The sequence below is a fragment of the Pristiophorus japonicus genome, unplaced genomic scaffold (assembly GCF_044704955.1).
Source record: "Pristiophorus japonicus isolate sPriJap1 unplaced genomic scaffold, sPriJap1.hap1 HAP1_SCAFFOLD_863, whole genome shotgun sequence".
NCBI lineage: Eukaryota > Metazoa > Chordata > Chondrichthyes > Pristiophoridae > Pristiophorus > Pristiophorus japonicus.
The window spans coordinates 93,109-165,197 of record NW_027254786.1 but is presented as its reverse complement, the minus strand read 5'-3'; the positions used below and the strand labels follow the sequence as shown (position 1 = coordinate 165,197).

At 47.9% G+C, this 72,089-nt stretch overlaps 1 long non-coding RNA gene across 1 annotated transcript; it reads left to right on the top strand.

The window, feature by feature from the left end:
- Positions 1-30,575: 30,575 nt before the first annotated feature.
- LOC139257583 (uncharacterized) lies at positions 30,576-59,115 on the top strand. Its single transcript, XR_011592307.1, has 2 exons — positions 30,576-30,716; positions 58,788-59,115. It is a non-coding gene; the product is annotated as an uncharacterized lncRNA (long non-coding RNA).
- Positions 59,116-72,089: the final 12,974 nt, after the last annotated feature.

Here is a 72,089-nt window from a genome sequence, read left to right as displayed (position 1 = left end):
CATTGGTCCAGGCCTCTGGATTACCAGTCCAGTAACATTACTATGCATCCATTGCCCCACAATCCACAACCTTCTGATTCAGAGCTGAACGTGCTGCCAACTGAGCCACAGCTGGCACTTCTGTAATGTATTTGTTTCATGGGTTCTTTGCTTAAGAATTCATAGCAATACATCGCTATTAAGAACTAATTAGTTTATTAGCAAAAGGTTTAACAATCATATTACACATTACCAATTCACCCACCAGGCTCACAACCACTTGCCCCATCCCCCGAACCCAACTGGCTGGGGTTTTATTGAGTCTTGCGAACATCACGTGACTGGCTGAGGCACTCACAACTCAACAACCCTGTGAGCATACTCACAGGTGTGTACATTACAACTTCCTTGAAGAGTTGTATGAAAAGGGAATGGAGTGAGAGAAGACAGAACTTTAAGGAATTAAGGAGTTAATGGGAATGTGTCAGCTACACAGAACAGTTTAAGAGGAACTAGACACCTGGTAGTATAGTTTTGATGGGAAGCCTTGTCAGAGGCTTTGGAGTTGACCAAGGCACTGGCAGCGTAGAAGAACAGTGATCCAGATATGTAATGTAGGCAGCAGGATTACCAGTGGAACGCCCATGCTCAAAACCACATTAGCAATCATGGAGTAGGCTAGAACCTTCAAGGTATGGAAAGCTTCCAGCAGTTTTCATAGCTTCAGAAATGACTGATTTAATGGCGTCTGGGCAGATGGCTACAGAGGAGGTTTACCAAGACGATGTCAGGGATGAGGGTGTTCAGTGCTGTGGAGGGATTTTAGAAGCTGGGATTGTTCTCCTTAGAGCAGAGAAGGTGAAGGGGAGATTTGATGAGGTGTTCCAAATGATAGAAACATAGAAATTAGGTGCAGGAACAGGCCATTTGGCCCTTCGAGCCTGCACCGCCACTCAATAAGATCATGGCTGATCATTCAACCTCAGTACCCATTTCCTGCTTTCTCTCCATACCCCTTGATCCCTTTGGCCATAAGGACCATATCTAACTCCTTTTTGAATATATCTAACGAACTGGCCTCAACAACTTTCTGCGGTAGAGAATTCCACTTTAATCACTTTCTGAGTGAAGAAGTTTCTCCTCATCTCGCTTCTAAATGGCATACCCCTTATTCTTAGACTGTGACCCCTAGTTCTGGAACTCCCCAGCAACAGGAACATTCTCCCTGCCTCTAACCTGTCCAATCCCGTCAGAATTTTATATGTTTCTATGAGATCCCCTCTCATTCTTCTAAACTCCAGTGGATACAAGCCCAGTTGATCCAGTCTCTCCTCGTATGTCAGTCCTGCCATCCCGGGAATCAGTCTGGCGAACCTTCGCTGTACTCCCTCAATAGCAAGAATGTCCTTCCTCAGATTAGGAGACCAAAACTGAACACAATATTTTAGGTATGGCCTCACCAAGGCTCTGTAGAATTGCAGTAAGACCTTCCTACTCCTATACTCAAATCCTCTAGCTATGAAGGCCAACATGCCATTTGCCTTCTTCACCGCCTGCTGTACCTGAATGCCAATCTTCAATGACTGATGTACCATGGCACCCAGGTCTCGTTGCACCTCCCCTTTTCCTAATCTGTCACCATTCAGATAATATTCTGTCTTCCTGTTTTTGCCACCAAAATGGATAACCTCACATTTATCCACATCTGCCATGCATTTGCCCACTCACCTAACCTGTCCAAGTCACCCTGCAGCCTCTTATCATCCTCCTCACAGCTCACACTGCCACCCAGCTTAGTGTTACCTGCAAACTTGGAAATATTATATTCAACTCCTTCATCTAAATCATTAATGTATATTGTAAATAGCTGGGTCCCAGCACTGAACCCTGCTGGTCACTGCCTGCCGTTCTGAAAAGGACCCGTTTATTCCGACTCTCTGCTTCCTATCTGCCAACCAGTTTTCTATCCACGTCAATACATTACCCTCAATACCATGATTATGAAGAGTTTTGATAGAGTAAATCAGAAGAAACTGTTTCCTCTGGCAAAGGGGTCAGTAACCAGAGGTCATAGATTTCAAATAATTGGCATAAGAACTAGAAGGGAAATGAGGAGAAATGATTTCACACAGAGGGTTGCTAAGATCTGGAACGCATCTGAAAGGGCGGTGGAGTCAGATTCCACAGGAACTTTCAACGGGCAATTGGACATGTACTTGAAGAGGACTCAATTGCAGGGTTGTGAGGATAAGGCTGGGGTGTGGGACTAAATTGGAACAGCTCCTTCAAAGAGCCGACACAGGCAGATAGATGGAATGGCCGCCTTCTGTGCTGAAGATTCTATGAATCACGGGGAGGACTTTCCATTCAGGAGAAAAAGACTTGCGATCACAGCTCTGTGCACTTGTTGTGTTGCCCATGATTTGTTGGGGCTTTGACATGAGATGCAGCTGGGCCAGAGTCTGCATCAGGTTCAGGCCCAGCATATCCTGTTCCAACAAAGTGGGCTGGGGTGCCCCCATCTTTTAGATGCAGAGGGCAGACCAAAACTCTGCTGCCCATGTCCTAACTCACACCAAGTCCAGCTCATCCATCACCCCTGTGTTCACTGCCCATGTCCTAACTCGCACCAAGTCTGGCTCATCCATCACCCCTGTGCTCGCTGACCTACATTGGCTCCCGGTTAAGCAGTACCTCAATTTCAAAATTCTCATCCTTATTTTCAAATCCCTCCATGGCCTCACCCCTCCTTATCTCTATAATTTCCTCCAGCCCCACAACCCCTCCGAGATGTCTGCACTCCTCTAATTCTGCCCCCTTGAGCATCTGTGATTATAATCGCTCCAACATTGATGGCCATACCTTCTGTTGCCTAGGCCCCAAGCTCTGGAACTCCCTGCCTAAACCTCTCCACCTCACTTTCTTCCTTCAAGACGCTCCTTAAAACATACATCTTTGACCTGCACTAATTTCTACTTATGCGGCTCAATGGCAAATTTTTATATCATAATAATCCTGTTAAGCACCTTGGGACGTTTCACTACATTAAAGGCGCTATATAAATACAAGTTGTTGTTGTTATCCCTGGGCCATGCAGAAATGGCCTGGAGAACGAAAAGATACTTGGATCTTCTTCCTCGCATGTGCCGCCCACCAGAGGTGCCCTGTGCTGGTGAGATGTCCAGCGAGGAAGCATCTACTCACACCTCTCATAGTATCAAAGTGAGCAAGCTTCCAAGGGGAAGATAAAGTGAACTGGGAGTGATGGAGATTGAAGAGCTGGCAAAGGACAGGGCTGAGTTCAGAGGCACCCAGCTGGAGGACAGTGGGAGGGTTCGCGTTGGGACCAGAATTCTTCCTCCAATCAGAGAGCGGAGGATCCGACAGCACTATAATAAAAGTTGATGCTGGTCACCAAGTGTGTCAGCCGTAGCTCAGTGAGTAGTGCCCTCGCCCACTCCAGAGACTTGAGCACAAAACAAAATCCAGACTGACACTCCCAGTTCAATACTGAGGGAGCGCTGCACTGTTGGAGGTGCCATGTTTCGGAGGAGATGCTAAACTGAGGCTCCATCTGCTCTCTCAGGTGGACGTAAAAGATTACATGGCACTATTTAGGGGCATGGAGTATAAATGCAGGGAAGTCTAGCTACAACTGTACAGGGCATTGGTGAGACCACACCTGGAGTACTGCGTACAAATTTGGTCTCCTTATTTAAGGAGGGATATACTTGCATTGGAGGCAGTTCAGAGTAGGTTCACTCGGTTGATTCCTGAGATGAAGGGGTTATCTTATGAGGAAAGATTGAGCCTGTATTCATTGGAGTTTAGAAGAATGAGGTATGCTCTTATTGAAACGTATAAGTTTCTGAGGAGGTTCAACAGGGTGGATGCAGAGAGGATATTTCCCCTCATGGGGAAATTTAGAACTAGAGGGCATAGTTTCAGAATAAAGGGCCGCCCATTTAAAACGGAGATGAGGAGGCATTTCTTCTCTGAGGGTTGTGAATCTTTTCAATTCTCTATCCCAGAGAGCTGTGGAGGCTGGGTCATTGAATATATTTAAGGCGGAGATAGACAGATTTTTGAACTACGGGGAGGGAAAGGGTTAAAAAAACTAAAAAAACAGATTATCTGGTCATTATCACATTGCTTTTTGTGGGAGCATGCTAGGCACAAATTAGCTGCCGCGTTTCCTACATTACAACAGCGACTACACTTTAAAAAAATGTACTTCATTGGCTGTAAAGAGCATTGGGACATCTGGTGGTCATGAAAGGCGCTATACAAATGCAAGTCTTTTTGAATGGAATGGACTAACAAGGAGGTTGTTCACCAAGATCATTGAAGAAGAAAATTGAGTCAAAGACATCTTTCCTTATATCGGAGCTAGAAACTACACCAATGGCGGGTAGAATAGAGGAACCACAAAAATGATGACAGGCAACTTTGGCAAGAGACTAGAAGAGATGGCTGGTGGGCAGGCAGATAGGGTGCAGTTAATGCTTCTTTTCAACAAAGTTCCATGTATTTGGTCTAATAATGGATTTATAGACGTTTCTAACGGAGATAAATTTGGCTCAGGATGATTCAAGCTGTTTGGGGCTGAGAGCCAATGTTATTTTTCTATCGACTCCCACAACAGTTTAACGAGGCTTTGTCCACAAGTGTGTATGAAATTCAGGTTTACCTACATTTTATGGCAGCGTTATGGACGATATATGAAAGTGCGATAAAGTTTTATTGGCATCTGGCATTTATTGAAGATGTATACACTCCCAAACAGAGGAAGTAACACTGCCTTTAATTTGTAAGTTGATAGTCAATAAAATATTGATAGAAAAATATAACAAAACATGAAGCGCTTTTCTTCTTCTCCTCCCACACCATGCATCAGTCCGCAGAGAAGGGAGGGGGAGGGGCGGAAGAACGAACCTTCTGGGATCCCTCTGCCGCTTTCCACTTCACCCACATTCATTCCGTGTGGTGCCCATATGGCTGGCAGAGAGAGGAATGTTTAGCCCGAGCCAAGTTGCACGGGTGATTTCTAAGAAAAGAGTTTGCATTTTTATAGTGTCTTCCATTACAGTGTCAGCCAGTGGCTCAGTGGGTAGCACCCTCGCATCTGAGTCAGAAGGTCGTGGGTTCAAGTCCCACTCCAGAGTCTTGAGCCCATTAATTCTAGGCTGACACTCCAGTCATCATCTATCATCATAGGCAGCCCCTCGGAATCGAGGAAGACTTGCTTCCACTCCTGAAGTGAATTCTTTGGTGGCTGAACAGTCTAATACGAGAGCCACAGACTCTGTCACAGGTGGGGCAGACAGTCACCGAGGGAAGGGATGGGTGGGACTGGTTTGACACTCCAGTGCAGTGTTGAGGGAGTGCCGTCTTTCGGGTGAGACATTAAACTGAGGCCCTGCCTGCCCCCTCAAGTGGCGTAAAAGACCCCACGGCCACTATTTCGAAGAAGAGCAAGGGAGTTCTCGCAGGTGTCCTGGGGCCAATATTTATCCCTCAACCAACATCACCAAAAAAAACCCAGATGATCTGGGTCATTATTGCATCGCTGTTTGTGGGAGTTTGCTGTGCGCATATTGGCTGCTGCGTTTCCTACATTACAACAGCGACTCCACTTCAGAAAAAGTACTTATTCGGCTGTAAAGAGCTTTGTGATGTCCTGATGATAAATGCGGCAGCCATTCTGCCCCAGCCAAATCCCACAAGCAGCAACGAGGTAGTGTGCTTTTGGTGACGGTTATTGAGGCCAGGTCACCAGGTGAACTCCATGCTCCTCTTCAACTTGGAAAGTAGCAGCTGATGAAATTGTACACAGAATGCGCATCAGTCCGTAGTGTGTTACTACTACAACAACAACAAGTTGCATTTATATAGCGCCTTTAACTTAGTAAAACGTCCCAAGGCCCTTCACAGGAGCGATTATCAAACAAAATTTGACATCGAGCCACATAAGGAGATATTAGAACAGGTTGGTCAAAAAGGTAGGTTTTAAGATGCGTCTTAATAGAGGAGAGAGAGAGGTGGAGAGAATTCCAGAGCTTAGGGCTCGGCCACCAATGGTAGGGTGGTGAAAATGAGGATGAGTGACCCATTGAGCATTTCTCCCCCAGGATAGCTATCACTGGCTTGGAAACGGCTCTGCAGTGTGTGATACTGTACGACTATTTAAAACCTGTTCACTAAAAACCCACTGATTTCTTACTGACATGGTTTTTGTTTTGGGTTTCTCCACCACTTATGTATGACCTTTCCTCGGTTATCTAATCATGTCATTTGCTCAGCAGTGATATTTGGATTTAACTGAATACTACAGGGATTGTCTTGAATGGGCTTATAAATTCCAGTCCACTTTATATTTCCTAACAGTGAAACAGATTTCTTATCTTATATAGGATTATATGAACAATTTGCTATTCCCCTGGATTAATTCATAGGATTACATAGGATATACGGCACAGAAACAGGCCATTTGGCCCAACCAGTCCATGTTGGCGTTTATGCTCCACTTGAGCCTCCTCCTGTCTTTCATCATCTAAATCTATCAGCATAATTCCCTTCTCCCTCATATGCTTTACTCGTCTCCCCTTAAATGCATCTATATTATTTGCCGCAACCACTTCCTGTGGTCTCACGGGTTCCACATTCTCACCACTCTCTGGGTAAAGAAGTTCCTTCTGAATTCCCTGTTTGATTTTTTGGTGACTATTCATGGCCTCTAGTTATGCTCTTCCCCACAAGTTGAAACATTCTCTTTCTATCCACTCTATCAAAACCTTGCATCATTTTAAAGACCTCTATTAGGTCACCCCTCAGCCTTCTCTGTTCAAGAGAAAAGAGATCCAGCCTGTTCATCCTTTCCTGAGAGGTATACCCTCGCATTTATGGTATCATCCTTTTAAATCTCGCACTTCTGGTATCATCCTTGCAAATCCTTGTAAATTCGGTACTTGGAATGCTTTGGCCAGTCTCCACTGAGTAAAGTGGACCAGGAATCACATAATTGCATTCCAATTTTCATAACATTAGCCTCCTATTCCACTTACTGCAGTGCATGTGCTTTCCATTAATGGGAGGTGTACACAGCAAATTATCTATATTGTACATGTGGTGTATACCTTATAAGTGTGTGTGGAGGATATTTTTTTATTTATCCATTCACAGGATGTGGGCATCGCTGGCAAGACCAGCATTTATTGCCCATCCCTAATTGCCCTCGAGAAGGTGGTGGTGAGCCTCCTTCTTGAACCGCTGCAGTCCGTGTGGTGAAGGTGCTCCCACGGTGCTGTTAGGGAGGGAGTTCCAGGATTTTGACCCAGCGATGCTGAAGGAACGGCCAAGTCAGGATGATGTGTGACCTGGAGGGGAACTTGCAGGTGGTGGTGTTCCCATGCGTCTCATTCCTTTGTCCTTCTAGGTGGTGGAGGTCATGGGTTTGGAAGGTGCTGCCGAAAAAACCTTGGCGAGTTGCTGCAATGCATCTTGTAGATGGTACACATTGCAACCACGATGCGCCGGTGGCGGAGGGAGTGAATGTTTAAGATGGTGGATGGGGTGTCGATCAAACCGGCTCCTGGATGGTGTCGAGCTTCTTGAGTGTTGCTGGAGCTGCACTCATCCAAGCAAGTGGAGAATATTCCATCACACTCCTGACTTGTGCCTTGTAGAAGGTGAAATGGCTTTGGGGAGTCAGGCAGGGGCCTGCTCAATGGTGACCCCCAGGATGTTGATGGGAGGCCGATGGTAATGCCATGTTAAACATAGAAACATAGAAAATAGGTGCAGGAGCAGGCCATTCAGCCCTTCTAGCCTGCACCGCCATTCAATGAGTTCATGGCTGAACATGAAACTTCAGTACCCCCTTCCTGCTTTCTCGCCATACCCCTTGATCCCCCGAGTAGTAAGGACTTCATCTAACTCCCTTTTGAATATATTTAGTGAATTGGCCTCAACTACTTTCTGTGGTAGAGAATTCCACAGGTTCACCACTCTCTGGGTGAAGAAGTTTCTCCTCATCTCGGTCCTAAATGGCTTACCCCTTATCCTTAGACTGTGACCCCTGGTTCTGGACTTCCCCAACATTGGGAACATTCTTCCTGCATCCAACCTGTCCAAACCCGTCAGAATTTTAAATGTTTCTATGAGGTCCCCTCTCACTCTTCTGAACTCCAGTGAATACAAGCCCAGTTGATCCAGTCTTTCTTGATAGGTCAGTCCCATCATCCCGGGAATCAGTCTGGTGAATCTTCGCTGCACTCCCTCAATAGCAAGAATGTCCTTCCTCAAGTTAGGAGACCAAAACTGTACACAATACTCCAGGTGTGGCCTCACCAAAGCCCTGTACAACTGTAGCAACACCTCCCTGCCCCTGTACTCAAATCCCCTCGCTATGAAGGCCAACATGCCATTTGCTTTCTTAACCGCCTGCTGTACCTGCATGCCAACCTTCAATGACTGATGTACCATGACACCCAGGTCTCGTTGCACCTTCCCTTTTCCTAATCTGTCACCATTCAGATAATAGTCTGTCTCTCTGTTTTTACCACCAAAGTGGATAACCTCACATTTATCCACATTATACTTCATCTGCCACGCATTTGCCCACTCACCTAACCTATCCAAGTCACTCTGCAGCCTCATAGCATCCTCCTCGCAGCTCACACTGCCACCCAACTTAGTGTCATCCGCAAATTTGGAGATACTACATTTAATCCCTTCGTCTAAATCATTAATGTACAATGTAAACAACTGGGGCCCCAGCACAGAACCCTGCGGTACCCCACTAGTCACTGCCTGCCATTCCGAAAAGTACCCATTTACTCCTACTCTTTGCTTACTGTCTGACAACCAGTTCTCAATCCACGTCAGCACACTACCCCCAATCCCATGTGCTTTAACTTTGCACATTAATCTCCTGTGTGGGACCTTGTCGAAAGCCTTCTGAAAGTCCAAATATACCACATCAACTGGTACTCCTTTGTCCACTTTATTGGAAACATCCTCAAAAAATTCCAGAAGATTTGTCAAGCATGATCTCCCTTTTACAAATCCATGCTGACTTGGACGTATCATGTCACCATTATCCAAATGCGCTGCTATGACATCCTTAATAATTGATTCCATCATTTTACCCACTACTGAGGTCAGGCTGACTGGTCTATAATTCCCTGCTTTCTCTCTCCCTCCTTTTTTAAAAAGTGGGGTTACATTGGCTACCCTCCACTCGATAGGAACTGATCCAGAGTCAATGGAATGTTGGAAAATGACTGTCAATGCATCCGCTATTTCCAAGGCCACCTCCTTAAGTACTCTGGGATGCAGTCCATCAGGCCCTGGGGATTTATCGGCCTTCAATCCCATCAATTTCCCCAACACAATTTCCCGACTAATAAAGATTTCCCTCAGTTCCTCCTCCTTACTAGACCCTCTGACCACTTTTATATCCGGAAGGTTGTTTGTGTCCTCCTTAGTGAATACTGAACCAAAGTACTTGTTCAATTGGTCTGCCATTTCTTTGTTCCCCGTTATGACTTCCCCTGATTCTGACTGCAGGGGACCTACGTTTGTCTTTACTAACCTTTTTCTCTTTACATACCTATAGAAACTTTTGCAATCCGCTTTAATGTTCCCTGCAAGCTTCTTCTCGTACTCCATTTTCCCTGCCCTAATCAAACCCTTTGTCCTCCTCTGCTGAGTTCTAAATTTCTCCCAGTCCCCGGGTTCGCTGCTATTTCTGGCCAATTTGTATGCCATTTCCTTGGCTTTAATACTATCCCTGATATCCCTTGATAGCCACGGTTGAGCCACCTTCCCTTTTTTATTTTTACGCCAGACAGGAATGTACAATTGTTGTAATTCATCCATGCGGTCTCTAAATGTCTGCCATTGCCCATCCACAGTCAACCCCTTCAGTATCATTAGCCAATCTATCTTAGCCAATTCATGCCTCATACCTTCAAAGTTACCCTTCTTTAAGTTCTGGATCATGGTCTCTGAATTAACTGTTTCATTCTCCATCCTAATGCAGAATTCCACCATATTATGGTCACTCTTCCCCAAGGGGCCTAGCACAATGAGATTGCTAATTAATCCTCTCTCATTACACAACACCCAGTCTAAGATGGCCTCCCCCCTAGTTGGTTCCTCGACATATTGGTCTAGAAAACCATCCCTTATGCACTCCAGGAAATCCTCCTCCATCGTATTGCTTCCAGTTTGGCTGGCCCAATCTATGTGCATATTAAAGTCACCCATTATAACTGCTGCACCTTTATTGCATGCACTCCTAATTTCCTGTTTGATGCGCTCCCCAACATCACTACTACTGTTTGGAGGTCTGTACACAACTCCCACTAACGATTTTTGCCCTTTAGTGTTCTGCAGCTCTACCCATATAGATTCCACATCATCCAAGCTAATGTCTTTCTTAACTATTGCATTAATCTCCTCTTTAACCAGCAATGCTACCCCACCTCCTTTTCCTTTTATTCTATCCTTCCTGAATGTTGAATACCCCTGGATGTTGAGTTCCCAGCCCTGATCATCCTGGAGCCACGTCTCCGTAATCCCAATCACATCATATTTGTTAACATCTATTTGCACAGTTAATTCATCCACCTTATTGCGGATACTCCTTGCATTAAGACACACAGCCTTCAGGCTTGCTTTTTTAACACCCTTTGTCCTTTTAGAATTTTGCTGTACAGTGGCCCTTTTTGTTCTTTGCCTTGGGTTTCTCTGCCCTCCACTTTTCCTCATCTCCTTTCTGTCTTTTGCTTTTGCCTCATTTTTGTCTCCCTCTGTCTCCCTGCATAGGTTCCCATCCCCCTGCCATATTAGTTTAACTCCTCCCCAACAGCACTAGCAAACACTCCCCCTAGGACATTGGTTCCGGTCCTGCCCAGGTGCAGACCGTCCGGTTTGTACTGGTCCCACCTCCCCCAGAACCGGTTCCAATGCCCCAAGAATTTGAATCCCTCCCTGCTGCACCACTGTTCAAGCCATGTATTCATCTGCGCTATCCTGCGATTCCTACTCTGACTAGCAGGCACTGGTAGCAATCCCGAGATTACTACTTTTGAATGTTGAATGGCAAGGGGCGGTGGTTAGACTCTCTTTTTGGAGATAGTGATTGCCTGGCACTTGTATGGCGAGAATGTTACTTGCCACTTACTAGCCCAAGCCTGAATGTTGTCCAGGTCTTGCTGCATGTGGGCATGGACTGCTTCATTATCTGGGGAGTTGCGAATGGAACTGAACACTGTGCAGTCATCAGCGAACAGCCCCACTTCTGACCTTATGATGGAGGGAAGGTTGTTGATGAAGCAGCTGTCGATGGTTGGACCTCGGACACTGCCCTGAGGAACTCCTGCAGCGATGTCCTGAGGCTGAGATGATCTTCCTTTGATTTGAGCGAGATATACAGCAAGATGTCTATATTATAAATGTGAATGGAGTATACACAGCACGTTGTGTTTATTTTAAGTGTGTGTGGCGTATACACAATATACGCATTGTGTGCGTATGTTAGTTATAATGGTCCAGTGATTTTGTGTTCCATGGTCACTTTCCATTCTCACTACTTTCTGAATTTCTCGAGTTGAGTCATGCTGCTGTGGTGGATAATGCAGGCAAGTCTCCATAGCAACCTCTATTATTTCATTTTTATTTTAAGAAAGGCTGTTTTCTTTGTATAGGATTGAAACTGAGAGGCCGGGAACCTGCAGAATTTTAATTGAGGTTTATTTGCTTGTTAAAAATGATCAGCACTTGTTCTGCTCTCAGCAGAGTTTCACGTACTAAAATGGCTAACTTCTGGCCTGATTAAGTTATGCTTTTGAAAGACTACAAAGTAAAGTTGTTCAGGAAACAATGTACGAACATTTAGAGGCAACTTTTATTGATGATGTTGTGACCATTAGTTGCAAATCACACAGCTGTCCCTTGGGTTCAGGGTAATTAACGTGCTTCCCCTTGCTGCAAATTGTACAGTTTGCAATTTAAAAATTGTGCTCACATATACATTTCTCGTGAGGTTATTCAGGAGAATCTCATTAGCTCAGACTCCAGGGGACCCCAGCTAGAAGTGGTTCTTATTGTGCGAGTTTTATTATCGAAGTTCTAATCCACTTAAAGCGGGCAGAGGCTTTTCCAGCACTGATAGCTTCCATCCCTATTAATTGGGTGTTCGTGTTATTTGGGGGGTATGGTTGTTTAGATAGCGGGTGACCTGGGCATTCACAATACGTGTACGTGTGTTTGTCTGTACCGATTCTCTCCTCTGAGAATTGAAGGGCACAGGGCTGGGTCAAGCAGGAGAGCAGGACTCGATGGGCTAGCTCAGAGAGGAGATGAGGAGAAATGTATTTATGCAGCAAGTTGTTATGATCTGGAATGCACTGCCTGACGGCAGTGGTGGAAGCAGTTTCAGTAGTCAGCCATGGCTCAGTGGGCAGCACTCTCGCCTCTCAAGTCCGAAGGTTGTGGGTTCAAGTCCCACTCCAGACACTGAGACGCATGAGGTATTAGGACAGGTGAGAGGTAGGTTTTAAGGAACATCTTAAAGGAGGAGAGAGAGGCAGAGAGGTTTAGGCAGGAAATTCCAGAGCTTAGGGCCCAGGCAGCTGAAGGCACGGCCGCCAATGGTGGCGCGATGGAAATCGGGGATGCCCAGGAGGTCCAAATTGAAGGAGCGCAGACATCTTGGGAGGATTGTAGGGCTGGAGGAGGGTACAGAGATAGGGAGGGGCGAGGCCACGGAAGGATTTAAAAACAAGGTTGAAAATTTTAAAACAGGGACTTTGCTGGATTGGGAGTCAATGTCGGTCAGCGAACACAGGGGTAATGAGTGAGCGCGAGTTAGGTCAGCGAGCATAGGGGTGATGGGTGAGCAGATCTTGCTGTTAGTACAAGTGCAAGTGTGGAAGTCTTTGACACTAGTTGTCAGAGGTAGCCCAATACAAGTTTCTGTTTGAGTGTCGAACTCCCCTTGATGTGAAATTCTATTGTCCTGGCACAGTGAATGCGAAGGGGTGGCAGTGTGTACGCCATTCACACCAGGGGACCGAGCTTTACAAAATCATGCCGTCAAATGACCACTAACCCAGGCAGCAGTCATAGAATCATAGACATTTACAGCACAGAAGGAGGCCATTTCGGCCCATCGTGTCCATGCCGATCCAGCCCTACAAAGCATTAATGCAGCAGTAACAATGGTCACCTGACAGTGCCTATACAGATATCTCCCATTGTACCGTTTAAGATTATGTAATAATTCAGCCGACTTCCCCTGCAATACCAGATAGAAGGGAGTAATATGGAGACTGTGATCTAATCGAGGAGTTTAGATGACATGCATTAATCTCTTGAGTTTTGCTACAGAGCTTGACATCTTCTGCAGTGCTTGCAGTCACTCCCTGTTACCCAGTGTGTGTGTATGTATATGTAATATACATATGTAATCTGATATATGATGTCCAAGATGCCACTGACCGTCTGTACTATTATCAGAGCTCAGCTTCTCCAGAACATTGTGTTCCCCTATCTCGGATGTTCATCAACATATAGTAAGGACTCTGTGGTACGACTGATCAGGAGTTAGCAGATCAAAATGTTCTCCAAACCTTGAGCTTGGAAAAAATATTTATAAGAGCAGAAGAACTGAAAGTTTATGGAGATCGCCCGCCGTGTGAAGACGCTCACTTGTTCCACGTTACAAGTCCGAGGTGTCTCCTCAGATATTCTCTCGGGTACAGCCGTGTCTCAGTGGGCAGCACTCTCTTGTCTCTGAGTCAGAAGGTTATCTGTTCAAGTCCCACTCCAGAAACTTGAGCATAAAATCCAGGCCGACACTCCTAGTGCAGTGCTGAAGGAGTGCTGCACTGATTGAGGTGCCATCTTTCGGATCAGACGTTAAATCGAGTCTCCGCCTGCCCTCTCAGCCAGACGTAAACGATCCCATGGTGCTATTTTGATGATGAGCAGGGGAGTTCTTCCCGGTGTCCTGGGCCAATATTTATCCCTCAACAAACAGATTATCTGGTGATTATCACATTGCTTTTTTTTGTGGGAGGTGACAACAGTTCAACACTTCAAATGTAATTCATTGGCTGTTAAGCGCTTTGGGATGTCCTACGGTCGTGAAAGGTGCTATATAAATGCAAGTTTTTCTTTTACAGCAGTGCTAGTCACTCTCATCGGAGAGCCTTAGATTTAGGTGTGTGCCCGCATTGCCCAGTGTCTTACTTTACGATAGTGTAACCCAGGGGTGGAACAACAATAGGTGTTTGTGATATGAACTGGATATGTCATTTGCGCTTGCAAACCCCTCCCCTCCTCTCCCCCCGCCCCTCCAAGCACCTCTCCAATCTTTCTAAAGATGGACTGATTTACCCTTCATCGTCACTGGGTTAAAATCCTGGAAATCCCTATCCAACAGTACTGTGGGAGTATCTTCGCCACATGGACTGCAGTGGTTCAAGCCATCACTGACCTACATTGGCTCCCGGTTAAGCAATGCCTCAATTTCAAAATTCTCATCCTTGTTTTCAAATCCCTCCATGGCCTCGCCCCCTCCCTATCTCTTTAATCTCTTCCAACCCCACAACCACCCCCCCCCAGCTAAGATGTCTGCGCTCCTCAAATTCTGCCCTCCTGTGCATCTCTGATTATAATCACTCAACCATAGGTGGCCTTGCCTTCTGTTGCCTAGGCCTCAAGTTCTGGAACTCCCGGCATAAACCTCTCTTTCCTCCTTCAAGACACTTCTTAAAACCTATCTCTTTGAACAAGCTTTTGGTCATCTGCGTAATTTCTCCTAATGTGGCTCGTAGAGGAGGAATTTCTTTTGTGAATCTGTGGAATTCTCTACCCCAGAGAGCTGTGGACGCTGGGTCTTTGAATGTATTTGAGGTGGAGATAGACTGGTTTTTAAATGATAAGGGAGTCAAGGGTTATGGGGAACAGGCAGGAAAGTGGCCAAGATCAGATCAGGCATGAATGGCGGAGCTTGCTCGATGGGCCAAACGGCCTACTCCTGGGACATTTCACTACATTAAAGGCGTTATATAAATACAAGTTGTTAGTGTTCAAGAAGGCGGCCCACCACCACCTTCTCAAGGGGCAAATAGGGATGGGCAATAAATGAGGCATGTCCGGATGTCCGGTACCTCTTAGAATTTACTGTTGCCCAGCTCTGATATTTAGCAGCAGCAATCGGGATCCATGTTAGGGTGAGAGCAGCAGGAGTCGTGGTCCATGTTAGGGGGAGAGCAGCAGCAGTTGGGCCACTGTTGGGGGAGAGCAGCAGGAGTCAGGGCCCCTGTTGGGGGAGAGCAGCAGGAGTCGGGGCCCCAATGAAAAACGTTGACAGAGCCTGCATAGAGGCTTTAGATTTCCCATTTATTATCGATAGATAGTAATATACAGGTGCAGAATTGACCTCATCATCATCATAGGCAGTCCCTCGGAATCAAGAAAGTCTTGCTTCCACTCTAAAAATGAGTCCTTAGGTGGCTGAACAGTCCAATACGAGAACCACAGTTCCTCTCTCAGGTGGGACAGATAGTCGTTAAGGGAAAGGGTGAGTGGGACAGGTTTGCCGCCCGCTCTTTCCGCTTCCTGTGCTTGATTTCTGCATGCTCTTGGCGATGAGAATCAAGGTGCTCAGTGCCCTCCCGGATGCACTTCCTCCACTTGGGAGTCCCTGGCCAAAGACTGTCCTAGGTGTCAGTAGGGATGTTGCACTTTATCAGGGAAGCTTTGAGGGTGCCCTTGTAACGTTTCCTCTGCCCACCTTTAGCTTGTTTGCCGTGAAGAAGTTCCGAGTAGAGTGCTTGCTTTGGGAGTCTCGTGTTTGGCATGCGGACTATGTGGCCTGCCCAGTGGAGCTGATCAAGTATGGTCAGTGCTTCAATGCTGGGGATGTTGGCCTGGTTGAGGACGCTAATGTTGGTGCGACTGTCCTCCCAGGAGATTTGTAGGATCTTGCAGAGACATCGTTGGTGGTATTTCTCCAGCGACTTGAGGTGTCTACTGTACATGGTCCATGTCTGATATACCAGGAGCGGCGTTGGGGGCTTGGATTTATTGGGATAATGTGGGTGGGAGGCAGTGTCAAGGGCACAACAGTACCAAAAACAAAAATAATGTTTCCAAAAAAAATGGTTATTTATATATGTTTAATGCATGCCGGTCGCGGATGTTGTCCGCTTCATTCGGGAGTCTCGGAAAATGATGGTGTTGATTCTGGCACACACGGAGGAAGAGCTATCGCAACTGAAAGAAAAAGAGCTTTGTTCTGTCTCGACATTGAGGGAGCTTAAAAACAAATCCTTGCTCCTTTGCCGTTGAGTTATTGCATTCTCGTCCTTTTGTTTATGGGTGGGCTGTCGGCAAAAGGAAAGAATTGCTAGCTGGTTTTAAAACGAGAAGGCTTTAGGAAAAATAATAAGGGCGGGTGGGGGGGTGGGTGGGTAGGCATTTATATCTCCGTCTCTTGTGTGTGCTTTTATTTCTGTCCTCCGTAATCAGTTTGAGTGTTAATTAAAAGCAGCACATATGGACTGTGCTTCACCATGTCTGTTGCTTTGTTAATCCACATGTTGGACCATGCCATGGTTCACGTGGGCCGACTGCAATTATAAATGAGTTATTGAACGCCACACGCTACAAAATCAGTTTTGCTTCTTTCTCTTTCCATCTTCACGAGAAGCCAGAGATCTCCTCATGAGAATGCAAGAATTCTAACAATTCTCAACAATCAAAGCTTAGGATTTCTCATTTGGTGGGGAAGGGGGTGGGGTTGGTGGAGGGGTGGGGTGCGGGGGCAATTGGATTAACGAATTGCCTAGTGTAATGTATTTGCTTCATGGGTTCTTTGCTTAAGAATTCATAGCATCACATTGTTATTAAGAACTAGTTGGTTTATTCACAAAGGTTTAACAATCACACTACACATTATCAGTTCAACTATTTTAGTTGTGCACTTTAACTAAATGCCCCCTGCAAGGGGGGTCACACTCCAAAATAAATTTTTTCCAGTGTCCCTTAATTTGATCATTTAAGTTTAAGGTTTAATTTATTTAATTTGCCAGTTTTTTTAGGGGGGGGCACTAAAACCAGCAAATTAAACAAATTAAACATTAAACTTAAATGATCAAATTAAAATGTGATTGCCGGGGGTGATGATGCACTCCAGTCCCTCTGGCGCCCAACTCTCGCGGAAGGCCGCGAGTGTACCAGTGGGCACCGCATTCTCCACCTCCAGGGACACCCTGGCTCGGATGTAACTGCGGAAGAGAGGCAGGCAGTCGGGCTGAACGACCCCTTCAACCGCCCGTTGCCTGGACTGGCTGATGGCCCCCTTGGCCATGTCCAGGAGCAGTCCTACGAGGAGGCCTTCCGACCTGCTCGCTCCCCTCTGCACAGGGTGCCCAAAGATCAGGAGTGTGGGACTGAAGTACAACCAGAATTTAAGGAGCAACCCCTTCAAATAATGGAACAGGGGTGCTACCTCACACACTCAACATAAACATGGAACACAGACTCTTCCAGACCACAGAAATTGCAGGCGGCTGGGAGTCCGTGAACCGACTTAAAAACTTATTGCATGGGACTGCTCCGTGTAACACCCCCCAGGTCAAGTCCCCAATAAATAAGGGGAGGACTCCCGCATAGAGAGCATTCCATTGGGGACCCCCCCCTCCTCCGGACGGCAAGATGGTGCGCCATGGCATGTCCGGACGGCTGATGAGGATGGCAAGGTGGAGATTGTGCAAGAGCAGCCTGTACAGGAAATCCCTCCGCGCAGAACTGAAAGGCACGGAGGGGATTTCCCGGAGGAGGCTCAAGTTGTGAGGCGCCGGCTTCCAAGGGAGGTTTTGGGGCTTGGCGCCGATGGAATTCCGTCCGGACGGGGGTCAGTTCAGACGGAAATCCCCACTTGCTTGAGCCTCCTCGACACACCTAACGGAGTCGGGGCCCAGAGCTGTTTTTAGCGACTCGATGGCATTGACTGCGCGCCGGACGCGGCCCATTTTAAGTATCATGCCAGCACGTCTGGTGCCATCCAGCCCGCTCCTCCACATCGAGCAGGTCCCTGACCCTGGTCACTTCGCTAGTCACAGCCCTCTCGTCTGCCGGCCACCAAAACTTTGGTCGTGGAGGTATGGATTCCTGAGCAGCGGCTCCTGCAGGACAGCCGCCACTCCAGACGGGGGAGAGCTGTGCTTGGTGGCGACTCTGTTCCAGACCCTGATGAGTTCCTGGTAAAAGACAGGCAGCTCCCGCATGGCGGTCCTGACAACTCCCAGGCTCACAAACAGGAGCTGCGTGTCATAGTTGAGGCTGTACTGTTGGCGGAAGAAATATGTCACCAGCGCACGCCACCTAGGAGGGGGCTCGACGTAGAAGTATTTCTGCAGGGGCTGAAGACGGAAAGTCGCAAGCTGGGTGCTGACACACACCAATGACTGACCGCCCTTCCTAAGCGGGAGACTCAAAACTGCAGCAGAGACCCAGTGCTTCCTGTTGTTCCAGAAGAAGTTCACCAGCTTTTTCTGTATCTTGGCGACAAATGCAGGGGAGGTTCTTATCAGTTTAATATCCCCTATGGGGACCAAATATTAAATTGATTTTTGGAACAGGGAGATGGAACAGGGGCTTGCTCCGTCCACTCCACGCACCGACCTGGTATTGCAGTGTTTCCAGCTTCCCCTCTCGGCCTTTTGGCTAAGATCAAATATAGTAGCACAAAGTGATCTTTGGCGCTGGAGTTGATCTGACAAGAATGAACAAAAAAAAAGACAAATGCAGGGGAGGGGTCAAAGTGACCAGCCGGTACCACAGCATAGAGGCCAGCAGCTGGTTTATGACTAGTGCTTGACCTCTGTAGGACAGCACTCAGAGCAGTCCTGTCCAGTGCCCTAGGACTCCCAGATAGAGGAGATGGGTCGTGCTCCAGGCAAAAGGCCTGAGCTCCTCCGGCAGGGAGTCCACCCGCTACTGACCCACCAGGAGTCCGGATCATTTCTCCCAGTTGATCCTGGCGGAGGATGCGGCCGAGTAAATCTTCTGGCACTCACGCATCCTCCGTAGGTTAATGGGATCCTCGACCATGAGGAGCACGTCATTGGCATAAGCCGAGAGGACAACCACCACGCCCGGCCCTTGCAGAGTCAGTCCCGTCAACCTCTTCCGCAGGAAAGGCTCCACGCATAAGGCATATAACTGGCCGGACATGGGGCATCCCTGGCGCAACCTTCTCCCAAAGCGAAGGGGCACTGTCAAAGACCCGTTGAGCTTAATCAGACACTCCGCGGCGGCGTACAAAAATTGGATCCAGGCGACGAAATGTGTCCCGAACCCGAAAGTGCGCAGAGTTCCGAACAGATACTCGTGATCCACTCTGTCGAATGCCTTCTCCTGGTCCAGGGAAAGGAAGGCGGTCTCCTGGGAATGGTGGACCAGATCCCGGACCAGATGGATGTTGTCGTGGATTGTCCGGCCCGGGACCATGTAGGACTGGTCAGGGTGGATCATGTGGTCCAACACGGAGCCAAGGAGGGGCAGACACCACCCTGGCAAAAACTTTGTAATCCGTGCTGAGGAGGGAGACCGGGGTCAGTTCTTAAGTAGGCGGAGATCGCCCTTCTTAGGCAGCAGGACGATGACTGCCCTGCGCCAAGAGAGGGGCATCTCCCCGGTCGCTAGACTTTCCCCCAGGACCCGCGCGTAGTCGCCCCCCCCCAGGACGTCCCAAAACACCCTGTGGAACTCCACGGTCAGCCCGTCCAACCCCGGGGACTTTCCCCTCGAGAGCTGGTCAAGGGCACCGGTCAGCTCCGCCAGGCTTAGCGGAGCGTCCAGATTTTCAGCACCCTCCGGGCCGACCTTCGGCAGGTCCTCCCTCAAAACTCTACGCGCTTCCTCGCTGGACAGATCCTGAGCGAACAAAGCCCTGTAATAGTCTCGGGCCCTGTTACTGATGGCCTCTGGATCCAAGACCAGGGATCCATTGTCGGCCAGCAGCGTCAAGAGCTGCTTACGGACTCCCCCGTTTTTTTCCAGCGAGTCGAAGAAGTGGGAGTCGCGGTCCAGGTCCGCTGCTGCTTTCCGACCCGGCATCCCAGGGGGAGCCCAGGGGGGACTCCTCTGCCGATGATCCTGGGGGTGGGATCGTGACAGAGGTAGGGCCAGATGGTGTGGCTGGGCCGTTTGCCGTACCCCGTGCGGCCGAAGGACCAGCTGCTGGTAGTGACCTCCCGGAGGGGACGGGGACTCCGTAGAGGGCGCGGGAGAAGATCTGGAGTCCATCACTAGCGAGGCGGTGGATCTCCTCATGCCCGCCAAGTCCCCCGGCTCCAAAGTCAGGGATGACAATTGGGGTTCCACACCCTCCCCGCTACCACCTCCTGACCCAGCGGGTGGATGTTCCTGAAGTGCATTAAAATCTTGTTCTTTTTCCGCCAGGTCGAGCAGATCCCGGGGGATGTCAATAATTGGCTGGGCGGGCTTGGACTCGGCCTCATCAGCCCCGCCCGCCTCAGTCCCCGGGACGCTCAACCGGGTGGCGACATTTTCTTTTCGCGGCCCTGCGCCCCCCTCAAGTGGCAGTTCTTGTTCCCCATCCCCAGGAGGCTCAGACTGGGCAACCTTGGATGTCTCGCCCTCCTGAGGGACAGACTCCAGCCGCCTTCGGCGCGCATTGGGAGCTCTGGTGGGGAATGCGGGACTCGCGCTGGGCACCAACTCCTCCACGGAGGGACCTTGGTCATCCTCCTTGGAGTGGTACCTCCTTTTTTTACTGGATTATCTCTCCGATTCTCTTGCCCGCGCCTGAGCCCGACCATGGGTGGCAAACTCGCCGCAGAGGCGGGTGTGGTCAAGGGCTCGGGCCCAGGCTCAGAATATACCGCGCTCACCGGCGATAGTGGGGGGGGCGAGCGCGTTGATTGGGTTGTGTAGCCCACTGAGGGGACTATCCGGAGGGCGTTTATTTGTTTTCTTCCGCGCGGACGCTCTCCCTCCCCCCCCGCCGGAGGCCGTGAAGCCAAAGGCTTCCGACGATGCCCTACGGCTTCCGGCATGCGGACGGTTCTAGGGGGAGGAGTGGCGGCTGCTTTGGCTGTTTTAGCGGCCTTGGAAGCGGGGCAGTTCTTTCAGACATGCCCCACCTCCTTACAGGCATGGCACCGCACACCGTCCGACGTCCAGAAGACGTGGTAGGCAGTCCCCTAGTGGACCACATTGAATGTACCCTCTATTACCGCCTCTATTACGAAAAGCTGGTGCCGGAAGGAGAATACATGATGGAGGCTGACCTCCCTGAAGTCGAGCGGTATCGGCGTTATCCTTGACCTCATCTCCCCCAGTTGACGTAGGTGGGGAGGAGGAGCTCACCGGGCACAAAGGGGGGCACTTTCGAGATGACGACCCTCTGCGCGGTGGCCTCGAGAGGATCCACCGGCAGGAAGGTCCCGCCCACCGTGAGCCCCTTACTGAGAGCCAGGGACACTGCCTGCTCTGACCCCAGGAAGTACACAGCCTTCCCGTATATTTTGGAGGTGGCGATAATGGCCGAGGGGCCGACAACCCCAGCCATTGCCCTCACACACTCCTCGATGGTCGTGTTGGGCTGAGTGTATCTCTTGACCCCGTTTTTTTTAGTAATGAATCTGAAAGGTGGTGGGGCAGCAGGAGTCGTCGTGGCCTTTGCTGCCACGCGCGCATAAGTTTGTGCTGGCAACGCCAGTTGTGCAGATGGACTCGCCATATCAGGGTCCCTTTAAGGGCGACACTGACCCCAAAGTCACAGGCCTGTAAAGGTCTTGATTGGCCTCGTTGATGAGCAGAGGGAGCTCTTAACGAGGCACACCTCTCCCCAACTTTTGGCAATTGGGGAGGGGCCCTTTTCATTTTCTTTTAAAATATATTAATAAAATATATTTTAAAAGAGGCTCTCAGAGAGAGAAAATAGAGAGGAGAGTCAGAGAGAGAGAGGATGGGAGTGCAGTGGGAAAGAGGGAGGCGGAGTATCAGCCACTCCTCACAGCATTGGGTGGGTGCTTGCAATGGGTGCACTCCCCGGATCACAAACGAACTATATTCTTCTGGCGGGGGAGAAGATGCCTTCACCTGGGATGGCTGGAACCACCCAGGCACAGTCCTCCAAACGATGTTAATTGGGAAAGAGATTGCACCCAGGTAGCTCCAGCCAATCCGGGCCAGGCAATAGGGGAGGGGTGCTTCCAGTAGTGTGTGGGGCCTAGTTGTTTGCAAGAACCCCACATACTTGCATGCGCACACACCCCCCCCCCGATGTTCTTATTAATCTTCTTTCCTCCCCCCACCAATTAAACAAAGTCTTTTTGGGGACTGCACCAAAATACACCCATCTGTTGATGTTGACAATGGCTCTCCCTCCTTCCACACAGCCAGTGAGTAGTCGAATTGCAGCTGTTCCTTCCCCCTCTCTCAAACTCTGCAGCAGTAACAGGAGTCTTGGCAGCTCTCCCTCCTCTCCCCTCTCCAGGCAGCAGGCCTCCGCCTCCTTCCAAACGCTCACAGTCTCCCTGTAGATTGTACCTAGAAGGCAGCTTTTCTTCCTCCTCATCTCACAGAATCCTGGGTTCACTCTCACTCTCACTCTCACTCTCACTCTCACTCTCACTCTCACTCTCACTCTCACTCTCACTCTCACTCTCACTCTCACTCTCACTCTCACTCTCACTCTCACTCTCACTCTCACTCTCACTCTCACTCTCACTCTCACTCTCACTCTCACTCTCACTCTCACTCTCACTCTCACTCTCACTCTCACTCTCACTCTCACTCTCACTCTCACTCTCACTCTCACTCTCACTCTCACTCTCACTCTCACTCTCACTCTCACTCTCACTCTCACTCTCACTCTCACTCTCACTCTCACTCTCACTCTCACTCTCACTCTCACTCTCACTCTCACTCTCACTCTCACTCTCACTCTCACTCTCACTCTCACTCTCACTCTCACTCTCACTCTCACTCTCACTCTCACTCTCACTCTCACTGTAGTTGTAGCAGTATTAGCAAGGTTTTAACAATCACACTGCACATTACCAGTTCATCCACCAGGCTCACAACCACCTGCCTCAGCGTGGATGCCCCGAACCCAACTGGCTGTGGTTTTATTGAGTCTTGTGAACATCACTTGACTGGCTAAGCCATTCCCAACTCAACAGCTCTACCAACCTGTGAGCATCCTCACAGGTACATACACTACACCTAGCAACTGAAAGAAAAATGCAGCAGCAACATGTACTGATATAGCATCGTTATTGTGGAAAATATTCCAAGACACATCACAGAGGAAGGTGGTGGTGGTGGGGGGGAACAGTTCAAAGGAATGACAGTATGGGCTCCTAGCTAGTGTGCAAGAGCTAGGAGCGATGGCCGAGAATTTGGTCGAACAGGTGGGTTTTTGTGAAGGTTTTCAGAGGAGAGGAGAGATGGATGGGTTCAGAGAGGAAGTTGCAGAGGGTAGGACGTGCTGCCATTAACGGCAGGGTTAAGGGAAATTCGATGCATGCAAGGCCAGAGTCAGGTAGCCAAAGAACATAAGAAATAGGAGTATGAGTAGGCCATTCGGCCCCTCAAGCCTGTTCCACCATTTAATAAGATCATGGCTGATCTGATCTTGGGCTCAGCTCCACTTTCCTGCCTGCTTCCCATATCCTTTCACTCCCTTATCGTTCAAAAATCCATCTATCTCCATCTTAAATATATTCAATGAAAAGGTTGCGGGATTGGACATAAGCCTGGGGGTAGGGTGGGCTGTTCGCACGAAGGAATCCCAAGTTTTCGGAGGAATATTTTACATTCAGTGCATTGGGGGACAAGGAGCTGCTGTAGTTTAGTGACAGTAGGCATGATAGGCAAGTGTGGGGCAAAATACAGCAGCTGACTTTTGAACGAGCTGGAGTTTATAAAAGGAGGAGGGTGGGAGGGCAGTAAGGAGAACGTTGGAAAAATTAAACTACTGTTTACAAAAGCATGAAAAAAGGTTTCAGGGGCAGTGGGAATGAGGAAGGGCAGAGATGCGGTATGTTGTACATCAGCCATGATCTAATTGAATGGCGGAGCAAGTTCGAGGGGCCAGATGGCCTACTCCTGCTCCTATTTCTTAGGTGGAAATAAGTACCCTTGGCGATGGAAAGGATGTTGGGCTGGAAGCTCAAATCAGGCTTGAACAGAATAGTAAGAGTTGACATGGTCTCGTTCAACCTGACTGAGTTGCTGGGAAGGATGTCTGAACCAAGGAAAAAGACTTTATGGCAGGGGATGAAAATGATGTCTTCAGTCTTCCCATTGTTCAATGACTGATCCATGTTTTGATGCCAGACAGGCGTCAAATAAAGCAATGGATCATAGAATAGAATCATACAGCACAGAAGGAGGCCCATTCGGCCCATCGTGTCTTTGCCGGTTCTGTGAAAGAGCGATTCAATCAGTCGCACTCCCCCCTGCTATTTCCCCACAGCCCTGTAAATTTTTCCTTTTCAAGTATTTATCCAATTCTCTTTTGAACGTTACTATCGAATCTGCTCCCACCGCCCTTTCAGGCAGCGCGTTCCAGATCACAACAACTCGCTGCGTAAAATAAATTCTCCTCATTTTCCCGCTGGATTTTTTTTTGCCACTTATCTTAAATCTGTGTCCTCTGGTTACCTACCCTCCTCCCAGTAGAAACAGTTTCTCCCTATTTACTCTATCAAAACCCCATATAATTTGAAGAGCTCTATTAAATCTCCCTTTAACCTTCTCTGGTCTAAAGTGAATAATCCCAGCTTCTCTAGTTTCTCCACATAACTGATGTCCCTGATCTGTGGTATCATGCTGGCAAATCTTCTCTGCACCATCTGCAAGGCCTTGACATCGTTCCTAAACTATGGTGTGCAGAATTGGACACAATGCTCCAGCCAGCTGAGGCCTAACCAATGATTTATAGAGGTTTACAATAACTTCCTTGCTTTTGTACTCTGAGCCTCTGCTTATAAAGCCAAGGACCCCATGTACTTTTTTTAACGGCAAGAATCAGTTGAGTACAAGTCAGAAATCACGCAGAGCAAAAGGTACAGTGCTGAGTTGAGCCCACACTTTGAGCGCTGTGTTCAGCTCTGGTCATCAGGACACAAGGAAAACACTGAGGCCCCGGAGGGTTTGCAGAGAAGAGCCAGGGTTCCTGACATCAATGAAAGTTCACAGAAACTGGGGTGATTTAGCCTTAAAAGGAGACGATTGAGACCAGACCTGACGGAACTATACAGGGTAAATGGCGTAGGTAAGTTAAATCCATAGCAGAGCCTCGAAGTAAGCCAACACTCTAAAACAAAAGGCATGGGCTGAAAATCGTGAAAGGGCAATTCAGGGCAGATATCAGGAAGAACTTTTTCATACAAGGAATGATTAATACTGGACTGGTCTTCTGAAATGAGCAAAGGAGGGGAAAATGGTCGATTCATTCAAGTTAGATCGTGTGATGGGAGCAAAGCAGGTTCTTAATTCTGGATGGATGAATGAAGATGGGCTGATTGGTTTCCTTCAGCTGTACTGATCTTGTGAGAGGTTTGTCCAGTTATTCAAAAGTAAAATACTGCGGATGCTGGAATCTGAAATAAAAAAGTAAATGCTGGAAATCTCAGCAGGTCAGGCAGCATCTCTGGAGAGAAACAGAGTTAATGGGCCCAAGTTTCGAGCCGCGCCTAGAACGGCGCAGTCCCGACCTGGATGCCCGTTTTTCGCGCCACAAAATGCGCCTAAAAAAACCCTCCATATTCTCCACCTTCCTGCAGGTCCTCTGGCCCTCGGCGCAGTGCAGCAGGAGCTGTAGGGGGCGGAGCCAGGTCCCTGCGCTGAAAACAGTGCCGGGACCTCTGCACATGCGCGCTACAGTGGGCGCGCAAGTGCAGTAGCTCCAGGCGCCCGAAACTGTGTGGGAGGGGCCTGAAGCACGCAGCCCCTAGCCCTGGCCGAATGGCCTCACTGGGGCTGCGTGAATAAGGCTCCTCCCACGGCCAGTTCCTGCTTACTCCCGCCCCCGGACAGGACCCGACACCCGCTCCCCCCCGGACTGGACCCGACACCCGCTCCCCCCCGCCCCCGGACCGGACCCGACACCTGCGCCGCCCCCGGACCGGACCCGACACCCGCTCCCCCCCCCCCCGCCCCCGGACCGGACATGACACCCCCTCCCCACCCCCCTGCCCCTGGATCGGACCCGATACCCGCACCCCCCCCGCCCCCGGACCAGACCCAACACCCGCTCCTCCCCCCCACCCCCCCCCCGCCCCCGGACCGGACCCGACACCCGATCCCCCCCCCCCCCCCCGCCTCCGGACTGGATCCGACCTGACCTCCCTCCCCCTGACCTGACCTCCCTCTCCCTCCCACCGACCCGAATCGAACCGACCTCCCTCCCACCACCCCCCCGACCCGACCCAATGCCATCTACCTGTAAATCTGGTGCTGGGGACGGGCCCTGCCCGAAGTCTCGGGCCCGGCCTGTTCAGCCTCCCTCCCCCTTCTCCATCCCCCCCACCTCCCCAAACTCCATTTCCCCCCCCCTCAATCTCCTTCCTCCCCAATCTCCTTCTCCCCCCCCGCCAATCTCCTTCCCCCCCCATCTCCTTCCCCCCCATCTCCTTTCCCCCATCTCCTTTCCCCCCATCTCCTTTCCCCCATCTCCTTTCCCCCATCTCCTTTCGCCTCTCCCCCCTTCTCCCCCATCCCTCCCCTTCTCCCCATCCCTCCCCTTCTCCCCATCCCTCCACTTCTCCCCCATCCCTCCCCCTTCTCCCCCATCCCTCCCCCTTCTCCCCCGTCTCTCCCCCTTCTCCCCGTCTCTCCCCCTTCTCCCCATCCCTCCCCCTTCTCCCCCATCCCTCCCCCTTCTCCCCCATCCCTCCCCCTTCTCCCCCATCCCTCCCCCTTCTCCCCCATCCCTTCCCCTTCTCCCCCATCCCTTCCCCTTCTGCCCCATCCCTTCCCCTTCTCCCCCATCCCTTCCCCTTCTCCCCCATCCCTTCCCCTTCTCCCCCATCCCTTCCCCTTCTCCCCCATCCCTTCCCCTTCTCCCCCATCCCTTCCCCTTCTCCCCCATCCCTCCCCCTTCTCCCCCATCCCTCCCCCTTCTCCCCATCCCTCCCCCTTCTCCCCCATCCCTCCCTCTTCTCCCCATCCCTCCCTCTTCTCCCCATCCCTCCCCCTTCTCCCCCATCCCTCCCCCTTCTCCCCATCCCTCCCCCTTCTCCCCCATCTCTCCCCCTTCCCTCCCTCTGCTCCCCCCCTCTCTCCCTCTACCCCCCTCCTCCCCCTCCCCTCGCTGTCAGAAACACAGACACTGACAGACAGAGAATGAGAGACACACAGACAGACAGAGAGATAGAGACACTGACAGAGACACACTGAGGGGTGCATCCCAGCACGCTGTTGGAGGGCTCCCGGTGCTGCAGTCGGTAAGTAGAAAATGTTTTATTTATTGATTTAAAAAAAAAATTATTTCTTATTAATTTTTTTTGATTGATTTATTGGTTGATTTATTGATGTATTTATCATTTATTATTGATGATGGCTCTTTATTTGTAAAACTGAAGTGTTTAATGTTTGTAAACTTCCCTTTAAACACCCCCCCCCCACCATTCCCTACGCCTGATTTGTAACCTAAGCCTGATTTTCTAAAGTGTAGACAAGGTTTTTTCGAGCGTACAAAAATCTTCACTTACTCCATTCTAAGTTAGTTTGGAGTAAGTTTTCACTCACGAAACTTTGAAATCAGGCGTAAGTGGCCGGACACGCCCCCTTTTGAAAAATAAATTCTGTTCCAAAGTGAAACTGTTCTAACTGACTAGAACTGGAGCAAACTAAATGACAAGAATTCCGATTTCTAAGATACTCCGTTCGACACCAGTTGTTCCTAAAAATCAGGAGCAAATCATGTGGAAACTTGGGGCCATAGTTTCCAGTCGATGACCCTTTCGTCAGACCCGAAACATTAACTCTGTGTTTCTCTCCACAGGTGCTGCCTGACCCGCTAAGATATCCAGCATTCTCTGTTTGTCCAGTTATTGTTTTGCCGTAGGTTCTTTTATGTCCACCTGAGAGAGCAGACACAAGAACATAAGAAATGGGAGCAGGAGTCGGCCATTTGGCCCCTCGAGCCTGCTCCGCCATTCAATAAGATCATGGCTGATCTGATCCTGGCCTCAACTCCACTTCCCTGCCCACTCCCCATAACACTTGACTCCTTTATCGTTCAAAAATCTGTCTATTTCCACCTTAATTAGTGAGACGAGGGCCTCGGTTAAACATCTCCTGAAGATAACACCTCCGACAGTACGGCGCTCCATCAAGTACTGCACTGGGAGTAGAGCAGGGAGAGTCCACGGCCAGATCAGCCATGATCTTGTTGAATGGCAGAGCAGGCTCGAGGGGCTAGATGGCCTACTCCTGTTCCTAATTCTTATGTTCTTATGTCAGCCTAGATTTTGTGCTCAAGTCTCTGGAGTGGAGCTTGAACCCACGACCTTCTGACTCAGATGTGAGTGTACTACCCACTGAGCCACGGCTGACACCTAATTGGTAGAACTGCTTTGTGGAAACACCGTCCAGTCATGCACTGAAAAAGAACAAATAAGTAATATGACTGCTGGGACAATTGGAGCTTTCAAGACTGAGATCGACAGGTTTTTGTTGGGTAAAGGTATCAAGGGGAATGGAGCAAAGGCGGGTAAATGGAGGTGAGGTACAGACCAACCATAATCTGATTGAAAGACGGAACTGGCCCGAGCGGCTGAATGACCTCTTCCTGTTGCTATGTTCCTATCAAACAATGCTAATTGCTCCCCCATGGTCTCAGGATAACGGGTTGGCCGTTTAGGACTGAGATGAGGAGAAATTTCTTCACTCAGAAGGTGGTGACTCTTGGGAATTTTCTACCCCAGAGGGATGTGGATGCTCATTGAGTATATTTGAGACTGAGATTGAGCAAGGAATATGGGGATCGGGTGGGAAAGTGGAGTTGGAGTTGAAGATCAGCCATGATCTCATTAAATGGCAGAGCAGGCTCGAGGAGACCTATGGCCTACTGCTGCTCCTAATTCTTATGTTCTTATGTACTACAAACAAGTGGGTGTGAAGGATATATCCTTGGGGACACTGGAGGTGCAGGGGTGGGAAGAGAAACCATGATGGAGATTCGCTGACTGTGTTCAGACAGGTCGGAGTGGGAGGGCAGACTCTCAGAGCTTGACAACAGAGGAGAGACAATGGAGGAGGATGTAATGGTTGACCATGTCAAATACTGCGGAGAGCCCTTTGATTGAATAGATTGAACATGGTTTCTGGGAGCAGCAAGCTTGATGGATTGTACATTTAAACTTGCATTTCTATAATGCCTTTCACGATCTCATGGCGTCCCAAAGCACTTTACAGCCAATGAAGTACTTTTGGAGTGTAAGCACTGTTGTAATGTGGGAAACGCAGCTACCAATTTGCGCACAGCAAGTTCTCACAAACAGCAATGAGAAAACCACAATAGCAACTTTCATTTATTTAGCACTTTTAACATAGTAAGACGTCCAAGGCGTTTCACAGGAGCATTAGCAAACAAAATTTGACACCGCGCTGCATAAGGAGATATTAGGGTAGGTGACCAAAAGCTTGGTCAAAGAGGTAGGTTTTAAGGAGTGTCTTAAAGGAAGAAAGAGAGGCAGAGGGGGAATTCCAGAGCTTGGGGCCCCACCAATAGTTGAGCAGTTATAATCAGGGATGCTCAAGAGGGCATAATTTGAAGAGTGCAGACATCTCGAGGGCAGGGGAGGAGGGGGGCTGTTGTGAGGCTGGAGGAGATTACAGAGATAGGGAGGGGGCAAGGGCAATGAGGGATTTGAAAATAAAGATGTCTGTTGCCTTTCCCCTAAGCTCTGGAACTCCCTTCGTAAACCTCTCCGCCTCTCTACCTCTCTTTCCTTCTTCAAGACGCTCCTTAAAATCTACTTCTTCAACCAAGCTTTTGGTCATCTGCCATAATTTCTTCTTATCTGGCTTGGTCACATTTATTTTTTGGTCTTATAATACTCCTGTGAAGCGCCTTGGGAAGTTTTACTACGTTAAAGGCACTATATAAATACAAGTTGTTATTATTGAAGGTTACCTGGGCTGAGCTCCACTTTGTCCTTGACCAGTATTCACACATCCATGGGGTCACTGAAGGCGATGAGGCTTGTGAATCGTGGTCTGTTTTTTGTTTGTTTTCTGCTCCTCCCTCCCTGGACCCCGAAACCCTTTTATCATGTCGTTTGTGAGAATCCGGGCTTTGACGTTAACGTGTTGGCCGGAAGTTCCTTTGTATGCTGTGTTGACTTGAGTTGTAACCTCTTCAAAATAATATGGGCTGGATTTTCAGGTCTCCTTTGCGCTTCGTTTTTCGCCCTGCAGCGGCGGCAATGGCGGCAGTGAGGTGTTCTGGGCGGGCAGTCAGCCTCCAGCGCCCCGCGGCGATCCTCGGGGCCGGTTTAGTGGTGGCGCGGAGCATTACCGCCCGGAAGAGCTGCGCCCGATGTGTAACACCCCTGGTTGCAACACCAGCGCAAGTTTTGACTCTTGCCCGACTCGTCCGCCCTGCAGCACGCCCCGCAGTGACCGCCTGGGAAATCAGGCAGTCCAACAATACCAACAGCAGAGAGGTAAGTAATGGACTCCTAAGGTAAGTGTGATTGTTTTTTCTTTTAATTATTTTTGCGATTATGTTGTGGTGGCGTGGGCAATGTTTTTGGAATGTTTTTGTGGGTTTTTAAAGTTTTTGTTTCCCCGCCCCCCCCCCCCACAAGCGTCTCTAGGATCACTCCCGGCCCAGCTCTTTAGCTCTGGAGTTTCCCATGCTAGCACCCTAGAGGTGTACAACGCCTCCCTTAGCGCTGCGCCCCACAGTCATGGCCCAGATGCCCAATGTTACTCACTGAGGCGCAAACTGTTCCTGGGCACAAACCTCACCGCCCTGCCGCCATTACCGCCCCGAAATCATCAAAGCCGAAAATCCAGCCCAATAAACCTCGGTTACACGCGTGGAGGGAAGAATTGGGCACAAATGTGTTGAGCTTTCGTTCAATGATAGCCACCAGGTGATGTCAAGACTTGAGTCGTTTTCACTAATTACAGTTCAAAAAGTATCAATTTTGACATTTTCAAATATGTCCTTTATACTGTAACAAGCAGGAGTGAACCTCTTCGATCAGAGCTATCCCTTTAAGGACTAAGTTCTTTGAAGTGGTTTTGTTTGATCTTTTTAAGACATTGTAAGTAATACAGTTTTCATCAAACAACGCTGCACTATTTTGGGATCTTTGCGTTATGTTTGCTTTATTTCTTGACATTGGGACAACTTGCGATTACACAAGGGAGCGGACGGAGCGTTTAACAGGAACACAAGAGACTTTGGGCAATTTCACTGAATGAAGCATAACTTCCGTTTGAGGGAGAGAATCAGAGGGAAAGATCAGACAAAACCACATGAAAGACCTGGCCCCTCTTTAAGAGGCAGGTCACATCCAAAAATCGTTTGTCAAAAATTTTGATGTCAGATGATTGTCTAAATGTTCAAAATTTAATAACGTAAAAACAAAAAATGAATTAGGAGATGAGTCAAAGGTTCCGATTTGATTTGTCCCGCTCAGAGAAGAATCATCGGCCATGATTGTATGGAAACAACTTCCTGCTAAAATGCTTTCCTCTCGTATTTCAATTTCCATTACGACATTGGGCTGAGAGTTCTTTGTCCTTACAACAACAATAACTTGCATTTATAAAGCGCCTTTAACATAGTAAAATGTCCCAAAGTGCTTCACAGATGCTGTTATCGAACAAAATTTGATACTGAGCCACATAAGGAGATATTAGGACAGATGACCAAAAAATCTTGGCAAAAGAGGTTTTAAGGTGCGTCTTAAAGGAAGAGAGAAAGATAGAGAGGCGGGGAGGTTTTGGGAGGAAATTCCAGAGCTTGGGGCCCGGGCAACTGAAGGCACGGCCGCTAATGGTGGAGTGATTATAATCAGGGATGCACAAGAGGCCAGAATTGGAGGAGCGCAGAGATCTCGGAGGGTTGTAGGGCTGAAGGAGGTTACAGGAAATGAGGATTATTGTTCCTCCGAAGCTCCGTCCTACACACCGGTCCTCCTCTCTGTACCATCATTATACTGAAATCAAGATACAGCAGAGTATCTCCTGCTCTAACTCGTCATGTCCCAGGACCTTGAGACCGTGGAGCTCCTCGTCTGACCCCATCTTCTCTTCCCCCCCCTACTATTAACGGGTTTTGAGACCCAAGAACCAGCCAACCACTGCAGCTTGATCACCCTTGTTTACTCTCCTGCTCTTCTCAGTCCTGATGGTGATCTGCACCATGGCCCATGGACCTCGGTTATACAAGGAAAATAAATCAAAAACGGTGTCAGTCTGAGGGAATGGAACAATTGAGCATTTGGCACCCCATGTTAGCATCATACACTCCCTAATTAGGTCTAGTATGGGCCAGAGTACAGTTTTCCCTTGTATTACCCAGTGACCTTTTCTTAATCTCAACCTCATGGAGTCACCTCTTCCACACCAGCACTGACCAGTAGAAATAACTGACCAGCCACAACTGTGGCTACAGGTCATAGAGTTATAGAGGAGGCCATTCGGCTCATCGAGTCCATGCCGGCTCCCTGTATAGCAATACAGTCAGTCCCATGCCTCTGCTCAATCCCCGTAGCCCTGCAAGTTTATTTCACTCAAGTGCTTATCCAATTTCCTTTTGAAATCATTGATTGCCTCTGCTTCCACCACCCTCATCAGCAGCGAGTTCCAGGTCATTACCACTCGCTGCGTAAAAAGGTTCTTCCTCACATCCCCCATGTATCTCGTGCCCCAAACCTTAACTCTTAGTGTCACCTAGCCACAGGGGACAATGAGCCACAGGCACTCGTTTTAATAGAAAAGGCCTCACATACAATCCAGGTAAATGTACTTCATACTTGAATATTTACTGAGCAAACATCTCCCACCATTCAGTAACCAACCAAGTAAAGCACTCACAACGATCAAAAAACACTCTCACACACTCTCGATATCGTCTTACTATTTTACCAACAGAAGTGTTGAAGTTTGCATTCATAATTCATGCGAGTATGAATGTTGAGGTCACCTGTCTAAGTAGGGTGTCTATTACTCAATTTGGATTTGCTAATTAGAAATGGAATTCACCTCATCTGGATTTCCACTTCGCCACATGTGCCTAGGGTGCTAATGTATTGGACAATACGAGCCTGCACCAATCTGATGTTTCCATGTCCCATGGCAGCCAGCTTCATGGCTTGTCTAAGTCAGCTTTCCGATGTAGTGCTGCCTTATGTGAAGTAGATCCCAGGCAATGAGACTTACATGCTCCAACATCATCGGAAAATCCAAGCATTTGGGAGCAAATTAAAATGCCTTAATTAAGTGACTTTTGTCCGATAGTATTGTAACCACATATCCACTCCATTTCTGCCTATTTCCACCTCCGCAACATCGCCCGTCTCCATCCTTGCCTCAGCTCATCTGCGGCTGAAACCCACATCCATGCCTTTGTTACTGCTAGACTTGACTATTCCAATGTTCTCCTGGCCGGCCTCCCATTTTCCACCATCCATAAACTTGAGCTCATCCAAAATTCCGCTGTCTGTATCCACACTCGTACCAAGTTCACCCACCATCATCATCATTGGCAGTCCCTTGAAATCGAGGAAGACTTGCTTCCACTCTAAAAGTGAGATCTCAGGTGACTGTACAGTCCAATATGGGAATTACAGTCTCTGTCACAGGTGGGATAGACAGTGGTTGAAGGAAAGAGTGGTTGGGGAGTCTGGTTTGCTGCACGCTCCTTCCGCTGCCTGCGCTTGTTTTCTGCATGCTCTCAGCGACGAGACTCGAGGTGCTCAGCGCCCTCCCAGTTGCTCTTCCTCCACTTAGGGCAGTCTTTGGCCAGGGACTCCCAGGTGCACTTTATCAAGGAGGCTTTGAGGGTGTCCTTGAAACGTTTCCTCTGCCCACCTGGAGCTCGCTTGCCATATAGGAGTTCCGAATAGAGCCACCCATCACCCCTGTGCTCACTGACCTACATTGGCTCCTGGTCCGGCAGTGCCTCAATTTAAAAATTATCATCCTTCATTTCACATCCCTCGATGGCTTCGCCCCCTCCCTATCTCTGTAACCTCCTCCAACCCCACAACTCTGTCCTCTTGCGTATACCCAATTTTAATTGCTCCACCATTGGCGGCCCTGCTTTTAGCTGCCTGGGCCCTATGCTTTGCAACTCCCTTACTAAACCTCTCTCTACCTCTCCCTCCTCCTTTAAGACACTCATTAAAACCTATCTTTTTCACCAAGCTTTTGGTCTCCTGTACTAATATCTCGGTGTCAACCATCATTTGGTAACGCTCCTGTGAAGTGTCTTGGGGCCAATATATGTCAGTGAGCACAGAGGTGATGGGTGGCTCCCAAAGCAAGAGTTCTATTCGGAACTCTTACATGGCAAGCGAGCCCGAGGTGGGCAGAGGAAATGTTTCAAGGACACCCTCAAAGCCTCTTTTTACTATGCTAAAGATGCTATATAAAAGCAAATTGTAATTGTTGCTGTAAAATATGTTGAGGGATGTTCAGATGAAGAAGGCCCTTCAGCCCGTTTGCACTCATCATTCCTGAGTACCAACCCTCATCTCCCAATGGCAGCGTCACGCTGTTTCTTAATTAACTCCAGTCTCCTGCCCTCCTTCCCTTGACAAATAGTCTCGGCTGTTGATCCTGCTCAGTGTAAAGGAATACTTTAAATAAGTCTTAAACTTTCCCTTCATAACTCTGAACTTGTGCTCTCTTGTTCTGCATTTTCTCCCTCCCATTAAGTATCTTGTAAAAGTTACTGTAAGTCCCCTGTGAGACGTTTCTTTTAGAGGCTGAACGTCCCCAGTTATTCTTTGTTGCTCATCCCTCGAACAGTCCTGTTGCTGTCCTCTGCACCACATCTGGGGTCTGGACGATCCCTCATGTCGCACGTAAAGATCTACACGCACTACTCCAACTGGGGCCTGGACAGAGCTTTGTACAGTTTCAGTGCAACCTCTGCAGATTTGAACTCAAATGGTCAAGCAATATAACCCAGCATCCTATTTACTTTCCTGCATTACAACAGTGACTACATTTCTAAACGACTTCATTGGCAATAAAGCGCTTCGGGACATCCAGAGGTCATGAAAGGCGCTGTAGAAAGTTACTCCACAAGACATCCTGACTCCATAGATTCCTGCCCCTCTAGCTTTTAACATCTTTCTTTCTCTCTCTCTTTATCTCTCTCTTTATCTCTCTCGTTCTCTTTCTCTTTCTCTCCTCCTTTCTCTTTATCTCTCTCTTTCTCTTACTTTATTTCTCTCTTTTTCTTTCTTTCTTTCTCTCGATCTTTCTCTCTTTCTTTTTTTCTTTATCTCTCTCTTGACCTCTCTCTATCTTTCTCTTTTTCTATTTCTTAATCTTTCTCTCTTTCTATTTCTTAATCTTTCTCTCTCTATCTCTCTCTTTACCTCTCTCTTTTTCTTTCTCTCTTTCACTCTTTCTCTCTTTTTTCTCTCTCTTTCTTTCTCTTTTTCTTTATCTCTCTCTCTTTATCTCTCTATCTTTCTCTCTTTTTCTCTTTTTCTCTCTCTTTCTCTCTGGCTCTCGCTACTTCATGCTGCTTAGACATATAGTGAGTGATGAGTGAACTGACACCTCCAGGTCTCCCCCTTTACAAATCCTCTCCCACCCTGGTATCCCAGTACCTCATGTTTTTATTTCCAAGGTCTGCAGCTTTCTGTCTCTATTGAACTTCATCTGCCTTTGATTAACCAGGTGCAAAATCTGTCCAAGTTACTCCACAAGACATCCTGACTCCACAGATTCCTGCCCCTCCAGCCTGTAACATCCTCAGATTCAATTATCCTCTTTGGGACTCCGACTGACTATGCAGTTTTCTTCATAGAGTATTATTTTTTGTTTTATCTTTTACTTTGAGTGCAATGTCCCAGGGCTCTATGCTCGGACCTCCCCTGCTTCGGTTATACATAAATAACCATGGTTTGCTGACAATTGCATAGCCAGAGGTGACTTGAGGGTTAGTTATGCCACTTCAGTTAGTTCATCCATAGGATTTGTTATTCCACATGTTTGGAGCTTTGCAACCCCCTCCATCACAAAGATTGTTGGCTTCACCTCCGCAACGTTTTCCATCTCCACCCTTACATCGGCCCTTCTGCGGCCGAGGCCTCATGCACGCCTTTGATTTCTCCAGATTCTATTACGCCAACACTCCTCTTGTTATCCTCCACCCTCCATAAACTCTGACTTATTCCAGCCTCTGCTGCCCGCACCAGGTCCCGATCACTTGTCCCTGTCCTCGCTAACCGACACTGGCTTCCTGTCCCCAACACATTGGTGCAGAAATCCCGGTTTCTTCTTCCCGTAGGCGCTCGACTAAAAATAGGAGAAAAGATGCACACTTACTTTTTGGTCGAACGCTCACCTGAGATTCCAGTCCTGAGGCCTCCTCTTTCTGCGCAACAGAGCGCGCTCACGTTGGGACATCCGTAGGAGTCACGTGGGCCTGGACACCCAATCACGGTGAGATATTTTCTTATTCATAGTAATAGGAGTTTCATAAGTCCCAAATTCCTATGACTATGAATGAGAAACAAACCCAAACATGACATAAAACATTAAAAAAACACTTCACATAAATACATTATAGAAATTAAAGTTGATAGAAATGTTTTTGAAAAAAAAAATTTGCCGATTTTTTAAAAAAGTTTTAATTATGGTTTAAAATAAATTACCTGAGTGGGCAGGGTTTTTAACATAAATATTTTTACATTTTATTTTTATGTTTTTGATAAGTTTTTAAACTCTTACATTGGTAAAAATAGGCTATGCGCCTGCTTTTACCAGGCGCAAGAGTTTTAAGGACATTCGCTGGGCAAGAGATGGGCAAATAGCCCAATCTCTGCCGTGGGAATGTCCTTCTCCCCGAGATCTGGCCATCTGTCAAGCCAGAAACTTGACAGATCGGAAAACTCTCCGTACACACTCCGTACGGACCCGGGGAGGCTGGAATTTCAGGGCCAATACCTTCAGAAGTCCTTGTATTCATCTTTAAATCCCTCCAAGGACCTACCCCACCCATGTAATTGCTCATGGGCTCTGATACCGGGGCTCAAAGGGTTAAATTATGAGGACAGGTTGCAGAGACTGGGCTTGTATTCCCTCGGGTATTGAAGATTAAGGGGTGATCTAATTGAGGTGTTTAAGATGATTAAAGGATTCAATCCGGTGGATAGAGAGAAACTATTTCCTCTGGTGGGGGGAGTCCAGAACAAGGGGAGAGAACTTTAAAATTAGAGCCAGCCGTTCAGGGGTGATGTCAGGAAGCACTTCTTTACACAAAGGGTGGTGGAAATCTGGAACTCTTTCCCCAAAAAGCTGTTGGGGCTAGGGGTCAATTGAAAATGATAAAAGTGAGATTGATGGATGTTTCTTGTTTGAGGGTATTAAAGAATATGGAACCAAACCGGGTAGGTGGAGAGAGAGATCGGCCATAATCTAATTGTGTGACGGAACAGGCTCGAGGGACTGAATGGCCTTCCTGTGTTTCTATAATTGGCGTAGTTGCTGGGGTGGTGCATTGTCTCATCTGAGCTGTTCCTTTGAGGCCAGTGTTCAAGAATGCACAATGGGAAGTTGTCTAAGTCGGTACATCCAGGTAATTGTTGTTTCTTCTGAACCCCTGAAGTCAATTAGATGATATTTGCTGGTGATGGCCATGGCTCAGTGGGTAGCACTCTCTCGTCAGTAGGTTGTGGGTTCAAGACCCACTCCAGAGCCACTCTCGGGCAAGTCTGAGAGTCTCCCAGAGACGTGAGCACAAAATCTAGGCTTACACTCCCAGTGCAGTGCTGAGGGAGTGCTGCACTGTCGGAGGGGCAGTACTGAGGGAGTGCTGCACTGTCGGAGGGGCATTACTGAGGGAGCGCTGCACTGTCGGAGGGGCAGTACTGAGGGAGTGCTGCACTGTTGGAGAGGCCGTCTTTCGGATGAGACATTAAACTGAGGCCCCGTCTGCTCTCAGGAAAACGTAAAAGATCTCAGCACTATTTAAAGAAGAGCAGGGGAGTTCTCCCCGGTCTCCTAACCAATATTTATTCTCCAACCAACATCACTAAAACAGATTATCTGCTCGGTACCATATTGCTGTTTGTGGGAGCTTGCTGTGCGTAAGTTCGGTGAAGTATCCTCATGCTCCATTACAAGCAACAATAGCTGCAATTCCAGGGGCAGCTGACCCCGATAAACTGCACCAGAGACTGGCTGTGCAAATGTCCCTGACCTGTACCACAGATTGCTAGGGCTGGCCGGCTCCAGATCAACTTCAGACTGGATTGTGGTCACGCTAACCTCTCTTTCCCCGCTCCCCCCCGGCCCCTCACTCCCGCCTGGCTCTTTTCAATGGAGCGTCTCTGGGAGACAGAGGAACATTTGCTGAAATGTGTGCCCTGCAGCAGCCTAGCAGGAAGTAGGACCCGGCTCGCGAGGTCCATGCTGCTACAAAAAAAATCAGCATTTTGTCAAAAAGCATCAAAAAAATATCGGGTAAGAGTATAATATTCTCTGGAAGAGAGAAGACCAAGAGAAGACCTGATAGAGATCTTCAAAATGATGAAGGGGCTTCGATAGGACGGATGTAGAGAAACTGTTCCCACTTGTGGGTGAGTCAGGAACAAGGGGGCAGGAATACAAGATGGGCCACGAACAGATCAAATAAAGGGGAGAAATTCAGAAAGGGCCATCGCTGCAAGGTCTGCACTGGGCCAAGTGAGCTGGTCCCTGACCATGCCGCGATCTGGCTCGATCAGCCCCATGCATTGCAGCAGCATGCCAGGTTGATCGATCACGGCCCAAGAGAAATGGAAAAAATTTTAACAATTTTCCCACTTACCTCGGCAACATCGAGGCATGGAATACAAGATCAGGGAGGTTATGCTTGAACTGTTTCAAACACTAGTTAGGCTGCAACTGGAGTACTGCCTGCAGTTCTGGTCACCACATTACAGGAAGGACGTGATTGCACCAGAGCGGGTACAAAGGAGATTTACGAGGATGTTGCCGGGACTGGAGAATTTTAGCTAGGAGGAAAGATTGGATAGGCTGGGTTTGTTTTCTTTGGAACAGAGGAGGCTGAGGGGAGACCTTTATTGAGGTGCATAAAATTATGAGGGGTCTAGATAAGAGTGGATAGTAAGGATCTATATTTAAGGTGGAGATAGATTTTTGAGCGATAAGAGAATAAAGGGTTACAGGGAAATGGAACTGATTCCATGATCAGATTAGCCTTGATCTTATTAAATGATGGAGCAGGCTCGGGGGTCAAATGGCCTACTCCTGCTCCTATTTCTTGTGTTCTTGTGACCTATTTCCCTTAGCAGAGGGTTCAACAACCAGGGGGCATAGATTTAAAGTATTTGGTAGGAGGTTCAGAGGAGATTTGAGGGGAAATTTCTTCACCCAGAAAGTGCAGTAACCTACAGAGCTACGGACCAAGAGCTGGAAAGTGGGATTAGGCTGGATAGCTCTTTGAAGGCCGGCGCGGACATGATGGGCTGAAATGGCCTCTTTTCGTCCTGTAAATTTCTATGATTCTACGATCCCCTATAACTTGCGCCCCCGGAGTGCCCGGCCTCCCGAACAACGTCTCCCCCGGCTTGTCGCCTTGCGATGCTGCATGGGGAGGAACCGAAGTTTGGCCCCCTGCCCCCAGCGATAACGGGAGGCGCCAAAGAGGCCAATTTCTAGGTAAAGTATTCAGCAGGAATTTCTTTACAGAGAGAGCGGTGAGAATGTGGAACTCGCTATCACGTGGAGTGTTCGAAGCAGGGAGCATTGGCAGATCTAAGGGGAGGTTTGGTGCATAGATGAGGTAGAAGGGAATGGAGGGATAGGGGAACAGGTGGGAGGAAGCACATGTAGAGTATAATTGTCCAGTATAGACCAGTTTGGCCGAATGGCCAGTTTCTGCGCTCCAGACTCAATGTAATTTTGTGCAATAAATAGGGTGAGTGCTTTGAACAAAACAGACTCCCCTAAACCTTCCTTCCTCTTAAGTGATTATTGTGATATTTCAACACAAGGCCCTTATCTCCCTTTGAATCTTGACAACTAATTTTTCTTTCCTATCATATTTCCTGTTTCTGCTTTATCTTTGTTGATCCTTTCTCTGATGCATTGGGTTTATAAAAACTGCTATAAAGGGGATCCGTAATTGGTCACACATTTCAGGTTCGAATTGTGGCTCTGCCAGCACCTTCTCCATTACTTCTTGCCCTTCGAGCATTAGAAGTGATATTCTTACCTTTCCACGTTTGTATCGCTGGCTGTTTTGACAGCAGCCAAGACCGGCCTATCATCTTCTAGCCACATCGCTCGGCATACAGCCCAGATGCGCCCCCAGATAGCGCTATCCAAACATCGAGAGAGTGCCGGATGTCATAAAGTCTCCATCAATCACCTCTCTCCAGAACCGAGAGACTCTAGACCATGGCCAGTGTACGAACTGACCCCTGCTCTGCCCTCGACCACCATCATTTGCTTGGCTATTGGACGCTGAGTGTAACCACGTTGCATTAAAAGAAGTGCAGTCTCACAGCTAAAGGGGAACGAGGTGAAGTTTGATATTCATTGGCGCCAATCCAAGCCATCTTGTATTTTTCTTGATTATTTTTCTCTTTGAAGATTTCTTTCCTGTATGGCTAGCTGTCTAATTTCTAATAGGAGAGGGGCAGGAGTGGGGTGGGGGGGGGGGGGGGGGGTGGAGCTGAAGAGGGATTCTCCACTTAGTTCTGCCTTATGGCCTTGGTGACAGATAAATGGCTGCGAACACACTAGTGCTGCAAGGCCTTTCCTGACTCACTGCACAAACCTTGTTCAATGAGACAGCAATGTATCTCTTGTGGTGTTGCTCAAGGATTCAAAAAACGTTTGAGGACATGAAATAAGGGAGGAGAGAGGTGGACTGACACACTGAGACAGCGTTCCTCATATAACCTCAGTAACTCTTCATTCAAACGTTTATCCTTTCTCTCTTTCCCCTCTCCTTTCTTATCTGATGAAGGTTTTGGAAAATGGATATCTTTTAGACATTTTGTTGAATTACTAAATTTCAGTATGTTAGTTTTGCTAGAAATGTTCTTTCTTCCACTCTTCTCCCTTTCTCTCCTACACCCTCTTGCTTTGTCCATTTGTCTCACTTTCCCTTCCCCACTCTCTCCTCCTCCTTCCTCTTCTCCTTTCATGTACCTTACTTCCTCACTCTTCACTGACTCCTCTCTCCCCCACTCCGCCCCTCTCTCCTTGCCCACTCTTTCTCTCATCTCTCTCACTTGCATGTACATCTCTCGCTTTCCCTTTACTAAAGTCTCCAAATGGTTAATAGATGGCACCAGCTTCCTGCAGAAGACCATAATCTCCCTTTACATAAATGTTTATCATCCGCTGCACAGATATGATGCCAAGCGCAGTAATCCTTTTTGACTCTTAAGCTGTGTCAGACACAATAGAAGTGTGTTTATTGGTTGTGGATTGACGTCAGTGTTGTTTTGTTGACTAAAGCAAGCAGGAAAATAAGCATTGATTAAAATTATTGTAATTTAGGCAATAAATTAAAATGAGAACTAGATTTCTTAAGAAATTTGCTAAAAAAACAACATTCAAGATTAGGAGAAAGATTAAAACTCAAATAACAATGGAGCCAAGTGTGAGTGCAGTGCTGGTGTGCAACATGTGAAACAGACGATAGTAATTAAAATGGGTAAATAAATTCTCCGTTGTCACTGAAGCCCCATCTTATTTCCCAACGCTTGTGTCCTTCTGAGTGGTGAAAGAATAATTAAAGAAAAATTAATTTGAAAAATATTCCTAAAAATCTGGATTGAAAATCTAGAACAAAAAATAAATTATATTTAAAACTTGGGTGCAAACGATGAGACTAAAGTAAGACTGAATTCCTTCAGTAAGGAAGGTGTCATCCTTCAGGTTAGATATTAAAAATGTCGGATGAGACATTAAACAGATGTCCTGTCTGCTGTCTCAGGTGGATGTAAAAGATCCCACGGCACTATTTCGAAGAAGAGCAGAGGAATTCTCCCCGGTGTCCTGGGGCCAATATTTATCCCTCAATCAACATAACAAAAACAGATTTTCTGGTCATTATGACATTGCTGTTTTTGGGAGCTTGCTGTGTGCAAGTTAATTACTGCGTTTCCTACATTACAACAGTGACTACACTCCAAAAGTACTTCATTGGCTGTAAAGCGCTTTGAGCCGTCCAGTGGTCTATATAAATGCAAGTCTTTCTTCATGTGGTTCAGGTGGATTTTAAAGATCCAATTGGATGGAGATGAGGGAGCTCTCCCAGTGGCCTGGTCAATAATCCCTCCTCAATGAACAGCCGATTGCTGTTTGTGGGATCTTGTTGTGTGCAAACTGCATTTACCTACACAGCAACTTGTCTATGCACTTCAAATTAATTCACTCAATGGGGAGGACCTCTTTGCTATTTGCACCCCTCCCTTTCTCCTCCGACGTGTCACAGAGAGTGGTGCATCTCCCCTTGGGCCAATTTACCTCTGCATATTGAGCAAAGGAATGGCATGGGAAGTCATGGCAGAGTTGAAGTCTTAACCACATCCCATTTAAACAACAACAACAACTTGTGTATATATATATATATAGCGCCTTTAGCATAGTAAAACATCCCAAAGCGCTTCACAGCAGTGTTATAAGACAAAACAAATAAATTTGACACTGAGCTACATAAGAAGAAATTACAGCAGGTGACCAAAAGCTTGGTCAAAGAGGTTGGTTTTAAGGAGTGCCTCAAAGAGAGGTAGAGGCGGAGAGATTTAGGGAGGGAGTTCCAGAGCTTGGGGCCTAGGCCGCTGAAGTTTTAAGTTGAACAGAAGTCAAGATGGGAAAGAGTTTGCCTCTTTTGATAAGAAGGATAAAGAGAGAGAGAGAACCGCATGCATTAAAAAGGAACAAAGACAGTATGTATGCAGAGCTAAAAAAAATCCTACACGGCCTTTTCAAGTATTAAATAATTGCAAACAAAGCAGCGAGTATGGGAGCATTTGTTGCTGTCAACCTTCCAGTACCAAAAGCACGTTTTGTATCTTGGCTTTCATTTTGGGTAATCAGGAAAGAATGCATAAAAACAAAACTGTTTCCCAAGTGCTGTTTGTTGGTGCCATGATTAATTTAATCTTCAAACAGTTCAGCAAATTGCTTCCAATTGCTGGCGTCACTTTCATGTGGAGGGCCAGATTCTGCGAAGGCCTCCGTCCAGCCATGAATGGGTCTGCTACTTTTCAGTGGGAATGAAGTTGTTCCCAAACATCGAGGAGCGCCTGTAATTGCTGCGTTAATGGCTCCTGGCCTCACAGGACACATTTCGACCAAATATTTGTGCCTTTTTTTTTTCTCTTCTCTCCTTGCCCTTTCACCTATTAAAGCCCATATTGTTTTATGGACATTTGAACTTTCTCCACAACCGCCTCTTTTTACTAAGATCGGGTGTTAATCGGCTGCACTGTCGGAGGGGCAGTACTGAGGGAGCACCGCACTGTCGGAGGGGCAGTACTGAGGGAGCACCGCACTGTCGGAGGGACAGTACTGAGGGAGCACCGCACTGTCGGAGGGGCAGAACTGAGGGAGCACCGCACTGTCGGAGGGGCAGTACTGAGGGAGCACTGCACTCTCGGAGGGGCAGTACTGAGGGAGTGCCGCACAATCAGAGGGTCAATACTGAAGGAGTGTTGCACTGTCGGAGATGCCATCTTTTGCATGAGACGTTAAGCCGAGGCACCGTCTGCTCCCTCAAGTGGATGTAAAAGATCCCATGGCACTATTTTGAAGCAAAGCAGGGGAGTTAGCCCTGGTGTCCTAGCCAATATTTATCCCTCAATCAACACCTAAAAACAGAATATCTAGTCATAATCCCATTGCTGTTTGTGGGAGCTTGCTGTGCGCAGATTGGCTGCCACATTTCCTACATTACAACAGCGACTACATTTCAAAAGGTACTTCATTGGCTGTGAAGTGCTTTGGGCCGTCCAGTGGTCATGAAAGGCGCTGTAGAAATGCAAGTCTTTCTTTCTCTCTTTCTTCCCAATTCACACTGGCACTTTTCTCCCGATTCAAATGATTGAAGAAGCCCTGTTGCTAGAATCTCCTCCTTTGGTAAAAGGTTAGAGGCCAGTCGGATAGTAACTGGAAAAACAGCCTTAGAAAAGCAAAACTGAGCTAAAGAAAGAGGGCAAGAGAAATGAGGATATTCGAAGATTGAATCAAGTAAGTAATTTTCAATAAGGTTGATGCAGTGAATGAAATGTAAATGTTGAGCCAGATTGGGTTGGATTTAAATCCTCTTCTCACAAGCTGATGTGCCAGAGTCCCAAGGTCCAGTATAACCGATGCAAAATAAAGCATTTTCTCCAAGTCAAACTCAACTGCAGCCTCTGCTGTCATCTAAATTTGAAAGGATTTTGAATGAGTGAATCTATGAAGCCTAGAAATTGCCTTTAGTGCAAAGCATTTTGCTGGGGGCAATTATGTACTGTTATTTGTGGAACAGCCTGTTAATTTAAAGACAGTTTCTCAGACAGAGTGAGTAGGCGCAGCTGTTCCTGACCAAAATAAACAGAGCTCTTGAAGATGGTAAAACCCGGCAACTTTGAAATGGATGTTAATGCAGATGGCTGGTGGTTATACGAAAGCACAGGACTGCGAATACAGGAAATCTGAAATAAAGACAGGAAACTGGAAATGCTCAGCGGGTCAGGCAGCATCTGTAGAGGGAGAAACAGAGTTAACGTTTCCAGTTCTGACAAAGGGTCATCGACCTGAAACGTTAACTCGGTTTCTCTGGCCACAGATGCTGCCGGACCCGCTGAGTAGTTCCAGCAGCTTCTGTTTTTTAATTATGGCTAATGGTTATCGCGTTTTGGCCAATATCAGCTACTGCCCCGTTTAAGATGTGGATGTTTTAAGTGGTGCGTAATGTATCCCAATTCACTTCATGTATGATGAATTGCTTTAAATAGGTTAACAGAGTGTCAGCTGTGGCTCAGTGGGCAGCACCCTCGCCTCTGAGTCAGAAGGTGGTGGGTCCCACTCCAGGGACTTCAGAAAATAGATCTAGGCTGACGCTCCCAATGCAGTGCTGAGGGAGCGCCGCACTGTCGGAGGTGCCGTCTTTCAGATGAGACGTTAAGCCAAGTTCCCGACTGCTCTCTGAGCTGGACGTAAAAGATCCCATGGCCACTATTTCAAAGAAGAGCAGGGGAGTCATCCCCGATGTCCTGGCCAATATTTATTCCTCAATCAACATAACAAAAACAGATTAACTGGTCATTATAACATTTCTGTTTGCGGGAGCTTGCTGTGCGCAAATTGGCTGTCGTGTTTCCTACATTACAACAGTGACTACACTCCAAAAGTACTTCATTGGCTGTAAAGCGCATTGGTCGTGAAAGGCGCTATATAAATGCAAGTCTTTTAGCATGGGAACCGTTTTGCACACAGCAGTGGACTACAAACAGCAATGTCCGGGAGAATGTCAGTCAGGACAGCTGCTCGTCCTGAAATAGCGACTTGGGATCTTTAAAGTCCATTCGGACCACTGGCAAAAGCAGACCTGGCCCTCCGCTTAGCCTCTCATCTGAAGGACAGCACCCTCGACAGTTCAGCACTCACTCAGTACCACATGGGCGTGTCCATCCGTTCAGGTTCCGCGCATGGAGTCCTGGAGTGAGACTTGTTGGAACCCAAGCGTGGACGTGTGAGACTTGTCTGGGATCACCTCGGCAGTTCCCCACGCAATGAGTCTTCATGGCCTCAATGAGCAGGCTGTTTATTGATGAAGGGGCTGTCCGTGTAAGTTGAAAGGAGTAAAATAACACTGGCGCAGGATATAATTGTGGCACGGCACACAGTGCTGTTGGCAAAGGGTGAAAGAACTAAAATGACTTCAAAATAGGGGTTTAAAAGCAAACAGTTTTGTGCTCTTTATTTGCCGAGAGTACTCCTGAATTAGAGTACAGCAGGGTGATATGGCTTTTTCAGCTCTGGCTTGGAGTCAAAGACTTGAGCCCAAAAATCTAGACTGACATTCCCAGTGCAGTGCTGAGGGAGCGCCGCACTGTCGGAGGTGCCGTCTTTCGGATGAGACGTTAAGCCGAGACCCCGTCTGCTCTTTCTCAGGTGGACATAAAAGATTCCACAGCACTATTTCGAAGAAGAGCAGAGGAGTTCTCCCCGGTGTTGTGGCCAATATTTGTCCCTCAACCAACATCACTAAAACAGATTATCTGGTCAATATCACATTGCTGTTTGTGGGAACTTGCTGTGCGCAAATTGTCTGCTGCGTTTCCTACATTACAACAATGGCTACACTTCAAGAAAAAGTAGTTAATCGGCTGTAAAGCGCTTTGGGATGTCCTGAGGTCATGAAAGGCGCTGTATAAATGCAAGTTTCTTTCTTTCATTCTTTCTCTCTTTCTCACTGTTACCCTGGACTCCTTTTAGCTTCACTCACAGATCATCTCTCGCTGAGGCCTATAAATATGTCAGCTTGGCTCAGTGGACAGCACTTTGAGTTGCAAAGTCTCCGTTTTCAGCTCCACTGCAGGAGCTGCACATAATGTAGGGTGAGACTTCGCTGCTGTGGGAGTGGCTTCAGAGGGCGGGACAAACCTCCGAAACTCAACTGAGGAAGTGCCAATCCAACTGGAATGTGGGAAACCTCGTGAATGAGTGTACCCAGACAGCCAGCAGGCATTTGACACATTTCCACACAAAGGGCTGTTAGTTGAGCTCAAAGCTGTGGGGATTCAGGGTAATGCTTGGCATGGACAAGGAATTGGCCCAAGAGTTTAAAAAAACAATAGATACTTGTTGGAAAAGTTATGTCGGGATGGCCGAAGGTGCTACCTGGGGTTCCTCGGGGCTCACTGTTGGAACCACTGCTGTCTCTCAATCTGTACCCTTGTCTTAGATGCAGAAACTCAATGCAAAATGGGTAAATTTTGCAGATGATGCCAAACTAGGAGGGGCGGTGGAATCGAAGAAAGCAGCGCAGCAATTTCAAAATGAGTTGGAGAAAATATGCATCTTGGCATAACAATGATAACTTAAATTTAATGTTAACAATTAAAGTACCACACTAAAGCAGGAAAAATAGACAACGTAACAGCCAAAACAGTAGAATACAAGTCATAGGTGGTTGTGATCAAACTGTACAGGGCTCTGGTCAGACCCACCGTGTGCACTGTGTCCTTGATAAAGTGCAACATCCCCACTGGCACCTGGGAATCACTGGTCCAAGATCGCCCAAAGTGGAGGAACGGCGTCTGCTGGGCGCTGAGCACCTCGAGTCACGTCGCCGAGAGCATGCAGAAATCAAGCGCAGACAGCGGAAGGAGCGTCCGGCAAACCAGACTCCCCACCCACCCTTTACTTCAACCACTGTCAGGCCCACCTGTTACAGAGACTAATTCCCGCATTAGACTGTACAGCCACCTGAGAATTCACTTTTAGAGTGGAAGCAAGTCTTCCTCGATTTCGAAGGACTACCTATGATGATGATGGTGATGATGACTGTGTCCAGTTCTGGTCAGACCTGCCTTGGGTATGGTGTCCAGTTCTGGTCAGACCCACCTTGAGCACGGTGTCCAGTTCTGGTCAGACTCACCTTGGGTATGGTGTCCATTTCTGGTCAGACCCACCTTGAGCACGGTGTCCAGTTCTGGTCAGACCCACCTTGAGCACGGTGTCCAGTTCTGGTCAGACCCACCTTATTAGTCTGATATCAGTCGTCGGGAAAATGCTGAAATCCATTATTAATGAAGTGGTAACAGGGTACTTCGTAAATCATAATATAATTAGGCAGAGTCAACATGATTTTATGAAAGGTAAATCGTGTTTGACAAATTTTTATTAGTTTTTTGAGGATGTAACGAGCAGGGTAGATAAAGGGGAACCAGTGGATCTAGTATATTTGAATTTCCAAAAGGCATTCAATAAGCTACCACATAAATGGTTGTTAAGTAAGATAAGGGCACATGGGGTTGGGAGTAATGTAGTAGCATGGATAAAGGATTGGTTAAAGGATAGAAAACAGTGAGTCGGGGTAAATAGGTCATTTTCAGATTTGAAGGTTGTAACTAGTGGGGTGCTGCAAAGACCAGTGCTTGAGCTATTTACACTCTTTATAAATGATTTAGATGAAGGGACCAAGTCCGCCCTTGCCTCAGCTCATCCGCTGCTGAAACCCTCATCCATGCCTCTGTTACCTCTAGACTTGACTATTCCAACGCACTCCCGGCTAGCCTCCTACATTCTACTCTACGTAAACTTGAGATCGTCCAAAACTCGGCTGCCCCGTGTCCTAAATCGCACCAAGTCCCGCTCACCCATCACCCCCTGTGCTCACTGACCTACATTGGCTCCTGGTTAAGCAACGCCTCAATTTCAAAACTCTCATCCTTGTTTTCAAATCCCTCCATGGCCTCGCCCCTCCTTATCTCTGTAATCTCCACCAGCCCCACAACCCCCCGAGATGTCTGCGCTCCTCTAATTCTGCCCTCCTGAGCATCCCCGATTATAATCGCTCAACCATTGGTGGTCGTGCCTTCTATTGCCTAGGCCCCAAGCTCTGGAACTCCCTCCCTAAACCTCTCCGCCTCTCTACTTTCTTTCCTCCTTCAAGATGCTCCTTAAAACCTACCTCTTTGACCAAGCTTTTGGTCACCTGCGCTGATTTCCCCTTCTGTGGCTCAGTGTCAAATGTTGTACTGATGAAGGGGCCTTGGGACGTTTTACTACATTAAAGGCGCTATATAAATACAAGTTGTTCTTGTTGTCCATCCAAGCCCAAAAGAAATTTAGCACAGGAGCCATTTGGCCCATTGTGCCTTTTTTTAATTCATTCACAGGTTTTAGGCGTCACTGGCAAGGCCAGCATTTATTGCCCATCCCTAATTGCCCTCGAGAAGGTGGTAGTGAGCCGCCTTCTTGAACCGCTGCAGTCCGTGTGGTGAAGGTTCTCCTACAGTGCTGTTGGGGAGGGAGTTCCCAGCAACGATGAAGGAACGCCGATATATTTCAAAGTCAGGGTGGTGTGTGACTTGGAGGGGAACTTGGAGGTGGTGGTGTTCCCATGCGCCTGCTGCCCTTGTCCTTCTAGATGGTAGAGGTCACGGGTTTGGGAGGTGCTGCCGAAGAAGCCTTGGCGAATTGCTGCAGTGCATCTTGTAGATGGTATGCACTGCAGCCACCGATGGTGGAGGGAGTGAATGTTTAAGGTGGTGGTGCACCAGTGGTGGCGGGAGTGAATGTTTAAGGTGGTGGATGGGGTGTCAATCAAGCGGGCTGCTTTGTCCTGAATGGAATACAAGAGCAAGGAGGTTATGCTTGTACTTTATAAAACATAGGTTAGGCCACAGCTGGAGTACTGTGTGCAGTTCTGGTCACCACATTAGAGGAAAGATGTGATTGCACTAGAAAAGGTGCAGAAGAGATTTACAAGAATATTGCCTGGACTGAAGAATTTTGGCTATGAGGAAAGATTGGAGATACTGGGTCTGTTTTCTTTGGAACAGAGGAGGCTGAGGGGAGACCTTATTGAGGTGTATAAAATTATGAGGGGATGGAGAGGATAGAAAGGATCTGTTTCCCTTGGCAGAGGGGTCAACAACCAGGGAGCATAGATTTAAAGTAATCGAGGGGAGGGTTAGAGGAGATATGAGGGGAAATCTCTTCACCCAGAGGGTTGTAGGGGTCTGGAACTCACTGCCTGAAAGGGTGGTAGAGGCAGAAACCCTCATAGCATTTAAAAAATACTTAGATGTGCTCTTGAACTGCCATAACCTACAGGGCTACAGACCTAGAGCTGGAAAGTAGAATTAGGCTGGATAGCTCTTGGTCGTCCGGTGAGGACACGATGGGCCGAAATGGCCTCCTTACGTGCTGTAAATTTCTATGATTCTATGATTCTCGAGTGCCTCTGCCAGTACTGGCTCTACATCAAAGCCATTCCCTGAATCCCTCTTCTCTGCTCCTTCCCTATACAGCTTCAAAATGTTTCTTAATTGGTTATCGAATTCACTCTTAAATGTTGTGATTGAATTGGCTTCAAAGTCACTTGCAATGCATTCTTTATTAAAAAGCCCTTTGAAGGAAAATATTTCTCCCCCAAACGCACGTCTCCCACATAGTTCCATCTTCTGTCCAGGTCTGGGACTCCTCTTGTGGAATGTCTCCCATAACCAGAACAGGGCTCCGTACTCAAGGTGTGGTCTGACCACAGCATGTACAGTTTAAACATGACTCATTGCATTTTAATTCTACTCCTTTTTTTCTGTCTCTCTGCCAAAAAGTCATTTCTTATATTTCAGGTGATCTGTGCACATATTGTACCCAAACTTGCGCTAGTTTGAGAAATGTTTTTTTCCCCTCAGGATTCCATTCAAACTCATTGCATATCCCCAAACACACAATCTGTCACGTGTTTCACAACAGAATTTTTCTTTTTATTCTGCTTTTAAAAATATTCCTTGATAGAGCACCCTCACCTCTGAGCCAGAAAGTTGTGGGTTCAATTCCCACTCAGGGACTTGAGCACATAAATCTAGGCTGACACGCCCGGAGCGCTGCACTGTCAAAGACGCCATCCTTAGGATGAGATGTTAAACCAAGGTCCCGTCTGCTCTCTCAGATGGATGTAAAAGATCCTACAGCCACTATTTTGAAGAAGAGCAGGGCAGTTCTCCCCAGTGTCCTGGCTAATATTTATCCCTCAATCAACATCACTAAAACAGATTATCTGGTCATTATCACATTACTGTTTGTGGGAGCTTGCTGCGTGCAAATTGGCTGCCACGTTTCCCACGTTACAATAGTGACTACACTCCAAAAGTACTTCATTGACTGTAAAGCACTTTGAGACATCCGCTGATCGTGAAAGGTGCTATATAAATCCAAGTCTTTCTTCTTTCTTGATTGTTGCAGTATGATTAATACAGCTGAAAATGGGTTTATCACAAAAATTAAGCATTTTAATCAGTGTCTGGTCCACCACCTGTGAGTAACCTGATTTTAAATATCTGAAAATTACTTTAAAAACTATACAGAAACATTTGCTGGTTATATTGGGGTGCAATCGTCTGTTTCTTAGTAAATTTTTTAAAATCGTATCTAAAACATGCCTATTATGTACTTGCGTCTAAAAAGAAAAACAGCTTAATATTTAGAGTTTCTTCGAAGACCCGCAAACAGGTGCAATCAGCGGAAACTCACCATGGCGATTAATTTGATTTGAGGGCGTGGCCTGTATTGTGGGTGGGACTACTAGCTCGCAGAAAGCGGATTTGCACTGAATGTGAATGGCGCATAAAATTCTGTGTGATCTTTTAAAAAAAACAACGCAACCTGTTGTTAGTGTGAAATCAGATGGGTCAAATATTGCACATAACTGCCAGGAAAGATTAAACAGGCTGGGGCTCTTTTCTCGAGAAAAGAGAAAGTCAAGGGGCGACCCAATGCAGATCTTCAAAATTATGAAAGGGTATCGATGAGATAGACGTAGAGAAGATGTTTCCACTTGTGTGGAAGAACAAAACTAGAGGCCTTCAATATAAGATAATCACTAATAAATCCAATCAGGAATTCCGGAGAAACTTCTTTACCCAGAGAGTGGTGAGAATGTGGAACTCGCTGCCACAGGGAGTGGTTGAGGCAAATAGTATAGATGCATTTAAGGGGAGACTAGTAAAGCATATGAGGGACAAGAGAATAGAGGGTTTTGCTGATAGACTTAGATGAGGAAAGACAGAAGGAGGCTCGAGTGGAGCATAAATGCCGGCCTAAGTGGAGGAAGAGTATACGGGATGGCGCTGAGCACCTGGAGTCTCGTGGCCGAGAACATGCAGAAAACAAGCGCGGACAGCGGAAGGAGCATGTGGCAAACCAGACTCCCCACCCACCCTTTCCTTCAACCACTGCCTGTCCCACCTGTGACAGAGACTGTAATTCCCACATTGGACTGTTCAGTCACCTGAGAACTCACTTTTAGAGTGGAAGCAAGTCTTCCTCGATTTTGAGGAACTGCCTATGATGATGAAATGTCAGCATGGACTGGTTGGGCCGAATGGCCTGTGTCTGTGCCATATATCCTGTGTAATCCTATGAATTAATCCAGGGGAATAGCAAATTGTTTATATAATCCTATATAAGATAAGAAAGTGATGTGACTATTAGGGAATATAAAGTGGACTGGAATTTATAATCCTATTCAAGACAATCCCTGTAGAATTCAGTTAAATCCAAATATCACTGCTGAGCAAATGACATGATTAGATAACCGAAGAAAGGTCATAAGTAAGTGGTGGAGAAACCCAAAACAAAAACCGTGTCAGTTAGAAATCACTGGGTTTTTATGTAACAGGTTTTAAATAGTCGCACAGTATCGCACACTGCAGAGCCATTTCCCAGCCAGTGATACCATTCCTGGTCACTCAGACTTGCCCTCTACAAGACAGCAGATAGCATTAGAGGCTCGTGTGGAACATAAACACCTGCATGGATCAGTTGGGCCGAATGGCCTGTTCCCGTGCTGTACATAAGAATTAGGAGCAGGAGTCGGCCATTCGGCCCTTCAAACCTACTCCGCCATTCAATAAGAACATAGCTAATCTGATTTTGGCCTTAACTCCAATTCCCTGCCAGCTCCCCATGACCCATGACTCCCTTATCATTCAAAAATCGGTCTATTTCCACCTTAAATATATTCAATGACCCAGCCTCTACAGCTCTCTGGGGTAGAGAATTCCAAAGATTCACGACCCTCTGAGAGAAGAAATTCCTCCTCATCTCCGTTTTAAATGGGTGAACCCTTATTCTAAAACTATGCCCCCTAGTTTTAGATTCCCCCACGAGGGGAAACATCCTCTCTGTATCCACCCTGCCAAGCCCCCTCTAAATCTCATACATTTCAATAAGATCACCTCTCAGTCTTCTAAACTGCAATGAATATGTAAATTCGATATAAAAAGAATACTGAAGTCCGAGCACATTCTGTGGTCCGTTGGTAGCAGATGGTGGGGGGGGGGGGGGGGGGGGCGGGGGTAATGGTGGGGGGTTGTGCTGAGAGTTTGGTCAGCACCTGTGTGGTTTTAGTCAGACGCCCTTGTTGTTTGTCGCCTGCTGCTGAGACGCACCTCCAGGCCTTTTCGGAATATAAGGGCAGAGCACAATAGAAGGCATTGCCGACAGGCCTTACCTGTTCTGTGTGTGCTGCGGGTATTTTGCCTGCGCGGTTCAGGTCTGACGCCAGCCCGGGCAAAAGTGGGGGGAGCCACGTTGTTGCGAGATGGGCTGAGCCGATTGCCAGCGAATCGCATTGCTGCCAACTGTGCTGTTCCCTTATCTCCCCGTGGGGATCTGAAGACTGGAAAGATCAGCACAGCGCCTTGTCTCTGAGGGCCTGTCAGGCACCGCACAAGAGCAAGAATCCAAACAGCCCGCGGGGCGCTTGACAGCGTATCAAAACACAAAACAAAACTGGAGTTCAACTGTACTGCTCTGGGAGAAAAAAAATTAAGTGTTTCGGTTCTTCTCTGAATAGTTCCCCCCCTCCCCGATCTTCCCCATCCCAGGCGTAGAGTGATACAGCACAGAAGGAGGCCATTCAGCCCATCGTTGTTCGTCACCCAAGCGGCCTTTATCCAACCGCGAGCCTGGAGAATGAGTGTGGACCGACTGTTTAACCGTGATCATTGTGGGAATAATAGATTCGAGCAAAGTAGTCAGACAAGCTAGCCCACAAATAAAGAAAGGTTGAGGATAATGTAGGTAGGGAAAGGACAGCCTGCTAAAATTCACATGTGACATTGCACTCTAATAGCAAGAAAGAAAGACTTGCATTTATATAGTGCCTTGCACGACCACCGGACGTCCCAAAGCACTTTCCAGCCAATGAAGTACGTTTTGAAGTGTAGTCACTGTTGTAATATAGGCAATGCGGCACCCAATTTGCGCACAGCAAGCTCCCACAAACAGCAATGTAATCATAACCAGATAATCTGTTTTAGTGATGTTGATTAAAGGATAAATATTGGCCCCAGGACACCGGGGATAACTCCCTGGCTCTTTTTCGAAATAGTGCCATGGAATCTTTTAGGTCCACCTGAGAAAGCAGATGGGGCCTCGGTTTAACGTTTCATCTGAAAGACGGCACCTCTGATAGTGCAGCACTCCCTCAGTACTGCCCCTCCGACAGTGCAACGCTCCCTCGGTACTGCCCCTCCGACAGTGTAGCACTCCCTCAGTACTGCCCCTCCGACAGTGCAGCGCTCCCTCGGTACTGCCCCTCCGACAGTGCAGCACTCCCTCAGTACCGCCCCTCCGACAGGGCGGCGCTCCTTCAGTACTGCCCCTCCGACAGGGCGGCGCTACCTTAGTATGCCCCTCCGACACTGCAGCACTCCCTCAGTACTGTCCCTCCGACAGTGCAGCGCTCTCTCAGTACTGTCCCTCCGACAGTGCAGCGCTCCCTCAGTACTGCACTGGGAGTGTCAGCCTAGATATTTGTGCTCAAATCTCTGGAGTGAGACTTGAACCCACAACAATCTGAGTAGTAAAATACAAACTTCAGGCTACTGCCTCTTCGCTCCCCTTGACGAAGGATGGTGTGTGGCATAGGGAGAAAGAACTCTATAAATATCTTTAAAAAAAAAATGCTTGACCTCCTCAGTGGCGTGACTTTTAAGAGAGTGTACATGTTTGGGATTGTGTCAATTTGATGCTAAACAGGCAGCACAGGGTGGAACATGGGCTTAAAGAGCAGAGTTAATGGAAAGAATTGCATTCATATAACCCTTTGTCACATCTGTCTCAGAGATCGTGTTATGTAGACAAACACAGCAACCATTATACATACAGTAAGATCCCGAGACTGCAATGAGATGAATGATTATTGATCTGTTTTTTTGTTGGTTGAGGGAAGAATTGGCCAGGTCTCATTCAAAAAGTGCCATAGGATCTTTAACACCCACCAGAACAGCCAGGCAGAACCTCACTTTGTGTTATCTGAATGCTGGTATCTCCAATAATGCAACGCTCCCTCAGCACTGCACTGAAGTGTCAGCCTGGATTTATATGCTCAAGTCTCTGGAGTGGGACCTTCTGACTCAGAGGTACAAGTGCTACCAACTGAGCCAGCACTTAAGAGTTTTTCTTCAATTTGGCCAGTATTTATTGTCCATCCCTGGTTGTCCCTTGAGAAGATTGGTGGTGAGCCACCTTCTTGAACCGCTGCTGCCCGTGTGGTAAAGGTGCTCCCACAGTGCTGTTTGGGAGGGAGTTCCAGGATTTTGACCCAGCGACGATGCAGGAACCGGCGATATATGTCCAAGTTGGAGGTGACGGTGTTCCCACAACATTGCTACACTTGCCCTTCTAGGTGGTAGAGGTCGCAGGGGAGGGAGGTGCTCTCGAAGTTACCTTATTTAAGGAGGGATATACTTGTATTGGAGACAATTCAGAGAAGGTCATCATCATAGGCAGGCCCTCGAAAGCGAGGAAGGCTTGCTTCCACTCTAAGACTGAGTTCTCAGGTGACTGTACAGTCCAATACTGGAATTACAGTCTCTGTTCACAGGTGGGACAGACAGTGGTTGTAGGAAAGGGTGGGTGGGGAGTCTGGTTTGCCGCACGCTCCTTCCGCTGCATGTTTTCTGCATGCTCTCGGCAACGAGACTCGAGGAGCTCAGCACCCTCCTGGATGCTCTTCCTCCACTTAGGGCGGCCTTTGGCCAGGGACTCCCAGGTGTCGGTGGGGATGTTGCACTTTATCAAGGGGGTTTTGAGAGTGTCCTTGAAATGTTTCCTCTGACCACTTGGGGCCCGCTTGCCATGTAGGAGTTCCGAGTAGAGCGCTTGCTTTGGGAGTCTCGTGCCGGACATGCGAACAATGTGGCCCGCCCAACAGAGCTAGTCGAGTGTGGGCAGTGCTTCGATGCTGGAGATGTTGGCCTGATCGACAACACTGACGTTGGTGCGTCTGTCCTCCTAGGGGATTTGCAAGGTCTTGCAGAGACATCATTGGTGGTATTTCCCCAGCGATTTGAGGTGTCTACTGTATATGGTCCATGTCTCTGAGCCATACAGGAGGGCGGGTATCACTACAGCCCTGTAAACCATAAGCTTGGTGCCAGATTTGAAGGCCTGGTCTTCGAACACTCTCTTCCTCAGGTGGCTGAAGGCTGTGCTGGACACTGGAGGCAGTGTTCACTAGATTGACTACCTCAGAGAGCTGTGGAGACTGGGTTTTTGAATATATTTAAGGTGGAGATAGACAGATTTTTGAACGATAGGGGAGTCAAGGGTTATGGGGAGCGGGCAGGGAAGTGGAGTTGAATCCATGATCAGATCAGCCATTATCTTCTTGAGCCTGCTCCTATTTCTATGTTTTTGATGAGTTGCTGCAGTGCATCCTGTTCATCTTTCGTTACCAATTTTAGGCCGACAAATACTAAATCAAATTTTCAGTAAATCATTTCTGATTGCACATTAGTAAAATTGTCAAGCATCTTTCGAGAAACTGAATGCATTTTGCTTAACTGGAGACAGCTGCAACCCTTGGTGACGTGGGCCCCGGATCCATAAAGGGTTAAGTCAGTCATATGTTCGTGACCTATAAATATAGATCCCTTTGCTTATTGCTGGTGATGGAAATTAGTACAGCGATGCGCAGAAATCTCCCCCCAATTTCTGCATGCATCATGCATGTCCCGTGTCTAATGTGATCAGGGGGATATTTTAACCTGTTTTCCTGAAGTGAAAGGGAGTGTGTTTTCTGTAACCAGAGAATTCCACAGAGGTGGATAGATGAGGCTGGGAGATTGCGTGGAGTCCTGTCTGCCACGCTTTGCACATGCATAGCGGCCTGAGATGGAGTCACTGTAATCTACAGACCTCCTGGCACCAGGGCCTTTGACGGAATCCTTTGCCCATTGGTCAGGCCCATGATGGCAGCCCATCCTATCGCAATCTCTTGTTCGTCATGAGGGCAGAAGCGATTATCTGATTTGGTGGTTTGAGATAAGGCGTGACTCCACATACCCCGCATACCTGGACGGGGCCTTGTCTGCCTACATACGTGCTCTCTCTTGTGAATCAGCTCCTCCTTATAGCGAGGGCTTGGCTTGTGCCACATTGCCCCCAGCCTCTGCCAATGCCTCTTAGAATGTGAGAAATGCCACGATGTCTGCGAGCTGAATTCCACAACAATATTTTAGCAATGTTTGAATCCAGACTAGGTAATTAGGCCTTTAACCCCTTCGCTGCTTTATTGCTTTGACAATGCATTTTTTTTTTGAAAGGAAGGGTTTTTTTTTACAGACTCAAAAGTACGTTTGGAAGCGTAGTCACTGCTGTACTGTAGGAAACGCAGCAGCCAATTTGCGCACAGCAAGCTGCCACAAACAGTAAATGTGATCATGACCAGATCATCTGCTTTAATAATGTTGATTGAGGGATAAATATTGGCCCAGGACACCGGGGATAATGCCCCTGCTCGTCTTCGAAATATTGCTGTGGGATTCTTTTACGTCCACCTGAGAGAGCAGATGGGGGTGAACATCCCATTTCTGACCTTATGATGGATAGAAGGTCATTGATGAAGCAGTTGAAGATGGTTGGACCTCGGGCACTGCCCTGAGGAACTCCTGCAGCGATGTCCTGGGGCTGTGATGATTGGCCTCCAACAACCACAACCATCTTCCTTTGTGCGAGGTATGACTCCAGCCGGTAGAGAGTCTTCCCTGTGATTCAATGTTACTAGGGCTCTTTTATGGTGAAAAATTTGCAGGGCTACGGGAAAAGAGCAGGGGGAGTGGGACGAATTGGATTGTTCTTTCATAGAGCCGGCACAGGCACGATGGACCGAGTGGTCTCCTTCTATGCGGGCTTTATGGGCACAGGGATCTAATAAATCAGCATCGAAGTCCACAGGAGTGACGGGGCTAGCAAGCCCATTCGCTATCACCGTAAACTTGAGGTCATCTAAAACTCGGCTGCCCGTGTCCTAACTCGCACCAAGTCCCGTTCACCCGTCACCCCTGTTGTCGCTGACCTACATTAGCTGGCCCGATTTCATCCTTGTTTACAAATCCCTCCATGGCCTCGCCCCTCCCTATCTCTGTAATCTCCTCAAGCCTCACAACCTGCCGCCCCCCGCCCCCCATCCCCTGAGATGTCTGCGCTCCTCTAATTCTGCCCTCTTGAGCACCCTTGATTATAATCGCTTAACAATTGGTGGCCATGCCTTCAGCTGCCTGGACCCTAAGCTCTGGAATTCCCGCTCTAAATCTCTTCACCTCTCTTTCCTCCTTTTAAGACGCTCCTTAAAACTGACCTCTTTAACCAAGCTTTTGGTCACCTGCCCTAATTTCTTCTTGTATGGCTCGGTGTCAAATTTATTTGTTTTGTCTTCAATCACTCCTGTGAAGCTCCTTGGGATGTTTCCCTACGTTAAAGGCGCTATTTAAATGCAAGTTGTTGTTGTCCGTAAATGCTCAAAGTTCCCGATAATTGTTGTCCTCTGCCCACAGATGGTCTCACCCCAGAAAGTAAACTGCAGCTTGCTCCATCAAGCAAGAAAAAATTGAAAGGAGGGAAGGAAGACTCGACGAAAGCAGACGATGGGAAGAGCGAAACGCACCCCATAACCATCACCTTGGCCTTTAAGAGATATTTATTCGACCCGCAGAAGAAAATGATTCAGTCTTAAAGTGTTTATTTTTGAAGGAGGGAGGTCGTGAGATGGGACGGAGGAATTAAAAGAAAAATTCCTTTTAAGTCTCCTTGCCTTAAAGCTCATTATTCAGGGTGAGGGTTTTTTGTGGTTTCTGAAGGAATAAAATCAAAATTAATCTCTTCGATTGCTGTAAGATCTTTTCTGTTTTAAAGTGCAGCCTGGACAACTTTTATTTCTGATGAGATGGGTTTTTAATACATCTCCACCCACCTCCTGTGCCTTGGCAAAGGTACTAACTGGGTACACGCTTCCGCAGACACCCTGTCATGCCAGCAAGTGGCCATTTTATCTGCCTGAGTACTGATTGTTAATCAGCTATTTGGCCATGGCGGGGGGCCTATGGGGAGGATGTATTCGATTGAGGCCTTGGCCAATGTCCACACACACGCATATCCTTGTGGGGAGTGGTGGGGGGGAGGGGATTGCGGGATAGAAGTGGGGTTGCCAACCCTCCAGGATTGCCCTGGTATCTCCAGGAATTAAAGACTTAAACTCTTGTAAACAACCCGAGGAAGACATATCAGAGGGGAACTGAAACAATGGTGTGATTGTTTCATTTTCTTTGAACACTTTCATTTATTCATTATCAATAATATTGGAGGCGGGGGGGAAGGGGGAGGCTATTTTACTGGGCGGGGCAGTTAGGGGCGGAGGTCATGCAATGAAACCTCCAGGAATACATCCAACTAGAGTTGGCAACCCCAATTAGAAGTCAGAGGTGGGATATAAACAGAAAATGCTCAGCAGGTCAGGCAGCACCTGTGGGGAGCGAAACTGAGTTAACGTTTCAGATTGATGACCTTTCGTCAGAACTGGAAAAGTTAGAGATGTATCAGATTTTAAACAAGTATCCCCCCCTTGGAGGATAAGCCACACCCAGAAGTTTCCCTGGAATGTGTAATTGGAACCGGCCAGCTCAAGTTCTGAGTGACTTTGCAAAGTGTAATAAGTCACTCTGGAGATCAAATGACAAAAGGGATGATGGTGCAAGGCAGAAGTGGATGTTAATGGGACAAGTAAAGAAACAAAAGATGGGTGTAGAGGAGGTGTAAATGGGAATAGCAGAATCATTACCAACAGCTTGACAACATATGAGCAGAGGTTATGATTTGAAATTGTCGAACTTGGCGTTGAGCTCAGAAGGCTGTAAAGTGCCTAATTGGAAGATGAGGTGCTGTTCCTCGAGCTTCCGTTGAGCTTTGTTGGAACAGTGCAGGAGGCCGAGAACGGAGAGATCAGAAGTGGGAACCTTGACTTATTTTTCCCACCCCTTATCTGAGGCTTTGAGGTCGATTGTAACTCCCGTACCGTTCCTGGCAAATGTCAGTCGGCTTCTGAAAGAGAATCAGCAGCTTAAGGGTTGTGAATCTTTAGAATTCTCTACCCCAGAGAGCTGTGGAGGCTGGGTCATTGAATATATTTAAGGTGGAGATAGACAGATTTCTGAACGATAAGGGAGCGGGCAGGGAAGTGGAGTTGAAGCCACGCTCAGATCAGCCATGATCTTAATGAATGGCGGCGCAGCCTCGAGGGGCCAAATGGCCGACTTCTGCTCCTATTTCTTCTTAGCAGTTCGGACGGGACTATCAGAGTTTCGCCCCCAAAGGTCCAGCTGTCTTTCTGTTTCGGACACTCTTCGTGTATTTACAGCTTTTTCTGTTTCTTTCTCAGACCTTCAGCTTTTTACAATATATTTTTTTAATCTCTTATCTCTTACCGTGTAGTACTTTTGGAATACAGTTGTAGACTGCATTTACACTCAGACACTTCACAGGAAAGATTATCAAACAAAATTTGACACCGAGCCACATAAGGAGACATCAGGACAGGTGACCAAAAGCTTGGTCAAAAAGGTAGGTTTTGAGGAGCGTCTTAATGGAGGAGAGAGAGAGGTGGAGAAGTTTAGGGAGGGAATTCCAGAGCTTAGGGCCCAGGCAGTTGAAGGCATGGCCGCCAATGGTGGGGGCGATGGAAATAGGAGGTGCGCAAGAGGCCAGAATTGCAGGAGCGCAGAGATTTCGGAGGGCTGTAGGGTTGGAGGAGGTTACACAGACAGGGAGGGGCGAGGCCACAGAGGGATTTTAACACAAGGATGAAAATTGTAAAAGCGAGGCGATGCTGCAAAGTGGCGCAGAATAAACCCGGGGTCAGGAATCTCGCTCCGCTCCAGAATCGGGTCGATCCAGCTCTAGGTTTACACTGCAGCCGTGGTGTCGCTGCAAAGTCTGTTGTTCCAAACCTCTAGCCTTAGTGATAACACAGCACGGCCTATTTAGGCCCGTTTTAGGTCTGATTCTGGTTTAGAAAGTACAGAATCACAACCCTCCTTCAAGGACTACAGTGTACTTTGAGATGGCAATCTACCCGGGATTGGGTCATGTTTACACTGTGGTCCGCACTGTGCTTGAAATGTATTTTATTCACCGAATGCCAATGAATGTCAATCTTTGTGCACTTCATGGTCCAGTTGTGAATTGAGAATTAAATATTATTGATAATTGACATATATTGAACTGCCCTGGTGGCCATTGTGTAACATCTCCAATCAACTCGTTTCTCCCTGAGTCTCTCTCTTGGTACAACCATCTCTCCAACACCCTCTTTCTTCAGGCAGCAGCAGGGAGTTCTCTGATTTTCATTGCAGATATTCATGCCCATCGGTCTGTGACCATAGACTGATTGTTAGTTTGTCTTATTGCTGTGTGATGTTTCGCTATAAAGGCCTTTTGATGTTCTCTCCACATCCTGATAAACCTTTCTTCCAACCTGCTTTTCCTGTCCTCATGGCACTCTCTCTCGACCATACTCCCCATCCTGGTAACATCCCCGCCCCCGCAATAGGGCCCCATCCCCCCGCAATAGGGCCCCATCCCCCCGAGCCCAGGGCCCCATCCCCCCCGAGCCCAGGGCCCCATGCCCAGGGCCCCATCCCCCCGAGCCCAGGGCCCCACCCCCACGAGCCCAGGGCCCCACCCCCCCGAGCCCAGAGCCCCATCTCCCCCGAGCCCAGGGCCCCATCTCCCCCGAGCCCAGGGCCCCATCTACCCAGGGCCCCATCTCCCCCGGGCCTAGGGCCCCATCCCCCGGCCCCAATGCCCCATCCCCCCCGGCCCCACTGCCCCATCCCCTCGGGCCCAGGGCCTCATCCCCCCCGGGCCCAGAGCCCCATCCACCTGGGCCCAAGGCCCCATCCCCCCGGGCCCACTGCCCCGTCCCCCGGGCCCACTGCCCCACCCCCCGAGCCCAGGAACCCATCCCCCTAAAAATAGTGCCCCATCCCCCGAGCCCAGGGCCCCATCCCCCAAGTCCACTGCCCCATCCCCCGGGCCCAGTGCCCATCCCCCGAGCCCACTGCCCCATCCCCCGAGCCGTCTGTTGAGAGTTGTTCCTGAGCCCTGCCCCAGACTGGTGTGTGTGAGTCCGAGTGTGAGACTTTTGCAGCCACTTGTATTTGAACCACTGCGGTTCAAATCTTCAGTTTTCCTTACACCACTGCCTTTCATCGCTGCCTTTCATCGCTGCCTTACTTCCTGCCTTACACCGCTGCCTTACACCGCTGTCTATCACCGCTGCCTTCCATTACTGCCTCACATTACTGCCTTATACCACTGCCTTACACCGCTGTCTTTCCCCGCTGCCTTACATTACTGCCTTACACCACTGCCTTACATTACTGCCTTACACCACTACCTTACACTACTGCTGTGCACTGTCATGGATCGCTGGTTGTGCCAAAGTTCACTGAAGTCAGAAGTAAAAAAGAACTGCACTAATTTATATAACCATTCAGTTATTACACAATGCAGAGTTTTGAATTGATCGATGCAACTCGAATTCCTTCTTGTAAAGAACAGTAATGTAAAAATTGATCTCAAATGGTTCTGCTGCATAAATAAAGGAAACTACAAATGTTTTTTAATTCTGGAACTGTTGTTTGGTAACATTGAAGCCCCTTTTCTGTATCTCCCAGCCAGACATGTCTGCAACCGAGAGGGCAGCTGTAGAATCTCTTTTTACAATTTCCTGCATTACAACAGTGACTACACTTCAAAGGGAATCAAGCGATATGAGGATCGGGCGGGAAAGTGGAGTTGAGGTCAAAGATCAGCCATGATCTCATTGAATGGCGGAGCAGGCTCGAGGGGCCGAATGGTCTACTCCTGCTCCTATTTCTTATGTTCTTAAAAGGTATTTCATTTGGTGTAAAGCGTTTTGGATGTCTGGTGGTCATGAAAGGTGCTATAGAAATCAGTTCTTTTCTTTCAGATATTCTTCAATCTTAGCTACGATACTGTTCCACCTTCCAAGGGATATTCTTCAATCTTACCCAGGATCACTTGTTTTAAAAATTCATTCTGGGATCTGGGCGCCGCTGGCAAGGCCATTCCACCTTCCATGGGATACTGACCAAGCGGTGCTGCCCAACCACTCACTCCACAGCAAAGTGACCATTCTTCCCGTGTGAGCTGAGACAACGTGCCTTAGTGACCCGATCGACCACAGGGCTGGTGTCGGGCGTGGCTCACTGCGCAGCTCTCTTGCCTCTGAATCAAGAGGTGGAGCGTTCTAATCTCACTCCAGGACCTCAACGCAAAATCCAGGCTGACACTCCCAGTGCAGTACTGAGGGGGCGCCGCACTGTCGGAGGGGCAGTACTGAGGGAGTGCTGCACTGTCGGAAGGGCAGTACTGAGGGAGTGCTGCACTGTTGGAGGGGCAGTACTGAAGAAGCGCTGCACTGTCGGAGGGGCAGTACTGAGGGAACGCTGCACTGTCGGGGGGGCAGTACTGAAGGAGCGCTGCACTAACGGAGGGGCAATACTGAGGGAGTGCTGCACTGTCAGAGGTGCTGACTTTTGGAAAAGATGTTAAACCGAGGCCCTGTCTGCCTTTTGTGAATATAGAAAATCCCATGAATTTGCCGGATGCTTTCATCGAACCAGTCTCCTCGAAAAGCGTATGGTAGCTCTCATTGATCATTAATCATAGAACCATTCACAGTGCCTTGTCCAACCGGGTCCAGTGTGAGGCTCTGCCCTATGCGTTCTTCAAACTAATTTCTTGCATCCTCGGTTTCTAGAATTTTCACATTTTGCTTTCTTTTGGTGTTTACGAAGCTTGTAGAAAATCTGTAGCTAGTTTTGCCCTGATGTGTCCATGATCATGTCATCTGTGATCACAACAGTCATCTGTGATCACAACAGCCCAATGATTCCTCGATCGAACGATGATATTGATTTAATGCCAATGTTTTGACCTTGGATGCATCCTGATGTTTTCTGTTAATATTTCTCCTGAACAGTGATAATTAGCCCATATTCAGGCAACAATACACACTCTCCTGTACAGTAATATACACATAGCATTCGCTCCACACAAGTGCAAGGCAAGGACAATCTATTCCAAGCGAGATTCTAACCATTGCCCCTTGACATTCAACGGCATTACCATCACCAAATCCCCCACCATCAACATCCTGAGGGTCACCATTGCCCAGAAACTTAATTGGATCAGTCACATAAATTATGTGGCCACAAGAGCGGGTCAGAGGCTGGGTATTCTGCGGCGAGTGTCTCACCTCCTGACTCCCCAAAGTCTTTCCACCATCTACAAGGCACAAGTCAGGAGTGTTTGGAATACTCTTCACTTGCCTGGATGAATGCAGCTCCAACAACACTCAAGAAGCTCGACATCATCCAGGACAAAGCAGTCCGCTTGATTGGCACCCCATCCATCACCTTCAACTTTCACTCCCTCCACTACCGGCACACTGTGGCTGCAGTATGTACCATGTACAAGATGCACTGCAGCAACTCGCCAAGATTTCTTCGGCAGCACCTCCCAAACCTGCGACCTCTACCACCTAAAAGGACAAGGGCAGCTGGTGCATGGGAACACCACCACTTCCACGTTCCGCTCCAAGTCACACACCATCCTGACTTGGAAATATATCGCCGTTCCTTCATCGTCGTTGGGTCAAAATCCTGGAACTCCCTCCCTAACAGCGCTGTGGGAGTGCTGTCTTCTCATAATGATTGGAGCACTGAGCTCAGTGCTAATCATGCTGCTGTTTCTCTCAGTGCTCAATGCGCCGCCAATAACATTTTGTCTAGGCTCTCTGTACCTCCTTGTCAGTCTGGATGCAGCCTTGTCGCAACAAGGAAGAAAAAGGGCAAGAGGCTTCTCAGATGCAGCACTTGAGGCCTTGGTCCTTGGGGATACACAGAAGGAGACAGATCCTCTGCCCACAGGGGAGCAGGAGGTCTTCCAGGCACACCAGAAGGCAGAAGGAGGAAACCGCACAAGCCATCAGTGCCAGTTTTGTTGCCCTCGGGACCTGGATCAAGTGCTGCACGATCTTTAATGACCTCACACGAGTGCTCAAGGTAAGAGGATGCATTTTCCACTAATCTCACACACTGCACAATACACCACACTCCCATCACTCACCCACCAACAATCTCCAGCAATCACCTCTCCTACCTCACAATCATATTGTTGGGCTTGAACCCAGTGTGAGGCTCAGGAAATCACACTTTGTGATTAACCTTTTTAAACATTAAAGTGAGGTCCATGATAGCGCTAGACTAGACAATAGGACAGTTTCTAAAGTGCTAAATGTGTGCTCACAAAGAAGATAGATCATCAATGGACCAAAGGAAGGATTTGGTAGCCATGGAAACCACATCTGAGAAAAGGCAGGGACAAAACACACAGGCGAGGTGACAATAGTGGGCAGTCAGAGAAAGGTGACGTGGTCGGTCATCAGAAGTTGTGCTCCACGGAACTGTCAGACCACTAGGTTGATCGTGAGTGGGCAGGGAAACTGAGGCAGAGACTCAGCAAAGACCAGTGGGAAACATAGAAACATAGAAAATAGGTGCAGGAGTAGCCCATTCAGCCCTTCGAGCCTGCACCACCATTCAATAAGATCATGGCTGATCATTCCCTCAGTGCCCCTTTCCTGCTTTCTCTCCAAACCCCTTGATCCCCTTAGCCATAAGGGCTACATATAACTCCCTCTTAAATATATCCAATGAACTGGCATCAACAACTCTCTGCGGCAGGGAATTCCACAGGTTAACAACTCTCTGAGTGAAGAAGTTTCTCCTCATCTCAGTCCTAAATGGCCTACTCCTTATCCTAAGACTGTGTCCCCTGGTTCTGGACTTCCCCAACATTGGGAATAATCTAGCCTGTCCCGTCACGTCAGAATCTTGTTTCTATGAGATCCCCTCTCATCTTTCTAAACTCCAATGTATAAAGGCCCAGTTGATTCAGTCTCTCCTTATATGTCAGTCCAGCCATCCCGGGAATCAGTTTGGTGAACCTTCGCTGCACTCCCTCAATAGCAAGAACGTCCTTTCTCAGATTAGGAGACCAAAATTGAACACAATATTCCAGGTGAGGTCTCACCAAGGCCCTGTACAATTGCAGTAAGACCTCCCTGCTCCTATACTCAAATCCCCGAGCTATGAAGGCCAATATACCATTTGCTTTCTTCACCGCCTGCTGTACCTGCATGCCAACTTTCAATGACTGATGAACCATGACACTCGGGTCTCGTTGCACCTCCTCTTTTCCTAATCTGCCACCATTCAGATAATATTCTGTCTTCGCGTTTTTGCCCCCAAAGTGGATAACCTCACATTTATCCACATTATACTGCATCTGCCATGTATTTGCCCAACCTGTCCAAGTCACCCTGCAGCCTCTTAGCGTCCCCCTCACAGCTCACACCGCCACCCAGTTTAGTGTCATCTGCAAACTTGGAAATATTACACTCAATTCCTTCATCCAAATCGTTAATGTATATTGTAAAGAGCTGGGGTCCCAGCACTGAGCCCTGCGACACTCCAGTAGTCACTGCCTGCCATTCTGAAAAGGACCCGTTTATCCTGACTCTCTGCTTCCTGTCTGCCAACCAGTTCCCTATCCACGTCAGTACATTACCCCCAATACCATGTGCTTTGATTTTGCACACCAATCTCTTGTGTGGGACCATGTCAAAAGCCTTTTGAAAGTCCAAATACACCACAACCATTGGTTCTCCCTTGTCCACTCTACTAGTTATATCCTCAAAAAATTCTAGATTTGTCAAGCATGATTTCCCTTTCATAAATCCATGCTGACTTGGACTGATGCTGTCACTGCTTTCCAAATGTGCTGCTATTTCATCCTTAATAATTGATTCCAACATTTTCCCCACCACTGATGGCAGGCTAACCGGTCTATAATTACCCACTTTCTCTCTCCCTCCCTTTTTAAAAAGTGGTGTTACATTAGCTACCCTCCAGTCCATAGGAACTGATCCAGAGTCGATAGACTGTTGGAAAATGATCACCAATGCATCCACTATTTCTAGGGCCACTTCCTTAATTACTCTGGGATGCAGACTATCAGGCCCCAGGGATTTATCGGCCTTCAATCCCATCAATTTCCCTAACACAATTTCCCGCCTAATAAGGATATCCTTCGGATCATCCTTTACACTAGACCCTCAGTCCCCTAGTACTTCCGGAAGGTTATTTGTGTCTGCCTTCATGAAGACAGAACCAAAGTATTTGTTCAATTGGTCTGCCATTTCTTTGTTCCCCATTATAAATTCAGCTGAATCCGACTGCAAGGGACCTACGTTTGTCTTCACTAATCTTTTTCTCGTCACATATCTATAGAAGCTTTTTGCAGTCAGTTTTTATGTTCCCGGCAAGCTTCTTCTCGTACTCTATTTTCCCCCTCTTAATTAAACCCTTTGTCCTCCTCTGCTGAATTCTAAATTTCTCCCAGTCCTCAGGTTTGCTGCTTTTTCTGGCCAATTTATATGCCCCTTCCTTGGGTTTAACACTAGCCTTAATTTCCTTTGTTAGCCACGGTTGAGCCACCTTCCCCATCTTATTTTTACTTCAGACAGGGATGTACAATTGCTGAAGTTCAGCAAGGGTGACCCGATCAGTCATCAGAAGACATGCATCACGACACTTCAGCAGACTACTCGGATGATCATGAGCACGCAGGGAACTGAGGAACTGGTAACAATAACGTTGCTTAGCTGCTCAAGGGACAGACTGATAGGTGTAATGTTGATAACAGGTTGAACAGTACTCAGTAAAGACTGTCATGCACAGTGGGAACTATACCTATTGGTGTCTTGTCATTATTTTCCAGTGTCGAACTCTGAAAAGTAGTCGGTAATGTTGACTAATTGTTCTTGCCTGCGACAAATTCATCCGGGACGAAACCATCATCATACAGTAGCTTCACCTCACCCTCACGCACTCACCACTGCAGCAAGCCTCACACCCACATCGTACAGCTTGCACACAATGTCAGCTGTTCAACTGTGACAGCCACATCACCCAAACACATTGCACCACACACACTGACATAGTTCACTATCTCTTGCAAGCCAAGTTGGCTCACAACTGCCATGAGCCGCAGCAGACGGTCGGAGGTGAAGCATGTCTTCAAAACCTTACTGCGCTGGAGGGGATGGTGCTGGAGGTCATTGGAGGGGGCGTCCCTGAAACTGTGCTGAGCGGTGAGTTTGGAAGCATTGCTGATGGCGGTATGCTCATACCTAATCCTTCTCACACCCCACCTCCCCCTCATTGCACAATCTCTTCCAACTTACAAGTGCTGATGGTGTAAGCATGCACATCTTGCTTCCCCCACCCCTCCCATCAGTACAACCCAACCCTTGTGCCTTTCTCCTTTCAGATACCCAAGAACTACCAACAACCCAGACTGTCCGCAACAGCCAGGCCAGGGGGAAAAGGTAGCTTGGGTGCCTGCTCCCGGAGGGCGAGTTCGCACACAAAGTCCACTGCACAGGACTCAGATGATGACTTTAATGGGGCGGCCTTCAGAAGAAGGGTGATGGGCATGCAGACAGAAATGCTCGGGGCATTGGCAGGCCTGCCAGAGAGACTGTTGTCTGTGTCAAGGAGCACGAAGGAGTCCGGCTCCAACATTGCACGGGGCTTTGCGTGGAGTTTGGGGCCCAGGATTTTTAACATCCAGGAAGTGATGGCCATTAAGACACTTGTGGACCCAACCATGATGCTGGGTGTTATGGGTAATGTCGCAGCTTCCACTATAATGACCGAACATCTGAGTGCTCAGGGCCAGATTCAGGGCCTGATGGGCCTGGGACAAACTAATCCACATGGGCCGATAGCTATGTTTGTGCATGTTCATTACATCACGTGTATGATTCTGATTCTGAGTATGAAAGCATAGGCCAGTATATTCAACAATGGAAGCACATATTCAAATAGATATATATTCTGGTTCTGGTAATATTGCAATACTAGATTCCTATACATATATGCAAATTTATCTCGAACATGTGAAATAAAACAGGCTAGTACATACTCTGTTCTGTATATAGGTACATTAGTGTATATAGGGACTTATATATCGGTACATTAGCGTATATAGGGACTTCGTATATCGGTACATTAGTGTATGGAGAAAGAGTCAGACTGAACACTATGAGCTCAAAGTAAAGTGTGACCTTAGTCTTTTATTGCAGGTCTCCAGAGTGCATCTTCAACTTGTGAAGCCTCCTTAAATACCTGTGCTCCCTTGGGACTTCCGGGGATGAGCCCTCTGGTGGCTGTACAGAGTAAATAGAAGTTTACATATATAACAACACTCCCCCCCCCCCCCCCCCCCCAAGTCAATAGTGTAATTATTTACAATGTGAGTCGATCTGGGGCCCTTCTTGCCCTGGTTGATCATCTCGGTGTGAAAACTGGTGTTGTTGAATCATTTGTTGGGCCCTTGCTGGGCTTCTGTGCAGCTGGCCTTGCAGGGCTGCATGGTGTGTTGGGCCCTGCTGGGCTGCTGTGGATGATGGGTTCTTCTTCGTGGTCAACCGTGGTGCCGGTTGCCACTGGTGTATATGTTGGGGGATCAAAAAAGGAAGAGTCCAAGGTGGGTTGCTGAGGATAGTCCATGAATCTGAGTTTGATTTGGTCCAAGTGTTTCCGGTGAATGAGTCCATTTGAAAGTTTGACCCGAAACACCCTGCTCCCCTCTTTGGCCACGATAGTGCCGGGAAGCCACTTGGGACCTTGTCCATAATTTAATACAAATACAAGATCATTGATTTCAATCTCGTGTGACACATTTGCGCTATCATGGTATGCACTTTGTTGAAGCCACTGCTCTCTACCTGTTCATGTCGATCAGGGTGAACTAATGAGAGCCTTGTCTTAAGTGCTCTTTTCATGAGCAGTTCAGCAGGTGGGATCCCAGTGAGCGAGTGGGGTCTCATGCGGTAGCTAAGCAGGACTCGGGATATGTGAGTCTGCAGTGAGCCTTCAGTTACCCTCTTCAAGCTTTGTTTGATGGTTTGCATTGCTCTCTCTGCCTGACCATTGGACGCTGGTTTAAACGGGGCAGATGTGACATGTTTAATCCCGTTACGGGTCATGAATTCTTTGAACTCAGCACTGGTAAAACATGGTCCGTTGTCGCTCACCAGGACATCCGGTAAGCGTGGGTGGCAAACATGGCCCGCAGGCTTTCAGTCGTGGCAGCGGACGTGCTAGCCGACATTATCTCACATTCAATCCACTTGGAGTACGTGTCTACAACCACAAGGAATATTTTACTTAAGAACGGGTCTGCATAGTCGCCGTGTACCCTAGAGCATGATTTGGAGGGCCAAGACCATAAACTTAGCGGCGCCTCCCTGGGTACATTGCTTAACTGCGAGCATGTATTACATCTGTGAACGCAGGACTCTAAGTTCGCATCGATACCGGGCCACCACACGTGGGATCTGACTATCGCTTTCATCATTACTATGCCTGGGTGGATACTGTGGAGGTCATTGATGAAGGTGCCTCTGCCCTTCTTGGGGACCACTACTCGATTGCCCCACAAAAGGCAGTCTGCCTGTATACACATTTCACTGGAATGGCTTTATCTCTTCCTGCATTTCCACTGAGACACTGGACCAGCTCCCATTAAGCATACAGCTTTTGACTAGACATAATAAAGGGTCCTGGCTTGTCCAGGTTTTGATCTGCCGAGCAGTGACGGGTGATTGCTCATTCTCAAATGCTTCCATAATCATGGCTAGATCTGCGGGCTGCGCCATTTCCACCAGCATGGTGGGCAATGGCAGCCTACTGAGAGCATCGGCGCAGTTTTCTGTGCCTGGTCTGTGGTGGATGGCGTAGTTGTATGCGGACATCGTGAGCGCCTATCTCTGGATGTGGGACGATGCGTTGGTATTTATCCCTTTACTCTCGGAAAACAGGGATATGAGTGGCTTATGGTCAGTTTCCAATTCTAATTTTAGCCCAAACAGGTATTGATGCATTTTCTTTACCCCATAGACACCCGCTAACGCTTCTTTCTCAATCATGCTATCGGCTCTCTCAGCCTTAGACAGACTCCTGGATGCATAAGCAACCAGTTGCAGTTTCCAGAAATCATTAGCTTGTTGCAATACACACCCGACGCCATATGACGACGCATCACATGCTAGTACCAAACTCTTACATGGATCATACAACACAAGCAATTTGTTTGAGCATAACAATTTTCTCGCTTTGACAAAGGCATTTTCTTGGCTTTTGCCCCAAACCCATTCGCCCCCTTTTTGTAGTAAGACATGCAGTGGTTCTAACAGTGTGCTGAGACCCGGTAAGAAGTTACCAAAAATAGGTCAAGAGACCCAGAAACGACCGCAGCTCCGTCACGTTCTGTGGCCTCGGTGCGTTATCGATTGCCTCCATCTTCGCGTTGGCGGGCCTGATGCTGTGCGCCGCAAGCCTCCTTCCCAAGAACTCCACTTCAGGCACCAGGAAATGCACTTCGAGCGTTTAAATCTGAGCCCCACGCGGTTGAGTCGACTAAGAACCTCCTCCAGCTTCTGCAGATGCTCGACTGTGTTCTGACCTGTGACCAAGATGTCATCCTGGAAGACCACGGTGTGCGGGACCGACTTCAGTAAACTTTCCATGTTTCTCTGGAATATCGCTGCTGCTGATCGGATTCCAAACGGGCATCTGTTATAAACAAAAAGACCTTTGTGCGTGTTGATGCAGGTGAGGGCTTTCGATGATTCCTCCAGTTCC